This window comes from Coloeus monedula (assembly GCF_965178545.1).
Source record: "Coloeus monedula genome assembly, chromosome: W".
Lineage (NCBI taxonomy): Eukaryota > Metazoa > Chordata > Aves > Passeriformes > Corvidae > Coloeus > Coloeus monedula.
Genome location: NC_138821.1, coordinates 5305490 through 5377253, shown reverse-complemented (window position 1 = coordinate 5377253; position 71764 = coordinate 5305490). Strand labels below are relative to the sequence as shown.

Below are 71764 nucleotides of genomic sequence, written 5' to 3'. Positions count from 1 at the left end.
GCGCCAGACTGTAGGTGCTCGGGGGGTTCGGCAATCACGTTGGGCGCCAGACTGCGGGAGCTCAGGTGGGTTCGGGCGGTCGGGACGGAGGAGACGAGAGATCTCTGAAGTCAGATCTTGGAACGTGGTTTATTGCAAAGGGCGTCGGTACAGGGGCACTGCTTAGAGCTGCAGCTGGCAGCTCTGAGCAGGCCCAAGAGAGCAAGAGAATAAGTGGGTAAGTAAAGAGAGAGAGGGAGAGAGAGGAATGAGGGTGAAGAAGTAGTGAGAGAGAATGTATGTAGAGTATAGTAAGAGTGTCTGAAGTCCTGGTTACAATACAATAAATCATCTTCTGTACTGAATATTCTAATTGTCACTAACCAATCTAATACAAGATACAAATCCTATAGCATTTACATACAGCCTATAAGAGTTCTTATATTACCATAGAGTGTTACATCTTAACTTCTAAAAACTACTCTTTGGACCCCTTCTGCTGAGCTAGTAGGGTCTGCTCTGACCCTTGGACCTGCCTGTAAGCAGAGGGTATTGTTCAATCAAGAGGGAATGTTGCCTCTGACGGAGGCCTAGCGACCTGGTTCAGGAACGGTACGACGACCACCTCAGGTCGTTCGGGCCATCAGCTCACAGACACCAATTTGGTGGACGGCAAATGGCGTTTATTCATGGGTTACACAGGGTTAAATAACCTGGGTTTACCGCATCACTTCCTTCTGGTCAGGTATTACCTGTAGAGGGGAGGGGCTTTACCTGTCCCGAACAACGCGATATCTTCCGAACGCCTGTCCCTAATCTCCTACATTTCCCCCCCCCATCCTAAATTATCCACATTCCCCCCCCCCCCCATGATTGATTAAAAAACATGCAAAGTATAAATGGTGTAAAATTTCAAGAACTAGTAAAAACCTACATAGCAAGTTATAAAAAGTCATATAACATTCAGAAAATAAATGTGCTCTAGAGCAATTGCTGGCGGTCAACAAACAGAATGTTAACCTTTTCTAGCTGGCTTTTAACAAATGACACCAATTTGTTTAGTATGCAAGGCCCGAAAATCAGCGTTAGGAGTAACATAGTGAGGGGGCCTATTAGAGTGGAGACAAGGGTGGTCAGCCATGGAGACTGGTTAAACCACGACTCGAACCATCCTTGTTGGGCTTCTCTTTCTCGTTTTCTCTGGGCTAGTCTTTCTCTTAGTTCAGTCATTGAGTCCCATACAACTCCGGTGTGGTCTGCATAAAAGCAGCATTCCTCTTTCAAGGCGGCACACAGGCCTCCTTGTTGCATGAGCAAGAGGTCCAGTCCTCGCCTGTTCTGCAGGACGACTTCTGAGAGAGAGGAGACAGATTTCTCTAGAAAGGAGATGGATTTTTCAATCCTTTGTAAGTCTTCATCAATAGTCATCTGCAGCTGAGAAAGTCCCTGGTGTTGGGTCACGAGGGCTGAAACACCTGTGGCCGCGCCGGTGGCTCCAAGGCCGAGCAGCATTGCGATCGTGATGCCTGTTATTATTTCTCTCTTGTGGAGCCGGCTAGGTTCTTCAAAAAGGTGGTACATTTCTTCTTCCTGGTGATACAGGACTCTAGGAACAATTAGAACGTTGTTGCTTGGATTTCACCGGTGTAGGATTCTTGGGTGCTGCTGGGCTGCTCGATGACTTGTCGCTTCCCTCAGGCACAGGGATGTATGGGTCACGGGGGCATTCAAAGATCCAGTCCTGCAAACAAAACCTCACAGCTTTCATTAGTCTTATTCTGAAGGTCAGGTTTGATAGACTTAAGTGGACACCATTTGACTCTATCATCTTTTTTAACAGCCGCGTACCCTCGCCCCGTGAGCACTAGTCTCCAGCCTTGTTCCCATTCCCCCAACTCATTTTTGATTACAACTTGCGGGCCTTCGTCTAGTGCTCGAGTGGCCCAGTGTTTTTGAGCGGGACTATTTGTCTCATCCCCCCTAGGGAATTGGTTCAGTGCTAGCAGGGCAGTTGCCAGTATGCGCGCCTGGTCTCCTGGGGGAATAGAATTGGTAAAGCCCTCTGTTTTTGCTAACACTTCCAATTTGGTTTTCAGGGTTTGATTTGCCCGCTCAACAATGGCCTGCCCGGTGCTATTGTACGGGATGCCATGTACCAGAGTGATACCCCACTTTGAGACAAATGTTTGGCTCAATTTTGAGATAAAGTTCGGACCGTTGTCTGTCTTGATCTGCTTCGGAACGCCGAGCCACGTCATAGCTGTTAGCCAATGTTGGACGGTTGCTTTAGAATCAGTTCTTAGGTGTTGTGTGGCCACGATCATTCCACTATATGTGTCCACAGTCACTGCAAGCCACTCTCGGGGTTTTAGCAGATGACATAGTGTAAAGTCCGTTTGCCATATTTCTGAGGCTTTAAGGCCTCTGGGGTTAACTCCACTGGACCACAGCGGTGATTTTTGACAGTGGGGGCATGTGGCTACGATGTGTTTCGCATCAGCAGTCGAAATCCCGCACCTTTTTGCTAGTGCTTTAGCTCCGATGTGGAGAGACTCGTGTAGCTGACGGGCATCTCTCAGTGTCCACAGTCCTTTTGCGGCGGCGTCTGCCTTGTCGTTACCGATTTGAAAGAATCCTTTAACTGGACTGTGGCTGTTAACGTGGATGACAGATATGGTGCCCTTCCGTGAAGAGAGTGCTTCTTCAAGCATCACAGCCACCGTGGACACTGACATGCCAGGCCCCGACATGGCTAGGCAAAGCCTAGCCACATAGAGTCAGTTACGATGTTGAGGTGCTCTTCCAGGAACAGTCCACACGCCAACACAACGGCAGCTGCTTCGAGTTGTTGGACTGAAAGCGTAGGGTCGCTTGCTTTGATGCACTGCCACTGCCCTCCCGACTGCCACACCGCTGCTGCAGTTGAGGTTAGCGAAGACGCATCTGTGAAGACTGTCTGTCCCGGTTGTGGTCGGTCGATGACCTTTGGTGGGAGGTCGATGTCGATGATCGCAAGCAGCTGGGTCCATGGGAGTTTTGCGGCATAGCGAACCTCTCCTCCAAAACCAGCGAGGGCTATGGCTAAAAGCTCTGACATTGTCGTTGATTGCGTGGAGAGCTGTTTGCGGAAGGGTAGGTATATCTTGGCAGGTTCCGTGCCCAAGTGCCTTAGGGCAAGCCTTCTCCCTTTCATGATAAGGTTGCCAAGACACTCAACTCCCGGGGAAAATGCACGCGACGGCTTTCCCAAGACTACCCACTGTATGGGTTGGGCTTTGTCAGGGGGCCCCTGGGCTAGCGCTCCTACCCCTCCTTTCTTTGTAAAGTGGACATACAAGTCAAGAGGTGCTCCTGGGTCCCACCTGGTAAGCGTACTCACAGACATTTGCTGTTCGATAAAGTCGAGCGAGCTTGTCGCTTCTGGTGTCAGAGCTTTCTGTTCCCATGAGTTTTTTCCTCTCAGGAGGTCATTTAAAGGGTCCATGACCTCGGGAGGAATCAGGATGATGTTGCGGAGCCATTGTAAAGATCCCACCAGCTGCTGCATATCATGGAGCGTCTTGATATCCCTGCGGATCTTTAACTGGAGCGGGGTTATGTAGGAGCTTGTAATTCCCACTCCGAGAAAGGTTACACATGGTCCCTTTTTTATCTTTGTGCTCGCGATTTCAAAGCCATTTGCTTTCAAAGTCTCTGAGACTATCGACACCAGTCGGTCTACCTGGCTCGTTGATGGCCCGGCGATCAGGATGTCATCCATGTACTGAATGATGGTCGCGGCTGGGTCGCTGCACCGGACTGGCGCTAGTGCTCGGTCCACCGTGATCTGGCAGATGGTGGGGGAGTTGACCATCCCTTGGGGTAACACCTTCCACTGGAAGCGCAGGTTAGGCCGTTGGCTGTTCGGGAAGACGATGGAAAAGGCAAACCGCTCTTTATCTTCATCATGCAGGGGTATGGAAAAGAAACAGTCTTTAATGTCAAGCACCGCGCAGGGCTGCCCTTTTGGTATCATCGAGTTCATGGGCAGCAAGGTTTGGACTGGACCCATTGGTTGGATTTTTTTGTTCACCTCCCGCAGGTCGTGCAGGAGGCGAAAGCCCTCGCCAGATCGTTTGGGTATTACGAAAACCGGGGTGTTCCATGGGCTTGTGGAGGGCTCTATGTGGTTCCGCTGTAGCTCGCGGCTAACTAGCTCGAGGAGGGCGGTCATTCGAGGCTTTGACAAGGGCCACTGCTCGGTCCACACGGGGTCAACCGATTTCCATACCAGTTTGATGGGCAGCGGTGGGTATGCGGCAGTGGCCCTTAGAATAAATTTGTCACCCTGACTTTCAGTAGGGCAAGGGCATCCCTCCCCAACAAGGGTGGACACTTTGGCATAACATATGGGAAAAGGGTGATAGTTTTCTCCAGTCCTCTTTCAGTGCGGAGCGTTATTGCTATCAATTGGGTGCTTTTTTGGGCCCGAGATAGTCCCCCGACTCCGCCCACCATGGGGGCCTCCTCCAGTTCCCAATGTATAGGCCAGTACGTTTCTGGGACAACAGTAACATCTGATCCCGTGTCAATCAAAAAAGGGAGACGAATAGCAGAGTCACCTGGGTTGTTATGGAGACAGCAAACTCCCCACACGATCGGCGGGTGGCTGCCCACCTTCATGGCCAAAGCCACCCAGGGGTCTCGCTCCCAGGAGTTTGTTCCTGCTGTGCCTGGGGCGCGGACAGGTTCAACTGAACCATTGGTTGAACTGTGGAATTGGTCATTTCCCGGGGGGGCTGTGGGTGCGGGAGCTCCATGGCCCATTGGGGATTGACATAGCTGGGCCGCTTCATGTCCCGAGTGGGAGGGAGCTGTGTGCGGCCTGGATGCCCCCTCCCCCTCCCGTTTCCCTGGAGCTTGGATCTGCATTCTCTGGCAAAATGTCCCTTTTTCCCACATGCCCAGCATGGCCCCCTAGGTCGGGTCTGGCGTGGGGGAACTGCTGTTGTTGGAGGCTCTAATTGAGGACAATTCATTACAACGTGGCCTGCCTGGCCACACTTAAAGCTTGCCATTACACTGGTTATTGCAGTGCGGACAGCTGCCTGGATTGGGGCCAGATGTTCTTCTTTTGCGACATGCTTAATCATATCTGCAATACTGGACCCGGCTGGTAATGACCGTAAAATGTCCTTAGTGGCAGAGTTGCATTGTTGCCGCAAGCATTCTGCCACCACAGGGCCCTTTGCTTCTGGCGGCAAAGCAGAGGAATCGACTGCTGCTTGGAGGCGGTCTACAAATTGTGTGAAGCTTTCACTCTCGCTCTGCTTTATTGTGGACCATGGCGATGGTCTGGCAATAACTCTGGAAGCAGAGCGGATAGCTTCTCTAGCAGCACGGGTGGTTGCCATGACTTCGTGGGCCCGTAGGCCCTCGGCTTGTGCCTGGGGTGTGATCATGGTTGGGTCCGTGCCCATTAGCCGCTGTAGGCTGGAGCCGTGGAGGGGGTGGTCTGCCCCAGTTACTAGGGCTAGTTGCTTTGCGCAATTGTCTTCCCACTCTTGTTTGAAAACAATCATCCCTGCCCCATCAAAAATTAATCTGCAGGTTTGTTTGATGTCAAATGGGAGCATGTCATCCCCTCCAAAAAGGCTGTCAATGAGGGTGGAAACCATAGCCGAATTAATCCCTCTATCTGCAATTGCTTTAACAATTGCTTGTATATCTTTAGGATTTATCGGTGAGTAAGGCCTCTGGTTTCCGCCTTGCCCTCCTACCCGGACCGGGAAAGCTAGCGTGGCTGAAGGGGCCCATTCAGCACAGGCTGTTTTTATCTTTCTCCAGTCTGTAAGCGGGGTACGTTCTTTTTCAAATTTTTCCTTGGCCCAAGTAGGAGCGCGGTGGTTATGGCTTTTATCTATTCTTAAATAATCTTGGTCGGAGTCGGAGTTGGTTACAGACCATTCGTCAGGCCACCCGCTCCAGCTGTGGTCCGACTCGGAGCCGGAAGTCGACTGACTGGATACTTCCGGGCTCCAGAGGTTTTTCACCGGGCTCCTGCCCCGCCCCCTTCTCTTAGGATTGGGCCGTTCCTTTCCCCTGGGCTCGCCCCGCCTCCTGCTGAGGGAGGCCCTTGCTATATATGGGCATGTTTCCGGGCGAGCGCTCTGGTTGGCCTTGGTTCCCCCTCCGGGATTCCCCCCCCTTTTCCGTTCACGCGCGTCTGCGTTGTCTGGCGGCCCTTCTTTGATCCCGCCGGCCGCGTCTGTGTTACCTGGCACACCTCCCCCGCTCCCGCCGGCCGCGTGTGCGCCCCCCCCATCCCCTCCGGGGTCGGCGCCATTCTGCGGGGCATAGGGTGGGGGTCTGGCCCACGCCGTTTCGGACTCCGCTTTAACGGCAGCCCCCCGTGCCTCCTCCGCCAGCCCGCCCCAGAATGACTGCGCCCGCACCTTTCCCTCCGTAGGTAGGGTTGGGCTGGGGGGCTGTGGAGAGGGTCCCTGCTCCTGCGAGCCTCTATGCTCTGCAGGGGTACTTTCATCTGCAGTTTGCGTAGCCGCCCCAACTCCCAGCCGAGGTGTGGCCAGCAAACAGTTCCGTGCGGCTTTCCAGGTCTCCTGCTCTTGCAGAGCCTTACGCAAAGCCTGCACGACTTTTCCCCATAGTTTAAGGAATTTCCCCGAACCCGAGGACATTGTTTCGTCGGCTAGAGCCTTGGTACATTTGTCCCATACTTCTGGGTGGAGTATATCCACCGGTCGGTCTATGACCCCAATTTCCAAAAGCCTCGCAACAGCGAGAGTAAAATCTTTTGGCTTGCAATCAATACCCCATTGCTTATGAATCTGAGATACGACCTTCACGAGAGCTTCCATCCTCCACGCTGGTCCGGGAGCGTCCCCCCCGCCGGGCTGGTCCAACCACGCCGGCCACCGTTCACCCGTCCAGGCGAATTCCCGATTCCGATTCCAGATCCCGGGTTTTCGGCACCACTTGTTGCCTCTGACGGAGGCATAGCGACCTGGTTCAGGAATGGTACGACGACCACCTCAGGTCGTTCGGGCCATCAGCTCACAGGCACCAATTTGGTGGACGGCAAATGGCGTTTATTCATGGGTTACACAGGGTTAAATAACCTGGGTTTACCGCGTCACTTCCTTCTGGTCAGGTATTACCTGTAGAGGGGAGGGGCTTTACCTGTCCCGCACAACGCGATATCTTCTGAATGCCTGTCCCTAATCTCCTACAAGGGGATTACCTTCAGTCGGCCATACCATTGTTTTCCAGTTGTTCAGTAACTAAGATTTGGTATCTCAAAGGTGGCTTTCATTTCGATGTCACTTATAGTTTTCATATTCCCAAAATCTTTTGTCAGGCAATCATATTTATAAGGCTTTCCTGTTTCATCTTCCCCAACAGTTTACCATTTCTCATGAAGCTGCTTCCCACTGTAAACAGCTCCCAGTCTGGATTTTCTAGGGGCACGTCCTTCAGGTCTGGTCTGCTGGAATAGACCTCCTCGATTGTCTGCAAACAGTCATGCTCAGGCACATTGTCGGTTAAGGTAGAGGACAGAAACATGGCAGGGTTAACAACAGAAGTTGTTTTCAGGGTAACGTCATCCTGTTCTAACAGCAGTGACTGATATCTAAGCATCTGATTGCTGGACAGCCAATGTCCTCCTTTCTGTTCCCGTACTGCTGCTACTGCATGTGGCACATGCACTACAATGTGTTGTCCAAGGGTGAGTTTCCGGACCTCTTGAATCAGGATGACAGTAGCTGCCACAGCCTTCAAGTACCCAGGCCACCCTTGGCTAACATTGTCTAGCTGTTTGGAAAAGTAGGCCACAGCCCTCTGTTGGCTTCCGAGGCGCTGTGCTAATACGCCCAGTGCCACATTCAGTCCTTCATGTGTAAAAAGTTCAAAAGGATTAGTCAAGTCTGGTAAGCCCAGTGCTGGAGCTGACATTAGAGAGTGTTTCAGCTGTTTAAATGCAGCCCTTGTGCTTTCAGTCCAAATTATAATGCCATTCTCAGCTGCTTTTATTGCTTCATATAAGGGTTTCACCAACAACCCATAATTTGCTATCCATAAATGACACCAACCTACCATTCCCAGAAAAGCCTGCATCTCTCTCATGGTGTGTGGCTCTGGAAGTCGGCAGATGGCTTCTTTCCATTCCTTGCTGAGCTGTCGGTGTCCACGGAAAATCTCAAGTCCCAAGTAAACTACTGCTTCCTTGGTGATCTGCGCCTTGTCTTTGGAAACTCTGTACCCATTCTGTCCCAAAAAGTTTAACAAGATTAGAGGGAATTGGATGCAGTCATCTCTGGTCTTAGCTGAAATCAAGATGTAATCAACACACTGAAGGATAACCCCTCCTGTCTCTTGTCTCCTCCAATCTTCTAATTCTTTTTCTAGCTGGTTTCTAAATCTTATTGGGCTATTCTTGAAACCCTGGGGTAAGACTGTCCAAGTAAGCTGACTTTTCCTTCTTGTTTCAGGGTTTTCTCACGCAAAAGCAAAAAGCTCCTGGCTGTTTTTATGCACAGGAATGCAGAAAAAGGCATCTTTCAGGCCCACAGCAGTAAACCACCCTAATTCATCTGTCAGTGTGGTCAAGTGTATAAGGGTTTACTACCACTGGATGTATGTCCTCTGTAATTTTGTTAATTGCCCTCAAATCTTGGACTAACTGGTAACTTTTACCATCAGCTTTCTTTACTGAAAGGATTGGCATGTTATACCTGGACTCACATTGCACTAATAACCCATGGTGGAGGAATTTTTCAATTATAGCTGCTAGTCCTTTGCGACTCTCTAATTTTAAAGGATATTGTTTTTGCCTTACCGATGTGGGTCCTGGTTTGAGTGCAATGTTCACTGGTTCTGCCTGTTTGGATCTTCCTGGAACATCACTGGCCCACACAATTGGATTGACAGCATTTTTGACTTCAATGGGGATTTTGCCACATCTGTCCTTTATAAAAAGTGCAGCAACTTCGACAAACTTAGTTTCTGGAATGATAACTCGAACACCCTCCCCTCTTCTAAATTTAATTTTGGCTTCCAATTTCTCTAACAAATCCCTCCCCAGAAATGGTTTAGGGTGTGGAAGGTATCTTTTCAGCTTTTTACCGGCTAAGCTAGTGGTTTAATGTCGCGATACGGTCGCGAGACAGTCGGCGATGAAAGAGACGGGGCAGATTGCTTGGATGCAATAAGCCGATTTTATTGATACAGGGTTGAGTTTTTATACCTTTCAGTTATATAAGCAGTTATATAAGCAGCAATCACTATAACAACCATATCTATGTTTCTTAATAACATTGCAAAACTAGAAGCTAGCACTATCACAGGTACATACCAAGCATGCCTTTTATGCTGACTGTTTCATTATAGGCCTTACTGCCTGCCACGGTTTGCAGCCTAGCAGCATTAGCGCGTCTACTTCTGACATGAGTTTAGCAGTGCTCTCACTTCTGCTTTCTAGCTGCATCTCCACATCTCCCTCTTTCTTATCCACGAGTAAAATTTTCTTTGTTGACTTATCGATCAGTCTCTGAACACATTGCAAAACACATGGCAGACAAATTATTATAAGCAACAGCATGGCTAAATATAAATTCCTGCTTTAGCTAAATGCTTAAGCCAGCCAGCGAGTCCCCATCCTCCAAGTATGCTTCCAAGCCAGTCGTTACCATTTACAACTCTCAATTTGTTAACACTATCCCGAAGGGCTTGTATGTTAGCATGAATAGACAGGGAGTGGTCAGACAAATTCATGCAGCATAAGCCTTCAAATTCATCACAGCCGTGTCCATGCGCTAAAAGCAAAAAGTCAATTGCAGCTCTATTCTGCAGTGTAGCATGTCTCACACTATCTACATCTGTTAATAAGCCTGTTAAAGCAGAGCTAGCAGCATTAGTTTGTTTTGCAAGCCAGCAGCCAAGGTTATTCAAAGTTTTCAGAGCATGAGCCGTTCCGATAGATGGAATGATAGATGCAAACACTCGGGCTCCTAGGTTCCAAGAGTGAACATTATCATCACAATCTTGGCTATATGTATGTGTGCTGCGTTTTGCTCCCACCCGTTTATGCAAAGATGGTAAGTTTCCCTGAAAAGAGTGAAACATAGTTAGTCGCCCGAAAGTACAAGAACCTCCTATAGCTTTGCCTAGTATTCCTTTCCATGCTCTGTTTCCACATATCAAAAATATATTGTCTAGCAGTCCAATAGCATCACTTCCAGGAGTGACTGGTTGGGGCAATGTATGATTACACCAGGCAGAAGCATTGGTGTAAATTCCTGTTCCTGAAACATCCAAGCCAAATTTTCTGCTGGGGCGGTTAGTACAGTTTAAATAAAAACATGCAAAGGACTGAGTGGACCAAAAAATATCCAATTCTTGGGGCTGCATAGGGAGAGGGGGAAAATTAAGGACCTTATTTACTCCTAAACCCCTGTTGTTAGAAAAGTACCATCCGGCTGATTCACCAGCCCTTTTTCGCCAACTTTCCTGGCACCACCAGGTTGGCTCAATTTGGCCCATAGCAGTACACTCCCTTCGAACTGTCAAATTGAATAAGGTATCCCATTCACTTTTCACTAAGGGCATAGCCACCAAACAGGTTTGGAAATGGTCACCAGGGGAGGTCATGGATAAACACAGCGTAGACTCATTTAAAGATTCAGCAAGCATGAGCCAAACATTACCTTCTGGGAGGGGTGGCATTGCGGCCATTGTTGAAAAGGAGCCCTGCTAAGAGAACTAGTCTGAGAAGGCATGTCTGTCTCCCAAAGGTACCATTGTGGAGGCCAGCCATAATCATATCCACACACAAATTTTAAAACGAGACAGTTACTATAAGATTGGCATAAAGGATCACAGTGTGGACAATTGCTACAGTGGCAATGCGATATGCAATACCACCACTTTTGACACTTTTGACACTGACACAAAACCCACACTTGATGAGAGTAATTTTTACAAATAAAACAAGGAATAGGGTTGCTCTCAAGTCCAAGTTTCTCTTTAAACCATTCCCAGTACTGTTCACGGAGAGAGACTTGACCTACAATTATATTTTGTACTTCTGTTGGAGTGGGTCATCCCTGGAAATCAAAAAGAGGCGTAAAGTCAATAAGTCCTCTGGAATTAAGTAGAAGCTGGCCGAGCTGATGATCGGGGAAATCAAAAAGAGGCGTAACTCGAGGCAGAGGCTGGGATGTCTGGGGTCTCTGCTGATAGTGTGCCAGGGTGATCGAGATCTTCAAAGTCCTCAGGAGAAGCTTTTAAGGATTCTCTGAAGGGCCTCACGCTCTTGGCTGGGATCCACCTCAGGCCATTCTCTGGAGAAACACAGGCAAAACCCCTTCCCCATGTGATGAGGGGATAAGGTCCCAGGATCTTACCTGTTTCTGGGTCTTTAACAAGGACCGGGGCCTTCTGTTTGACTTCTAACTGTCAGTTACTGCCAAAGTGCCTTGCAATTGGAGGGTTGGGACCATCAGGGAACAATTTAAAAAGTTAAACACATACAATGCTTTCTGCAAGTGTTCAGCTGGGGTAGCATTCCCCATTTCCCCTTTTCTGTTGTAATAAAAGACGTTTGAGTGAACTGTGGGCTCGCTCAATAATAGCTTGGCCTGTGGAGGAATGAGGAATCCCCATTTTGTGTATAACTCCCCAAAGGGCAAGAAAATTTGCAACTCTTTGTGAGATATACTCTGGACCATTATCAGTTTTAATCTGCGAAGGAATTCCCAAGACTGCAAAGGCACTTGCGAAATGACGGCAAACATCTTTTGCCGATTCTCCCGTATGACAGGATGCAAACAGGACACCTGAAAAGGTGTCTATAGAGGAGTGTATATATTTAAGTCTGCCAAATTCAGGAAAATGAGTAACATCTGTTTGCCAAATTTCGAGGCTCTGGAGTCCTCTAGGGTTAACACCTCCAGCTAGAGAAGGAAAGGAGTGTCTTTGGCAGTCTGGGCACACAGCCACAATGTTAGAGGCTTGGTGAGAAGACAAAGCAAAAGTTCTCGCAAGTGCAGCAGCGTTTTGATGAAAAAATGAGTGGCTGATTTTTGCTTGGGAAAAGCGATCAGGCACTACTTGCGCAGGTAGCGTAAGTAAATCCGCTTGGCGGTTCCCTTCTGCAATGAAACCAGGTAAGGTAGTGTGAGATCTAACATGCATTACAAAATATGATTCTTGTCTGTTATCTAAAAGACAAACAAGCTGTTGTAACCAATAAAACAAATCTGCATTAGGCACATCTTTCAACACAGCAGCTTCAGCTCTTTCCACAAGTCCTGCAACATAAGCAGAATCAGTTATTAGGTTAAAAGGAATAGACCAGCGTTCAAAGGCTCGTACAACGGCCGCTAATTCAGCAATTTGAGGAGATCCTGAAACAGTGGTGACATCTGAGTCCCATCGGTTGAGATTCGAATTCCACCACAACATCACAGATTTGTGGCTGCGGCCAGACCCATCCGTAAAAACAGTTAATGCTTGCAAGGGAATTTTGCTTCTTTTGGGTCGTGTTAGAAGATTGAATCATGCTGCCACGAGCTTGTGTTTCGGGGGTGTGTGGAAAGCTGTCCATAAAAGTCGGTAAGAGCCATCTGAAACACTTCAGACTGTTGATAAAGCCATTGTAAATAAACAGCAGTAACAGGCAAACAAATCAAACAGAAATTCACACCTGCAAGTGTAACAAGTCTCTGTCTAGCTTTTACAATGAGCAAAGCAAACATTTCATGTTGGGTACTGACAGTTTTAGACATGTGGTGTGGCAGAAAAATCCATTCAATAATTAATAAAGGGTCTGGCAAGTTAGGGTCCCACTGAAAAATTAAAGCATGGGGTTGTTTAGCTGGATTTAAAATGATTAAGGAAAAGGGCAACTCTGGAGCCCAACGAGCCGCTTGCCGATTTGAGATAGCATCAGCTACCTTTTGCAATGCCTGGCGAGCTTCCAGTGTAAGCTGCCGAGGTGATAGTAAATCAGGCTCTCCTTTTAACAGAGCGAACAGAGGGCTCAAGTCTGCATTTGAGATTCCTAACAGGGGACGAACCCAATTAATTGTCCCCAAAAGTTTCTGAGCATCATGCAAAGTAGAAATGTTGGTTTGAATTTGTAAAGGCTGAGGAGAAATACTCTGGGTCCTAATTCGCCAGCCCAGGTATTTCCAAGGGGGTTGACGCTGAATTTTTTCAGGAGCAACACAAAGTCCTGCTTGAGTTACAGCCTTACTGACAAGGGCTAAGGCTTTCTCCATGACTTCTTGTTTTTCTGCAGCAATTAAAATGCCATCCATATAGTGATACAAAAGAGTATCAGGCATATCGAAGCGAATGGGACTGAGGATCTTTGCAACAAACCACTGGGAAATAGTGGGGCTATTTTTCATGCCTTGGGGCAGGACAACCCAGTGATACCTTTGCAAGGGTGCCTGCATATTGGTGCTTGGGACAGAAAAGGCAAATTTCGGTGCATCATCAGGATGCAAGGGAATGTCAAAAAAGCAGTCTTTTAAGTCAATGACTGTCAAGTGCCAATTACGGGGGATCATGGTAGGAGATGGGAGACCAGGCTGAAGGGCTCCCATGTCCTCCATAACAGCATTAATTTTGCGGAGGTCATGGAGCAAACGCCACTTGCCAGATTGTTTTTTAATAACAAACACAGGTGAATTCCAAGGACTGGTGGAGGGGACTATGTGTCCCTTTTGAAGCTGTTCCTGGACTAATTCAATGAGTGCACGCAGTTTAGGCAATGGTAGGGACCATTGATCCACCCAAATGGATGTCTCTGTTTTCCAGGTTAATTTCAGGGTGTTGCGTGCCTCAATGGTCCCTATTAAAAATCCAATTGAATTCTGAAACCCCATTGTGAAAGTACATCCCGTCCCCATAACACTATGGGCACAGGTAGAACAAATGGCCTTACAGAGGCTGTGTGGTTTTCTGGTCCTGTCACTTGAATCAAATGGCGACTTTGGTAACTGCGACTACTCCCTCCTATTCCGGTGAGGGCCATAGGCACCTCCATAAGGGCCCAGTTAGGGGGCCACTTCTCTTGAGAAATGACAGTAACATCAGCTCCAGTATCTAAAATACCAGTGAGTGTTATTCGCTGTCCCTGCAATGACAGGGTGCACTGACAGGTAGGATGCTTATCAGAAATTGTTTGTGCCCATAGTATTTGTAGGGTCATTACAAAACCAGGTTCTCCCACCTTGGTATTATATTTTTCTACAGTGGATGGTGAATCATGTGGGAGAGGAATTAATTTAGGTACCCTGTGGGATAAAACATGGAGGATTAGAGGTCCAAACTATGATCTTAAGTTCATCCTTAAAATTTAAGTCCATAACTACAGGGAGAACAGAAAGTCCTGGAAGGCTGTTAGAGGTCTTTCCTAAGAGTAGGGCACTCTTTTGTGGTCCTAGCAGTCCAAAAATTCCTGTAGGAAGCAAATGAATAGAAGAATTGTTTAACGTTACTGTGGTTGAGGTGTGTAGGTCCAATCCGGCACTCTCTGCAGTTGCTGGGCAAAGACTTGAGGGATGCTGCTGCTGGACATCTGCGAGGCTGGCATCTGAAGAGCAGGCATCTGCAGGGCAGGCATCTGCAGGGGCGGCTGAGGCATCCGTGTCAGAGCGTGGCGCCGCCGTCCCACGCCCTGGTTCCAGTTTCCCTGGCATCCTTGGAGCAGGCGACCTTTGGAATCATACTTAGAGCGACATTGGTTAGGGGAATGTGGGCCTCTACGGCACTGGGCACGCATCCTGCTAACCATCGTCACCCCAGGTTTATCCCTTTTTGGAGCAGGACAGTCTCTTTTCAAATGACCGGGTTTGCCGCAGCTGAAACAGACTCCTGAAGTTGCAGGGGGCCCTCTCATGTCTGCAAGGGTTGCAGCCATGGCTGAATATTGGTGTTCCAGGGTGCCAACACGATTGCATGCCTCAATCATTTCGACCAGAGTCGGATTCTGGTTAGGCAGAGAATTAAGGAGTTTTTTACAGTCTGCATTGGCATTTTCAACAGCAAGCTTCAAAAGCAAAATTTCACGAGCTGCTGCGTTATCAATTTGGCGTTCGAGCGCCTGTTTAAGGCAGTCGATAAACTGCATATAGGATTCTTGGGGCCCTTGGACAACAATCGTAAATGATTTCTGAGGCGTCTTTGCATCAGGGACCTCCTGGAAAGCTTGGCGAGCTGCGTTTCGGACCCCTTCAAGAGCTTCCTGAGGAATTTATCGGGCTTGGACGTTAGGGTTGATATATGGTCCCGTTCCCATAAGCTGTCTAATTGTGAGGGCCGCCAGGGTCTGATTAGCATGACCCACATAAGTTAGAAGCAGATCTTGTAGACCTTTTTCCCACTCCTTTTCCCATAAAGTGTTTTGAGCGGGAGATAGCAGCAGCCGTGCCAGTTTTTAAATCATATGGTGTCATAATATGAGCTGCAAGCACAGAATCTAGCAAAGTCACGAAATACGGTGAACTGATGCCGTGCTCTGTGGCTGCCCGCTGAAGCTCTTTGATCTCTGAGAAAGATATCTGTTCCCAATGGGCATTCCGTTTTCTCGGTCCCGTATACAAGACCGGTGCCACAATTTTGTCTGCAAAGTCTAAGTCCCCTTCTTTTAATGCTTGTTGTTTCAAGCGAACTCAGGTTTTGTGAGGGTCGGGGGGAAACAAATCTGGCTCTTTTTCAGGATCGATAGATCGGGGGTCAAAGGGACCCTCTCCTTCATCTTCACTGCTGTCAGCTGGACTGTAGCCAGCGGCAAATGCTTTTACAGGCCGCGAGGAGCCCTTCTCCTCAGGAACTATAAAAGCACCCACCGCTGGTTTTGTTGCAAGGGTGGCTGAAGCTTTTGGTGAAGGAGGCACAGTCTCTTCAGATTGTAAAGAGTTCTGAGGCTCCGCTTCTGCGGAGGGGGAGCAAAGGGCATCCCCATTATCTTTAGCAAGAGATTTTTCGTGAGCTTTTAAAGCTTCAAAAATTATTTTCCAGGAGGAAATCATTTGTGCAGCATTTTTATCACCGTTAGCCACAGCATTCCAAAGTTCCACTCCTACTTTATCCCATAAATCTGCCGTAAAAATCGTGGACTGAGTTACTCCTTCTAATTTAGAAGCAGTCCATCGAAGTATAGTTATTAAATCGTGCGCAGGCAAAGATTTGCCTTGCTTGTCAAGCAGCGTAGACATAAGCACAAGCATGTTTCTTTCTGGGGTGGTCATCCCCTGACCCTGGCCCATAGTTTCCCGCAACGACTCACCTCTTTTTCAGAGTATCAATTGCCGGCTGGCGTGGCTCCCGCTTCTCCCCTCAGCTTAAACCACAGTTCCGAAGGCTCCCGCTCCCCTGCGGCTTAACCTTCGGCGAAGTTACTGAAGTTCTGCAGGGCGTCGCTGACTGTCCCGTAAGAGTAGCCCAGTCCTCACACGGAGGCACCAGTGGTCGCGATGCGGTCACGAGACAGTCGGCAATGAAAGAGACGGGGCAGATTGCTTGGATGCAATAAGCCGATTTTATTGATACAGGGTTGAGTTTTTATACCTTTCAGTTATATAAGCAGTTATATAAGCAGCAATCACTATAACAACCATATCTATGTTTCTTAATAACATTGCAAAACTAGAAGCTAGCACTAACTATCACAGGTACATACCAAGCATGCCTTTTATGCTGACTGTTTCATTATAGGCCTTACTGCCTGCCACGGTTTGTGGCCTAGCAGCGTTAGCGCGTCTAATTCTGACATGAGTTTAGCAGTGCTCTCACTTCTGCTTTCTAGCTGCATCTCCACAGTTTAATGCCTTAGAAAGCCTCGAGCAGCCTAGAGAGGTATCATGGGCGATCTAGAACTTTAGTAGCTCTAAAATCGGTACCTGTATCAGCTGCAAAGCAAATACCATCAGCAGAAGCAAAGAGTGAGAAATATAGCTCCCTGCTCACTCAATTTCCTGCAGTTAGAAGCTTTCAAATGAGACAGACAACAAGAGATGTTCACAGGAAGATAGCTGAGCCAAGAGAGGGCGGGGCCTCCCTCGACCATCTCTTTCATTTGGAGAAGGGGAAAGGGGAGGACTGGGGGCGGACCCGGGGTGACCGGCCAATCAGACACTGCTAAAGAGTTTGACTTACATTTGGTTTTGCCCGTGCTTGGAACAAAGGAGCTTGGAGCACATGGCAGAGACAAGTGTCTTTGGGAGGGGGAGGGGAAGCTCAGAAGAGCCAGCAACCATTCCCTATTTTTTTTTCTTTAAACCTCGGTTGTAACTCTTAGTAACTTAAAAGTGCATAGAACAATAACAAAACAACAGTGCAAAATATAATTGGAATCTATCATCCCTACAACTCAACAGTACCTAGGATGCCTTTAAACTAGTTCCCCAGCCAAAACTCAGGGGTTTAGTCAGGACATCTATGGTATGGAGTATCAGGACGAAGATTTACAAAATACAGTGCAAAACCTGAGTGCAAAACAGTGCAACTTAACTTAAGGGATTAACATCAAAATCTTCAGTAGGGGGTTTGCATGAGAGTGCAAAATCAGGATCCTTTTTATGGCATCTCCTCTAGGATGCAGTTTTAACCTCCTTAATTTTTGAGGAAGTGACATAAAGTTTTACCCATTTCCCAGGGATCCATCTCAGTCCTTGAGGGGTAGATACACTGGCATACCCACGTCCCCAAGTTACAAATTTGTATGGTCCTTGGATTTTTTGAGTCTCTGGGTCCCGGATCAGGACTTCTGGATTTTCCTTCAGTTTCTGTCTCCCGGTGTTCTGGAAATGACGATAGATGGGAGGGTTTGGATCCTCAAAGGTGCCATTCAGGAAGTTTATGGCAAACAGTTCTTTGCTGAGTCTGAGGACAGGTGAGTTGAGTTTGGTGGTCCCTGATTGTTGTAGCAGCATTTGCTTGAGGGTTTGATGGGCACGTTCAACAATGCCTTGTCGAGTTGGGGAGTGAGGAATACCTGTAACATGTCGAAATCCCCACTGCTGACGAAAGTTTTTAAACTCCTGAGAGGTGTAGGCAGGCCCATTATCAGTTTTTATCTCCTCAGGTATACCAAGCACAGCAAAAGCTTGGACAAGATGTTTTTCAACATCCTTAGCCTTTTCACCTGCATGTGCAGAGGCATACATAGCACCAGAGAAGGTATCAATAGAAACATGAATGTATTTTAATCTCCCAAATTCAGGGAAATGTGTGTCGTCCATCTGCCACACTTCACCGCTATTAATGCCTCTGGGATTGACCCCCATGCCCAGTGATAGAAGCTGTAGATTCTGGCAGTTGGGACATTTTGCCACTATTGCTTTTGCCTGTGTCCGCGACAGATGGAACATGCGGATAAGAGCAGGAATATTTTGATGGTACATGGCATGGCTCAATTTTGCCTGTTCGAAAACATGGGGGAGCTTTGGTAAGTCGGCTGATAGAACTATGTCTGCTGGCATAGCCAGAGCATCAGCTCTACGATTACCTTCTGCAATAAATCCTGGCAGGTTTGTATGTGACCTCACCTGCATGCCAAAATCGGGATGCTCTTTGTGGGAAACCAGATTAATTAGCTTTGAGACCAAATCATAAATTTTTTTGTTTCAGATTTCTTTTAGGAGAGCATGCTCAGCTCTAACAGTTACTCCAGCTACATATGCTGAGTCTGTGACCAAATTAAAGGGTTCTTTGAACCTCTCAAATGCTCTAACAACGGCTGCTCATTCAGCTACTTGTGGTGATCCCTGGATTACCTCGATGTCAGATTCCCACTTTTGCGTCTTTGGATTTTTCCATCTGACCACGGACTTTTTACTTTTTCCTGAAGCATCGGTAAAAATGGTAATCGCATCGAGGGGTTTTCTACTTTGAATCTCTCGAGGGATGAAAGAGAATGGCAGATTAAACGTCATGTTTTGGGTAATGATTGGAGATTTGGCCTGAGTAACTATCTAATGCAAATTGTAAATTTATATTATTTTGGAGTAAGTGATCTAATGCGTCCGTTTTTACAGGTAAGTAGATGCATGCAAAGTCACATCCTGCCAGGGTGCGGAGCCTTGCTCTACCCTTCATGATAATTTTTGCCATTAGTTCTTGTGGCTGTGTGATGGTTTTAGGAGATTGGAGTGGAAGGAATACCCATTCAATTATGATGAGATGGTCCTTCTGCTCTTTGTCCCACTGAAATATGAGGCCATGAAAGTGTGGTACCTTCCCTAGAATGACAAGTTTAAAGGGTAGGGAGGGCTGATACCTGTGTGCTTGTCCGGTGGAAATGAGCTTTTGTATCTTTTTGGGAGACTGCCTTGCCTCTTCTGTCAAGGATCTAGGGGATGCTGGACTGCCTTCTCCTTTTACTAGGTTTGCAATAGGAGCTACATCCTCTGTGGTGAGTCCTAACCAGGACCTTAAATACTTCAGTGTCCCACAGATCTGTTGCACTTCCTCTAATGTTTTTGGGTTATTATTAATAGTGACAGGTGTTGGGGTGATAGAGGTTTCTGTGATTTTGAGTCCTAAGTATTTCCAAGGGCTTGTTCTCTGCATTTTTTCAGGTCGTAATTCAAAGCCCTTGGCCTCTAGGGCCTCAATCACCATGTTAAGTGTCTGCTCGAGATACTGATTATTGGGAGCACACACCAGCACATCATCCACGTAATGTAGGATGATGTCTTTCTCTGCTTTGGCACAGATGGGAGATAGAATTTTAGCAATATACTCTTGGCAGAGGGTTGGGGAATTTTTCATACCTTGGGGAAGCACAAGCCAATGATAACGTTCCATGGGAGTTTCACGATTAATAGAGGGTACAGAAAATGCAAATTGAGGGGCATCTGCAGGGTGGAGTGGAATATGAAAGAAGCAATCTTTAATATCAAGAACAGCTAAATGCCAATGTTGTGGGAGCATTGAAGGTGATGGCATACCTGGTTGAAGGGGTCCCATGTCTTCAATAACTTTATTGATTTCTCTAAGATCTTGGAGGAGCCTATATTTGTTCTTTCCCGGTTTTTGTATTACAAACACAGGTGTATTCCAGGGGCTGTTAGTTGGTATGAGGTTCCCTTTAGCCAATTGTTCAGCTACTAATGTATTGAGTGCCTCTAAGTTTTCTTTTTTTAGCGACCACTGGTTAACCCACATGAGTTCATCTGTTTTCCAAGTTAATTTCTGTGGATGGCACTCTGCTCCAGTGGCCGCAAGGGAAAATTTTGATGTCTAGGGGTGATATCAATTTTTGTTCCCCACTGAGACATGGCATCCCTTCCCCACAGGGTGAATTTGGTGTCTAGGACATACGGACAAAGTGTCGCTATTTGTCCTTCAGGACCTTCAATTTGAATGGTGTTTCTGGATTGCTTTGCAATTTGGGTACCTCCAATCCCATGTATGATGCCCTGAGATTGCAATTCCCATTGCGCAGGCCACTTATCAAATGGAATGACAGGCACATCAGCACCTGTGTCTATCATTCCCATGATACTGATTTTATGTGATCTGTGACAGAGCTTACATTCTACTACAGGTTTATCATTTCCCAAAACCTCAGTCCAACAGATGGCTGGGATATGACCATATGTGGGCAGGTATTTGGGCAGTGGAATGGCCTGTGCAATGACTTGACCCTTTGGCATGAAGTACGGTGGATATATACATTGTACCATTAGGTTAGAACACCTGTTCTGATCTACTTTCATGAGTGTAGGTGTAACCTCTATCCCAGCAGGTGTTTCCCGAGTGTCCCCAATAACAAAAAGGTATGTAAAGTCTGGCATGTGGTCCACATTCTGGAATGAGATGGGCATGACAGTCTGTTTGTTGTTGTTGAAATGGTGTGCTTTATCACAGGTTACCTTAAACCTGAGTCCAGAAGTCCAAGTTGCTTTGTCTGCAGCCCTATTTTTGTCTCAATGAGGAACTATTAGGACACATTGAGTCGTTAATTTCCCTGCTGTTGACCTGGGGAAACTGTCTTTGAAGAGTTTTTATCAGCAGTTATAATCGTTCTGCAAATTGCGAGCTACGTCCCGTTTTCTGACAACGATAGCATATAAGGTTACCACGCGATTGAGTTTCCCCTGTACCCATAGCATTCTCCACAACTTCCCCAGCCATCCCCACTTTTTCATAAAGGGAACAGCTGTGTTCAGCTGCACCTTCTTTGTACAGACTTCGAGGATGGATTCAACAGTAAGAGCAGGATGCAGAGGGAGAGTGACTTGTTTGCAAGCATCATTCGTATTAACTTGGAGAAGTTTGAGTAGGAGCGCTTGTTGGAGGTCAGGATTAGGGACCTGGGAAGAGACAGCTTCGCACAAACGGTTATAAAAGTGAATAATATTTTCATTTGGCAATTGCTTGATGGTGGTAAAATGAGAATTAGGAGTTTGAGATGGTAGTAATGTTAAGGCCTTTTCAGCAGCACGTGTGATTTCCATAAGAACTGGATGAGGGATAAGCATTGCTTGTTTTTGAGGATTTGCCATATTATTGTCACCAGATAAAAGGTCTAATGTGATATAATTGTTGCCAAAGTCCAGGTAATTATCTGGAGTTTGCCACAAAATTTTCAATAAATCAGACAAAATTATTTTCCATTGCTTTTTCCACATCATAAAATCACCAGGTGTGAGAAGAGTTTGCATCAATGTAAGTAAATCATGAGGTAAAAGTAAGTGAGTTGCAAAAGTAGCACTTAAAAGGCTCTTAAAATAATTACTCTGCATTCCAAACTCCTTAATTGCCTTGCACAAATCCTTAATATTAGAATAAGGAAAGGATGTCCAGTCAGGGTTAGCTTCATTGTTAATATGAGAGAATGTAGTAGAAGCAGTTGGAGTTACTTCCTGGTAGCCATGGGTTCCAGGATTTAGAGAGGTAGTCACAGGATTGTGGGAACTTGGGGCGGGACAATGGAAATAGGGGCGGGGAGTGGAGGGGCAGGGGCAGGGAGTGGAGGCAGGGACACGGCAGGAGGAGGTGAGGGGTTGGGGGCGGGGTTGTGGGAGGCAGGGGCGGTACTTGAGTCATGGGCGGGAACAGAGGGAGGGGTGAAACACAACGCTGTGGGGGCGCGGTTAGGGGCGGGGTCAGGTTGTGACGCGGGAGTGGGAGGGGATGGGGACAAGAAGGGATTTGTGGGGTGGGGGAGAAAGGGATTGTGGGAGGGGTACTTTGGGGATGAAGAAACATTGCGTCCGCCATTATTGGAGACAAACGAACTTGGAGAAAAGGGGTTGGGGGGAGGGGGTTTTTCCCGGGCTGCGTGCACATAGCAATGGCTGTCCCTGGGAACAAAGAGATCAGAGGAGAAGGGGTTTTTACGCGCGCTTGAAACATGAGGGCTAGAAACTGGCAACAAAGGAGTGGAGAAGAGGGGTTGGAAAGGTCCAGGGACGGGCTCCGGATTCCCGTCCAAGGCAGGGTGCTGAGGAAACACGGGTGAGCCAGAAGGACAATAGCTCTCCTGTGCTAAAAAGCAGTCTGCTCTAGCTGTGTTTTCCAGCGTAGGGGAAGAGGGGTCTGGGACACAGAGGTTGGAAGAGGGTATAAGGGAATTAACAGGGGGTTTTTGCAGAGGCTTTAAATGTACTGCTTTTTTCTCCGGCAAAGTGTAACTTAGTAACAGGAGAGGAAAGAATTTTGAAACCGTTTCATCTCCTGCACGCCTAAGAGAGGAGAGTTTTCTCCCCACCTTTTCCCAAAATTCAGCAGATCTTATGTCCTCGGACGTCAGATTAGGAAAGTACTGAAAAAGCCATTGTACAAAAGATTGAACTAGATTTTTACGGTATTTATGCCCAGTACAAGAAAGGTAGCTTTGAACTTGGTGGTATATTTCTCTATGGTGTGCAGAAACTTCAGATCCCATTATGAAAGCAATACCACAAATCCTCAGCCCCAACTCGCCAAAAAGGAGGAAAAAAAGAGAAAGTTTGCACCGGCACCAGCTTAAGACAGGAGCCCCTAAACCAGCAGGGAAATACTCACCAGAATTCTGGATTTACCACAGGAAAGCAGGTCCAGAGAAAAAAAACATGCGAGAAGGGTCTTCTTCTTTCCAGCCGTTCCCTCGCCACGTGGTGTGGGGGAGGGAACAGGCTGAGGCTCTGGGCTCGCTGTTAAGCAAAAAGTAACAGCTCGCTACACAGAGGTGGCACAGCAGGACGTGCAGAGCTAACTCCAGCAGACAAGCAGCTGCCGGGACACCCTAAAAGTCTCTCAGAACCAGGGTTCAGAGATAGCACATTGGGTGCCTGTCTTGGAGTGACGTTATGATGTGTATCCCATATCGCTGCCTATGCCCAGAAATTAATTTTTGTGCCTTTCTATGCCTCTAAACTGAGCCTGAGAGGGGGAAGAAAAAAAAACTGAGCAAAACTTTCTCAAAGCAGTTTGCAGCTAGTTCAAGGTCATATAAAGATAGCAGGGTTTTTTTTTCCCCCAGCTGTGGCAGGGGAGCGAGGAAGCACCCGGCTTGCTGTTTTCCAGTCAGCTTTTGGCCAGTTTTTTTTCAGTTTCTTGTTCTCCGGAGAGAGACTGAGAGTTGGACTTTGCTTTTCCTTCTCTGGAATTCCGGATTTTCTCCCTTTCCTACTGGACTGCTTTCAACCTCAGAGCACATCGGGAGGACTTTCCACCGGGCACAGAGGGCCAAAGGGAGGACTCTAACGTTTTCCCAGGTTTTTTCTCCTCAGTGAAAGATTTTACCATTTAACCTTATTTTCCTTTCCCGGGTGTTTGTTAAATAAATAGTTTTATCTTCTTCACTTTCCTTCGAGGAAATTTTTTTTTTTCCGAACCTGGTGGGGGAGGGGTGGTTGTGCCTTCTCTCAGAGGATATATTTCTAAATTTGGCCAAACCGGTACAGTGCCAAATGTGGAAGGTATCTTTCAGCTTTTTACTGGCTAGGCTAGTGGTTTAATGCCTTAGAAAGCCTCGAGCAGCCTAGAGAGGTAGCACGGACTGTCTAGCACTTTAGTAGCTCTAAAATCGGTACCTGAATCAGCTGCAAAGCCAATACCATCAGCAGAAGCAAAGAGGGAGAAATATAACTCTCTGCTCGCTCAATTTCCCGCAGTTTGAAGCTTTCAAATGAAACAGACAACAAGAGATGTTCACAGGAAGGTAGCTGAGCCAAGAGAGGGCGGGACCTTCCTCGATCATCTCTTTTATTAGGAGAAGGGGAAAGGGGACGACTGGGGGCGGACCCGGGGTGACCGGCCAATCAGACACTGCTAAAGAGTTTGACTTACATTTGGTTTTGCCCGTGCTTAGAACAAAGGAGCTTGGAGCACATGGCAGAGGCAAGTGTCTTTGGGAGGGGTAGGGGAAGCTCAGAACAGGCAGCAACAAAGAACGATTTCCATTGGAGCCCTGAACAGCAACAAGCCTTTTCCCAGATCAAGCAGGAAATCGCTCACACTGTAGCCCTTGACTCAGTCAGGACAGGACCCAAAGTGAAGAATGTCCTCTACTCTGCAGCCAGAAGCCATGGTCTGTCCTGGAGCCTTTGGCAGAAGGTGCCTGGTGAGGCTCGAGGTTGACCACTGGGATTTTGGAGCTGAAGCTACAGAGGGTCTGAAGCCAACTACACTCCAACAGAGAAGGAAATCTTGGCAGCATGTGAAGGAATCCAAGCCGCCTCAGAGGTAATCGGCGCTGGGGCACGACTCCTCCTGGCACCCCGATTACCGGTGCTGGGTTGGATGTTCAAAGCAAATGTTCCCTCTACCCACCACGCCATCAATGCCACATGGAGCAAATGGATTGCTCTCATCACACAGCATGCCTATATCGGAAAACTGAATCGCCCTGGGATTTTGGAAATAATCACAAATTGGCTCGTCGATGAGAACTTTTGTCTCACTGAAGAAGATGATCAAGAACAAGTGACACGTGCTGAAGAAGCTCCACCGTACAACCAACTACCATCAGAAGACACATGCTACGCTCTTTTCACTGATGGTTCTAGTCGAATCGTAGGGATGAAACGTAAGTGGAAAGCAGCCGTATGGAGTCCCACACGACGGGTTGCAGAAGCTACTGAAGGAGAAGGTGGATCACGCCAACTCGCTGAACTCAAAGCTGTTCACCTGGCCCTGGACATTGCTGAAAGAGAGAAGTGACCAAAGCTATACCTCCACACTGATTCATAGATGGTAGCCAGTGCTCTGTGGGGATGGCTGGAAAAGTGGGAAAAGGCTAATTGGCAGCGTGAGAGAAAACCAATCTGGGCTGCTGAAGAGTGGAAAGACATTGCTGCCTGTGGGGTATGCCCAGCCCCTGCCCTGGAGAGATGTCTGCTGAGATAAGAGATTTCATAATCGCCCAGCAGGACTCCCTGGAAAGGCAACCACTTCTTTGGTCACGGCGAGAAAAGAGAGACCCACAATCCTTTAAGAGACCCTATGCAGATCCCTTGTAACCCATTGGCCTTCAGCCATCACCTGTATCCTTATAAAAGCTAAGGCCTCTGCCCCTGTGAGAGGGAGTTGTCGTCCCTGGCTTTCCCCTTCACCGGAGTACGGACTGACAATAAAGCTACCTTCCATGCGGAACCAGCCACACGAGCCTCTCGTCTCTCTCTCTGGTCTGGTCTGTCCTGGAGGCTGCCCTGCAGAGCTGAGCTGGAATCACGAGCTGATAATCACTAAAGAGCTGCCAGTCTCTGCACTGGCCCTCCTGGCCAGCAGCTGAGGGAAGACACCGGGCCTCGGGAAGGCGATTCCTTTCGGGACCATCTCCCCGGACCAGTCACCTCTTCCTAGGTCAGAGCTACTGACCCCATCACCAGCTGTAATAGCTGCCCGAGTAAGAAAGCTAGTTGTGAAAGTCCACCATGTAAATGCTCATATTCCCAAGAGTAGGGCTAATGAAGAACACCAAAACAACAAGCAGGTAGATCAGGCTGCAAAGACAGGAGTGTCACAGATAGACTTGGACTGGAAACACAGGGGAGAGTTGTTCCTAGCTTTATGGGTCCATGATGCCTCAGGTCATCAAGGCAGAGATGCCACCTATAAGTGGGCCTAAGATCGAGGGGTGGATCTAACCATGGACAGTATCTCCCAGGTGATCCATGACTGTGAGACATGCGCTGGGATCAAGCAGGCCAAGCGGGTGAAGCCCCTGTGGTATGGAGGGCGATGGTCCAAATACAAGTATGGGGAGGCCTGGCAGATTGATTATATCACACTGCCTCAAACCCGCCAAGGCAAGCGCTATGTGCTCACAATGGTAGAAGCCACCACAGGATGGCTGGAGACCTACCCTGTGCCTCATGCTACAGCCCGGAACACCATCCTGGGCCTTGAAAAGCAAGTCCTTTGGAGGCATGGTACCCCTGAGAGAACTGAGTCTGACAATGGGACTCATTTTAAGAATAGCCTTATTAATACCTGGGCTAGAGAACATGGCATTGAGTGGGTATACCATATCCCTTACCATGCACCAGCTGCAGGCAAAGTGGAATGATGCAATGGATTGTTGAAAACCACCCTGAAGGCACTAGGTGGGGGAACTTTCAAAAATTGGGAGCAGCATCTAGCAACGGCCACCTGCTTAGTTAACACCCGAGGTTCCACCAATAGAGCTGGTCCAGCCCAATCTGAATCCCTGCATACGACAGATGGAGATAAGGTCCCAGTAGTGCATGTCAGGGGACTGTTAGGAAAGCCTGTTTGGGTTAATTCTGCCTCGAGTACAGACAAACCCATCCCTGGGGTTGTTTTTGCTCAGGGACCTGGTTGCACATGGTGGGTAATGCAGGAAGATGGAACAACACATTGTGTACCGCAGGGAGATCTGATTGTTGGGTGAAAACCATCTGTAATGTGGAATGCCTGTATACCACTGCTTGTTGAGTGTCACTTTCACTGTTTGTACATAGCTGTATATATATATATATATATATATATATATATGTATTAATGTGGGTGTAGAATTAGAATATCTTAGTTTAGGCATTGAGCCAACAATATGGGATAAGGGGTGAAATGCCTTGAGGTGAGTTTGTGATGTGTATCCCCTATCGCAGCCCCATGCCCAGAAATGAATTTTTTGGCCTTTATATGCCTTTGAATTGAGCCTGAGAGGGGAGAGGAAAAACTGAGCAAAACTTTTTCAAAGCAGTTTGTTTTCATGTTCCAAGGACACACAGAGATAGAGACTTTTTTTTTAGCTGTGGCAGGAGAGTGAGAGGGAAGGGAAGCACCCGGCTTGCTTTTCTTTCCAGCCAGCTTTTGGCAGTTTTTTTCTCAGCTCCTTTTCCTCCAGAGGGTTGAACTTTTGTTTTTCTGGGACTTTGTTTTTTTTCCCTTTTCTCTCTGCTGAACTGTTTCAACATCAGAATACATTGGGAGAATTTTCCACCGAGGCCTTGGCCCTCGAGTTTGGCCCGCCACCCCATCCCAGCTCCAAGGAGGGAGAGAGAGATCTGTGGAAGGACTCTGAATTTTCCCCCAGGTGTCTCTCAGCAGAGCAGAAGGCTTTATTATTTAACATTAGTTTCTTTTTTTTCCTGTGTGTTTGTTAAATAAATAGTTTTTATCTCTTTCACTTTCCTCTGAGGAAAATTTATTTTTTCCCAAACCTGGTGGGGGAGGGGTGGTTGTAGCCTGCCTTCTCTCAGAGGATGTATGTCTAAATTTGGCCAAACCGGAACACCCTCCTGGTGGATGCAGGAAAGGCTGTGGTGTTGTCTGCCTGGGCTTCAGCAAGGTCTTTGACACTGTCTGCCACAGCATACTCCTGTAAAAGCTGACAGCCGACAGCTTGGACAGGAGTACTCTTTGCTGGGTTAAGAACTGGCTGGATGGCCGGGCCCAGAGAATGATGATGAACAGTGCTGCATCCTGTTGGCGGCCAGTCACTAGTTGTGTCCCCCAGGGATCAGTGCTGGGGCCAGTCCTGTTAAATATCTTTATTGATGATCTGGATGAGGGGATTGAGTCCACCATCAGTAAATTTGCAGATGACACCAAGCTGGCAGCATGTGTCAATCTGTTGGAGGGTAGAAGGGCTCTGGAAAGGGACCTGGACAGGCTGGATAGATGGGCTGCATCCAACAACATGAAGTTTAAGAAGTCCAAGTGCTGAGTCCTCCACTTTGGCCACAACAACCTCCTGCAGCGCTACAGGCTGGGGACAGAGTGGCTGGACAGTGGCCAGGCAGAAAGGGACCTGGGGGTACTGGTTGACAGCAGGCTGAACATGAGCCAGCAGTGTGCCCAGGTGGCCAAGAAGGCCAATGGTATCCTGGCCTGTATCAGGAATAGTGTGGCCAGCAGGACCAGGGAAGTCATTCTTCCCCTGTACTCGGCACTGGTGAGGCCACACCTTGAGTACTGTGTCCAGTTCTGGGCTCCTCAATTTAGGAAGGATGTTGCGATGCTCGAACATGTCCAGAGGAGGGCAATAAGGCTGGTTAAGGGCTTCGAACACAAGCCCTATGAAGAACGGCTGAGGGAGCTGGGGTTGTTTAGCATTGAAAAAAGGAGGCTCAAGACAGACCTTATCACTCTCTACAACTACCTGAAATGTGAGGGTTGGTCTCTTCTCCCAGGCAACCACTGACCGAATGAGAGGACACAGTCTTAATCTGCACCAGGGGAAGTTTAGGTTAGACATCAGAAAAAAATTCTTCACTGAAAGAGTGATTGGGCAATGGAATCGTCTGCCCAGGGAGGTGGTGGAGTCACCGTCCCTGGACATGTTTAAAAAAAGACTGGATGTGTCACTCAGTGCCATGGTTTAGTTGATGAGGAGGTGTTAGGTTAGCTTCGACTTGATGATCTCAAAGGTCTTTTCCAATCTAGTTCATTCTGTGATTCTGTAATACGCTTACTGAAGAAAAGTTCAGGAAGGGACAGCATAAATTCTTATCACAGCATGGAAACCCTGAAAAGAAAACAAAGCATCTGAGAAGACCCACAGGCTTCTTTGCCAAACCTGGACAAGTGCTGAAACATCTTTGAGGAGGGTTGGAAGTAATCATCAGGTATTCAAGTCATGGAAATCTTGTAGACTTATGAAAATATAATCAACAGATTTAAAGAGGCTGAACTTGCAATATTACAACCTGCAAAACTTGGTAAAATCCACTCAAAACACGGAAGATTATAACCGTGTTATTTTTCTGGCCGTGAGAATGGGGTGCCTTTCTCCGGTGAGGGCAGAGGCCGCGGAGGGGAGGGTGGGCAGGGGCACGACTGGGGTTTGGCGCTCACCCCGCGGCCGGTCGGATGTCAGGGTCCGGGCGGGGAAGGGGCGGGCCGGACCGTGCCCATCGATGGGGGCGGCCGCTCTGCTCTCGGCTCCTCTGCCCTGCCTCTCGGCTCTGGATTAGCGAAACTGGCGACGTGGGACATCCGCCGGCTCGGCCCCTGCGCCTTGTCTCGCCCGCCGAGGTGAAGCCGGGACTTGGAGCCGGCCGCGCCGCAGCGCAACGGAGCTCAGGTAGCTAGCCGCTTCAGCGTCCCCGCCGGCCAGACGCAGAGGCCAGCCGCGGCGCTCTCCTGCACAGCCCCGCCGGCGTGGTGAGGTGAGGGGCGGCGGCGGGGAGCCCCCGGCGGGTGGTTGGGCGGTGAGGTCATGGCGCTGAGGGCCCGGGCGCTATACGACTTCAGATCGGAGAACCCGGGGGAAATCTCGCTGCGGGAGCACGAGGTGCTGAGCCTCTGCAGCGAGCAGGACATCGAGGGTTGGCTGGAGGGAATCAACAGCCACGGCGACCGTGGTCTCTTCCCGGCTTCCTACGTGCAGGTGATCCGCGCCGCCGAGACGCCACCGCCCGCCCGCTACGCCAACCTGCCTGCCGGCGGTTTCGAGCCGCTGCCGCCCCCCGCCGCCTTCAAGCCGGCGACACTAGAGGCCCCGCCGGTGGCGGCGCCCGAGCCCTTCTCGCTGCCCCCTGCCGCCGCCGAGTACCCCTTCCTGCCGCCGCCCTACGGCAGGTCCTACCAGCCCAGCCAGGGCAGCGATGACGACTGGGACGATGACTGGGACGAAAGCTCCACGGTGGCCGATGAGCCAGGCTCCCTGAGCAGCTCTTACCCCGTCTACGAGGCGGCGGGCAGACGGGCCTCTGGCCACTACCGCCTGTCCATGCAGTCTGAGATGTCCCTGAGCTTCCGCAGTGGCCATCTGGCAGGCCACCTGCACCCACCCAGCAGCAGCACCAAGAGTTCGGCCACGGTAAGCCGCAACCTCAACCGCTTCTCAACTTTCGTCAAGTCCGGTGGGGAGGCCTTCGTGCTGGGTGAGGTATCAGGCTTTGTGAAGGATGGGGACAAGCTGTGTGTGGTGCTGGGCCCCCAGGGCCCTGAGTGGCAGGAGAACCCCTACCCCTTCCAGTGCTCCATCGAGGACCCCACCAAACAGACTAAATTCAAGGGCATGAAGAGTTACATCGCCTACAAGCTGGTGTCCAGCCACACTGGGCAGCAGGTGCACCGCCGCTACAAGCACTTTGACTGGCTCTATGGGCGCCTGGCTGAGAAATTCCCTGTCATCTCTGTGCCCCACTTGCCAGAGAAGCAGGCCACTGGCCGCTTTGAGGAGGACTTCATCTCCAAACGTCGCAAAGGCCTGGCCTGGTGGATGGACCACATGTGCAGCCACCCGGTGCTGGCTCAATGCGATGCCTTCCAGCACTTCCTCACCTGTCCCAGCACAGATGAAAAGACCTGGAAACAAGGCAAGCGCAAGGCTGAGAAGGACGAGATGGTGGGTGCCAACTTTTTCCTGACCATCAGTGTCCCTACTGGCTCTGGGGCTGGCCTGGACTTGCATGAGGTAGAAAGTCAGGTGGATGGCTTCAAAGCCTTCACGAAGAAGATGGATGAAAGTGCCCTGCAGCTTAATCACACAGCCAATGAATTTTCTCGCAAACAAGTCACTGGTTTCAAGAAGGAATACCAGAAGGTGGGACACTCCTTTAAGTGTCTTAGTCAGGCATTTGAGCTGGACCAGCAGGCCTTTTCAGCTGGCCTCAACCAAGCCATAGCCTTCACTGCAGAAGCCTATGATGCCATCGGGGACCTCTTTGCAGATCAGCCCCGGCAGGACCTAGATGCCGTGATGGATTTGTTAGCACTGTATCAGGGGCATTTGGCCAACTTTCCAGATATCATCCACGTCCAGAAAGGTAACACTCTTACATGTTTTCTGAAATGATGAAGTTTTATGTTTCAGTGGTATGCTCATGGATATAGAGACAAAGGGCTAAATTTGTTCTTCATCTGACTTGCTGGCCTTGAGTTAAATCTTTCAGTGTTTACTCAGGTAAGCTGTTGCTAAAAATACAAAATAACACATCATTGGCAGCTTACATTCTGTGCCAAAGGTCTATACGTTGTTGGGAATTTCATTGGTCAGAGGTTACTGTGTTTGGCTGTATATCTCTGAAAGAAACCACATCTGCCTATACTGCTGATACATTAAAGATTAATGGGCTTGTTTACAAAGCCTGAAAATAAAGTGGTATGAAAATATCTATTACTCTTTGATGTATGTTAGTTATCTTAAATCTCTGATCTAGTAGATAATAAATATGAAGTAAACTGAATATGGAGATACTCTGACTACTTTGTTTGAGGTGCACATGGTGGTGTGTGCATTTTTCAGTGTCAGACATTCAGATGAGATGTTTAAAGCTGCTGGGGTTTGTCAGTTCAGCCATACATTAAACTCTCTTGCTACCTTTGTAAGAATGATGGTCTGCCATGATGTTCTTAGTTGGAGTTGTTTATCCTTTGCCCTTATTATCACAAAAAGACGTTGCTCACTTCTTATCCTTTTATCATCTTTCTAGTTGAAACATGCTTCTGAGGTTCAGGTTACTGTTTGTATGATGCTTTGTGATCCATTGGAGAAAAAGAAACTCCAAATTTGAAAAACTCATCTGCTATGTAACTAGTGACACTTGTTCAGATAAATATAAGCTTATAGCATTATATATGTGTAGATGATTTCCCAGCTGGGAAGTTAATACTAATCATATATTCATCATTATGAAAATACTAGCCCATCATTCGTTCTTCTTGCTGTTATATATGATCAGGGGTGTGTGGGGATTAGAGCTGTAAAAGAGACCAAGAAAACATCACATATTCAGTACAGAAATGGGTATGTGTAACAGTTATTCGATAAAATGTGCAAGCTTCTTTACTGAAAATTATTTTGGAGATTAATAGGCCATATTGTACTCCACAAGAGGCAGAGCTTGAACTGTCACCCATGATGAATCAATCTTTTCTACCCTTATGTTTCATTTCCAAGATTTTTGCATCTGGAACAGTACATTGAGTTTGATGGTAAAAAGGTTGGAAGAGCTTTTTCAATAGATCAAAAAGGCAGGCTTCCAGGAGGTGTACATTATTGCTGGGAAAAACTGAGGAGACAGAGTTCATATGAAGTGCACAAATTGTTACTTTAAAAAAGTAAGCTTTTCATTAAAATTACATGTATCAAAGTTAGATTTCCATTCTTCTGTCAAATCTTGATAATTATGAGTGGAAACTTAATATTGTTTTGAATAGAAAAGGGACTTGTTCTGTTAGCTGCTGTGTCACTGTGTTCTGATAACAACTTTAAAATATTTTAAATTTGGAGAGAAGGATGACCTTGGTAATGCCTCGTGTTTGAGAGTAGAGAATTTTGAAGTGAGTTGTCAAATAAAAATAGGATTATTTGTAAGCTTCTGGAAAAAAAACAGATGGAAAGATTTTTAATTAGGTGGAATAAGAGCAGATTATATATACTATTTAAATACTATATTCTCAAGATTTAAGACTATATAGAGTTCTTCAATGTAATATTCTTGGACACTTTACTCTGAGGATTGGGAATAAGTTATGTGTTTGACTCAACCCATATTTCCTTCAACTTGCATATCTCTGTTTCCTTTATAGTTCTGTTTAAATCTGCACTTATTAGTTAGGTTTACCATGCTGAACCAGAGAAAGCTCATCTAACTGACCTTCCATTAGAGCAGTGCATGAGCATGATGTATGTAGAGCTGATTTTATGCCAGAGCACTGTCTTGGAACTGGTTGGAGAAATGTACAGTCAGTCTGTGTGCAGGTGTTGATGCTCCAGCACCTCTCGTCTAACACTGCCTTTAACACAATATTATCCCTGGTACATATTTGCCTTTAGAAAATGGCATGCTATATTCGGTTTGCATGGCCTGGTTTTTGGTAGCAGGGGGGCTATAGAGGTGGCTTCTGTGAGAAGCTGCTAGAAGCTTCCACCATGTCTGGCAGAGCCAGTCCCTGATGGCTCTGAAGATGGATGTGCTGCTGGCTAAGGCTGGGCCAATTAGAGATGTTGGTAACGCTTCTGTGATAACATATTTAAGAAGAAAATCAAAACAAAGTGAGGGCACAGTTTTAATTCCAGCTAGAGAAGAGGAGGAGGTGAGAACATGTGAGGGAAACAACATGGAGACACCAAGGTCGGTGAAGAAGGAGGGGGAGGAGGTGCTCCAGGTGCCAGAGCCAAGATTCCTCTGCAGGCCATGGTGATGACCATGGTGAAGCAGGCTGTCCCCCTGCAGCACATAGAGGTCCATGGGGAATGCAGAGATCCACCCGCAGCCCATGGGGGAGATTCCCATGCTGGAGCAGGTGGATGCCTGGAGGATGCTGTGATCCAGTGGGGGACCTGGTAGAGAAAGGGGGCCCCTGCTTCCAGGCTGGAGCAGCCTGTCCTTGGAGGACTGCACCCCCTGGAAGAGTGACCCATGCCACAGCAGTTTTGGGAGGACTGTTTGCCCATGGGAGGGACTCATGTTGCAGCAGTTTTGGGAGGACTGCTGCTCGTGAGATTGGACCCACGCTGGAGAAGTTCACAGAGAACTGTCTCTCATGGGAATGGACCCCACAGTCTTACAGGGGAAGGACTCTTCTCCCTAAGCAGCAGAAGAAAACCATAGGTGATGAACTGACCAGAACCTCCAGCCTCTGTCTCCATGCACTGCTGGGGGGAAAAAAGGTGTTTTTAAGAGCTTATTTTACTTCTTATTTTCGTGCTGTGATTCTGTTAGTAAAAAATGCACTTTATATCTCTAAGTCGATCCTATTTTGCCCTTAGAGTGTTTTCTCCCAGTCCTTATCTCAACTCATGAACCCTTTGTTTAAATTTTTCTCTCCTCTGCCCAGCTGTGGCAGGGGAGGGCGAGTGAGCAGCTGTTGTGGGTGCCTGGCGTTTGGCCAGTGTCTAACCACGACACGTGCGTTTGAGATATTGGTCTCTTGAGTGTCCATGTTAATCATAGGAATAGGGTTAGAGCCAGGTTAAATGTTTGTTGTTGTCGTTCCCTTTACAAAATAGGCAAACTGGAAGAAAACTGAGAGGAAGATTTTTTTTTCCCCCAGTATATTGTCATTTTATTACTTTTAAGAGTTACTTGTAACAAGGTAAAACTTTTCAGATCAGATGAAAATATGAACTGTTCAGTGTTCTTGCAACATAAGAGTTTTCTTTTAGATTTATTAACTGTGATAGTTGTCAGTATTTGAGAATTATTGTCTGTATAGACCAAGCAAAAATCTTTCAGTGTTTTCTTTCCTAGCGTGCAACTTCTTTGTGTGTGTCCTTAGAAGTGGTAGAAACATCAAGCTGTTTCACATATTGCTTACATGGCCATGACTTTAAAAAGATGAACTCTGAAATTAGGAGTTGTACCGGTTTGGCCAAATTTAGAAATATGTCCTCTGAGAGAAGGCACAACCACCCCTTCCCCACCAGGTTCGGGAAAAATAAATTTTCCTCGAAGGAAAGTGAAGAAGATAAAACAATTTATTTAACAAACACACGGGAAAGGAAAATAATGCTAAATGATAAAATCTCTCACTGTGGAGGAAAAACCTGGGAAAGTGTTAGAGTCCTCCCTTTGGTATCCTCGGAGCTGGGGCTTGGGCCAGGGCCAGGCCCTCTGTGTCCACTGGAAAGTCCTCCTGATGTGTTCTGATGTTAAAGCAATCAAGCAGTCCAGTAGAAAAGGGAGAAAATCTGAAATTCCAGGCAAGGAAAAATTAAACTCTCAGTTTCTCTCTGGAGAACAAAGCAGCTGAACCACTGGCCAAAAAAAACTGTTCTGGGTGCAGCAAGTTGGGTGCTTCCTCCCTCCCCTGCCACAGCCGGGAAAACCAATTGCTATCTGTGTGTGACCTTGAACAAGCTGCAAACTGCTTTGAAAAAGTTTTGCTCAGCTTTTTCCTTCCCCCTCTCAGGCTCAGTTTAGAGGCATAGAAAGGCACAGGAATTAATTTCTGGGCATAGGCAGCGATATGGGATACACATCATAAGGTCACCCCAAGACATTCCACCCCTTATCCCATATTGTTGGCTCAATGCCTAAACTAAGATATTCTAATTCTACACCCACATTAATACATATATATATATATATATATACACTATATATGAACAGTGAGCTATATATGAACAGTGACAGTGAGAATCAGCAAGCAGGGGTATACAAGCATTTCACACTAAGGGTGGTTTTCATACAACAAACAGATCTCCCTGTGGTACACAACGTGTTGTTCCATCTTTCTGCATTACCCACCATGTGCAACCAGGTCCCTGAGCAAAGACAACCCCATGGATGGGTTTGTCTGTACTCGAGGCAGAATTGATCCACACAGTCTTTCCTAACAGACCTCTGACATGCACTACTGGGACCTTATCTCCATCTACTGTATGCAGGGATTCAGATTGGGCTGGACCAGCTCTATTGGTGGAACCTCGGGTGTTAACTAAGCAGGTGGCCTTTGCTAGATGCTGCTCCCAATTTTTGAAAGTTCCCCCACCTAGTGCCTTCAGGGTGGTTTTCAACAATCCATTGCATCATTCCACTTTGCCTGCAGCTGGTGCATGGTAAGGGATATGGTATACCCACTCAATGCCATGTTCTCTAGCCCAGGTGTTAACAGGATTATTCTTAAAATGAGTCCCATTGTCAGATTCAATTCTCTCAGGGGTACCATGCCTCCAAAGGACTTGCTTTTCAAGGCCCAGGATGGTGTTCCGGGCAGTAGCATGAGGCACAGGGTAGGTCTCCAGCCATCCTGTGGTGGCTTCTACCATTCTGAGCACATAGCACTTGCCTTGGTGTATTTGAGGCAGTGTGATATAATCAATCTGCCAGGCCTCTCCACACCTGTATTTGGACCACCGCCCACCATACCACAGAGGCTTCACCTGCTTGGCCTGCTTGATCGCAGCGCATGTGCCACAGTCATGGATCACCTGGGAGATACTGTCCATGGTTAGATCCACCCCTCGATCTCGTGCCCACTTATAGGTGGCATCTCTGCCCTGATGGCCTGAGGCATCATGGGCCCATCGAGCTAGGAACAACTCTCCCTTGTGTTTCCAGTCCAAGTCTACCTGTGACACTTCTATCTTTGCAGCCTGATCTACCTGCTTGTTGTTTTGGTGTTCTTCATTAGCCCTACTCTTGGGGACATGGGCATCTACATGGCAGAGTTTCACAACCAGCTTTATTACTCAGGCAGCAATGTTTTTCCACTCTTCAGCAGCCCAGATTGGTTTTCCCCTATGCTGCCAATTAGCCTTTTCCCACTTTTCTAACCATCCTCACAGAGCATTGCCTACCATCCATGAATCAGTGTGGAGGTAGAGCTTTGGCCACTTCTCTCTTTCAGCAATGTCCAGGGCTAGTTGAACAGCTTTGAGTTCAGCGAGTTGGCTTAATCCATCTTCTCCTTCAGTAGCTTCTGCAACCCGTCGTGTGGGACACCATACGGCTGCTTTCGACTTTCATTTCATCCCTACGATGTGACAAGAACCTTCAGTGAAAGGAGCATAGCATGTGTCTTCTGATGGCAGTTGGTTGTACGGTGGAGCTTCTTCAGCATGTGTCACTTGTTCTTCTTCATCAGCGAGACCAAAGTTTTCACCTTCAGGCCAGTTCGTAATTATTTCCAAAATCCCAGGGCGATTCAGTTTTCCGATTATAGGCATGCTGTGTGATGAGAGCAATCCATTTGCTCCATGTGGCATTGGTGGCGTGGTGGATAGAGGGAACCTCTGCTTTGAACATGCACCTCAGCACCGGTAGTCGGGGTGCCCGGTGGAGTTGTGCTTCAGTTCCAATTACCTCTGAGGTGGCTTGGATTCCTTCATAGGCTGCCAAGATTTCCTTCTCTGTTGGGGTGTAGTTGGCTTCAGAGCCTCTGTAGCTTCGGCTCCAAAATCCCAGTGGTCGACCTCGAGTCTCACCAGACACCTTCTGCCAAAGGCTCCAGGACAGACCATGGCCGTGGCTGCAGAGTAGAGGACATTCTTCACTTCGAGTCCTGTCCTAACTGGGCCAAGGGCTACAGCATGAGCTATTTCCTGCTTGATCTGGGCAAAAGCTTGTTGCTGTTCGGGGCCCCAATGGAAATTGTTCTTGCGGGTAACCAGGTAAAGAGGACTCACAATCTGGCTGTACTCAGGAATATGCATCCTCCAAAAGCCTATGGCACCTAGGAAAGCTTGTGTTTCCTTCTTCTTGGTTGGTGGAGACATTGCTGTGATCTTATTGATGACCTCAGTGGGAATCTGACACCGTCCATCTTGCCATTTCACTCCCAGGAACTGGATCTCTTGAGCAGGTCCCTCGACTTTGCTCTTCTTGATGGAGAAACCAGCTTCTAGGAGAATCCGGATAACTTTGTCTCCTTTCTCAAACACTTCTGTTGCGGTGTTTCCCCACACAATGATGTCATCAATGTGCTGCAAATGTTCTGGAGCCTCACCCTTTTCTAGTGCAGTCTGGATCAGTCCATAGCAGATGGTAGGAATGTGCTTTCACCCCTGGGGTAGTCAGTTCCAGGTGTACTGCACCCCCCTCCAGGTGAAAGCAAACTGAAGCCTGCACTCTGCTGCCAAAGGAATGGAGAAAAATGCATTAGCAATGTCAGTAGTGGCGTACCACTTGGCTGCTTTGGACTCCAGCTGGTACTGGAGCTCCAACATGTCCGGCACAGCTGCACTCAATGGTGGAGTCACTTCATTCAAGGCACGATAGTCCACAGTCAATCTCCATTCTCCTTCTGATTTGCGCACAGGCCAAATGGGACTATTGAAGGCTGAGTGGGTCTTGCTGACCACCCCTTGTCTCTCCAGCTCACAGATCATCTTGTGGATGGGAATCACATCATCTCGAGTTCTCCGGTACTGTCGGCAATGCACTGTCGAGGTGGCAATTGGTACTCTTTGTTCTTCCACCTTCAGAAGGCCGACTGCAGATGGGTTCTCTGATAGCCCAGGCAAAGTGTTCAATTGCTTAATGCCCTCTGTCTCCACAGCAGCTATTCCAAAAGCCCACTTGAGTCCCTTTGGGTCTCTAAAATACCCATTCCGGAGGATGTCTATGCCCAAAATGCACGGGGCCTCTGGGCCAGTCACAATGAGATGTTTCTTCCACTCATTTCTGGTCAGGCTCACCTCAGCTTCCACCAAGGTCAAATTTTGTGATCCACCTTTTACACCAGAAATAGAAAGAGATTCTACCCCCACATGCTGCAATGGAATTATTGTACACTGTGCACCAGTGTCAACCAAGGCATCATATTTTTGTGGTTCTGATGTACCAGGCCAACGAATTCACATAGTCCAAAAAACAAGGTTTTCCCTGACCTCTACATGGCTAGAGGCAGGGCCCCTCTATGCCTGGTTATCCTTCTTTCCCTGGGCCTGTATCTTAGAGGTTCCTTCATGGGAATCGGACGAGTCATCGTTATTTCCAACATTTTCGGTAGTTTGGCTACATGCAACTGGAGCTACTTCCTTTTTGGTAGAACTTCCTTTCTGAAACTTGCACTTGTTCAATTCATGCACTTGTGCTGCCAGAGCAGAAGTGGCTTGTCCTTCCCACCTACTCATGTCTTCCCCATTGTCACACAGGAAATTCCGCAGCTCACTTCGTGGGATGTACCTTCTCTCTGGGGAATGTCTGCGGAGAAGGCAGTCTTTAATCTCATGGTGATTCTTCTTCAATTCATCTTCCATTTTCTGCATACGTTTTTCCACAGCTGCGATTCTTGCATGTGTTGGGCCATGCACAGTCTGCATATGCTCAGAGCTTCACTGCCATATCCTTCACAGTCTCATTCGCACCGTAGTCCGGTTTCATTATTGCTAAAGCAGTAGCGTATTCTTGCGGCCCAAGTTGTATGAGTTTTCGCCACATATATGGAATAACTCTGGCCCGGTCTGGACTTCTCAATCCTGGGTCATTTGCGAAGACAACCTCTACCACCCCTAGTTCTCTCAGGCGCTGGATCCCTTGTTCTATGGTCTTCCATGGGGTTTGCTGCATGTAGAGATCATCTCTGCACATATATCTTTCAACCATGCCTGTCAAAACCCGTCTCCAGACACTGGTAGAGTCAGCCTCCCTTTTCATTGCTTGGTCGATCACTGGATCATGTGACAGGGATTCCAAATGCCTCGCTTCAGCACCGTCCAGCATCACATCATCACCTGCCGCATCCCAAATACGGACCATCCAACTTATTATGGATTCATCGGACCGTCGGGTGTAATCCTTTCTTAGGCTGTGAAGGTCCTTTATGGACATGGACTCAGTAATGGTTTCTGTGCCTGAGTCAGTTGGTGGTTTTGAGGTTTTTTCCCCTGCATCTGTTGAGGTTCCTTCCCCTGCATTATCCTCATCTTTCACTGGGCGATCAGTTTTGGTTGTGTGTTTTTTCCTCATGACAGGAGCCACTGTCAGTGGCTTAGACTCTCCATCTGGTTTGGTCTTGCTATCTGGTTTGGTTGCAGTCTGAGTGACTGCAGGGGTGTCTGCAGTCTTTGCTGATTTATCCTCCTGCCCCTCTACCTTTACCTGCTGCAGTGTGCGATAGGCATATGCCAAAGCCCAACATATTGCAAGGCGCTTGTTCTCACTGGAATTGTCATTGTATTTCTCTTTCAGATATTTCGCCACCTCAGCTGGTTTCTGAACTTGTTCAGGGAGAAAATTGCAAACCATTGGGTCAGAGAATTTCTTCAGGATTTGGCCTATATCCTCCCATTCCCCACACCACTCAGGATGTTCCACCTCTGGGTCAGGTGTCTCAGCAGTCACCCTGGAAATCTGAGCTCTCATTCTAGACAAGCTGCGAACCACATAGAGGTAGCTTGCCAGATTAAATACCAGGAGGGTAGTCTCTTTAACATCCAGGGGAAACTGAACATTCTCAAAAGATAACCTATCAAATTTAAAGGGAAGGGAAACTCTGTCTCCTCCTCCTCTAACAATCTGGGTGCAATTACTAATAAATTCCCAAAACAGGCTACCGAAGCTAGGACTGGGGTTAGGAAGGAGAAACCATTTATCATACACACCTCGAACAGCTTCCTGTACCTCTATTAACTTCTTATAAATCATTATCACCGAGCACAGCAAAATAGTAATCCGAATTCGTGTCCCTGCTCTGCAAAAACTCCTTATCAAGGATAAGATCGGACCAAGTTGTGGATAGGCAAATAAGCCTAGGGACCAGAAAGGCTAGTACCTTAAACAAGCCAACGGACCAGAAATACATGAATATATCAAGCCAGAGAAACATTATGAACTCAACCAACATGATGACTATTTTACGCCAGCACAGAATAATTAAATTCAAACCAAAATGTAATTAGCTCAGGTTTTTCACTTTCCTTTGAGCCCCACCTTGGGCGCCACTAAATTTGTACCAGTTTGGCCAAATTTAGAAACATATCCTCTGAGAGAAGGCACAACCACCCCTTCCCCACCAGGTTTGGGGAAAAAAAAATTTTCCTCGAAGGAAAGTGAAGAAGATAAAACTATTTATTTAACAAACACATGGGAAAGGAAAATAATGCTAAATGATAAAATCTCTCGCTGTGGAGGAAAAACCTGGGAAAGTGTTAGAGTCCTCCCTTTGGTATCCTCAGAGCTGGGGCTTGGGCCAGGGCCAGGCCCTCTGTGTCCACTGGAAAGTCCTCCTGATGTGTTCTGATGTTAAAGCAATCAAGCAGTCCAGTAGAAAAGGGAGAAAATCTGAAATTCCAGGCAAGGAAAAATTAAACTCTCAGTCTCTCTCTGGAGAACAAAGCAGCTGAACCACTGGCCAAAAAAACTGTTCTGGGTGCAGCAAGTTGGGTGCTTCCTCCCCCCCCTGCCACAGCCGGGAAAACCAATTGCTATCTGTGTGTGACCTTGAACAAGTTGCAAACTGCTTTGAAAAAGTTTTGCTCAGTTTTTTCCTTCCCCCTCTCGGGCTCAGTTTAGAGGCATAGAAAGGCACAGGAATTAATTTCTGGGAATAGGCAGCGATATGGGATACACATCATAAGGTCACCCCAAGACAGGAGTACTTTTCCATTTTTCTTCTACATAGTGCAAATATATTGTCCACTTGGGGCAAATCTTGAAGCATTTTCTTGACTCCATTTCTATATTGTCCTAGACCTGAGAAGGACCAAAAAATAAAGGCTGCTATGCTCAAAATATACCCATATCTGTGGGTAGAATATGACTCCCTTGTCCTGTTATAGGTTTGCTCTTCTGCAGATAGTTGAACAGCTGCTTAATATGATTTGGAAGTGTGTTTTGTGGTATGGACTGAGAAGTCTGCATGTCTGGGGTTTTTCAATCATTTCTGCAACTCTTCTTCTGCAAAAAGAAGGCCAGATCATCTCTGAGCCAGAGACAAAAATTTCCCTCCATTCAGGTTTTATCTTTTCTCTTAGAATTATGAACCAAAGCCATGTAAGCCTCACTATTGCTTTGTCTGTGTATCAGCAGGAAAATGTGTTAACAATTATGATCTTTTATTGTTTTGGGGTCCAGGTCTTTTTGCCTCCCATGTTGAGGATATCATACATGATCTGAAGTGTGCCAAAAGAGGTGGTCATTTTGGTTACTTGTGTAATATATGTGAACCACTGGACTGCATGAATATTTTCAAGCTGTTTATAATCTTATTAATATTGTATGTATTTTATAAAAGGACAATAAGTTCAATAAGAGATTTTAAAAGATTCCTCACCTTCATCTTGTACACCAAGTGTTTAAGGAATGTCCTGTGATAAAAGAAAATGTTGAACTTCCTGCTCTGGAAGAGACAGAGGAAAGATTTGAACTCCCATATGCCCGTTGAGGACCAACTTCTATTTTAGTAGGCTTTGTCATGACCCACTGGTAGGGGGCTTGATGTTCGTTGTAAGTTCTCATCAGGCTGAACAAAGACACCAGACCAAGGGTCAGGAAACTCCTATGCTTTATTCTACAATCATCTTCACTCTGGCAACTAGCCCACTGCTTAGACTCAAAAGGTGTTGGATAACAAGCCCTTACATTTTACAATACACTTCTCAAAAGGTATTGGCTAACAAGCCCTTAATTTACACTACACTTCAATAAGCTCTCAACTCCCGCAACAAACTTCTCAAAGGTGCTGGCTCACAAGCCACAACACACTAACACAAGCTCCCCATTCCCACAACAAACTTTAGTACAGAGTACAGGGTAGAATATGGTAGCTGTGCTTTGCCCAGGCAAAGCAAAGGAGAAGAGAAACAAAGGCAGAAAAGAGAGAGAAAAGAAAGATCACCAATCCTTAGATCCCCCAGTGGTCCTGCTGCGTGGATGGTCTGGAGATGGGGTTGTGAGGCAAAGAAAGCAAAAAAGGGAGAAGAAAAGAGGGAAAGCGATCAGCTTCCTTTTATAGTTAATCTGGTGGGCACCTCTTATGTAAACGAGACTTTTCACGCTGTTTTGTTCATGTATGCACAGCCAGCCCTTTGAGCCCTCCTTCAGGAAGTGAGTTGGGGGGAAAGGGAGAGTTGATATGGGCACGAGTCGCAAGGCAGAGCAGGAAGTTGGCTCAGAACAGTGCTACAACACCTCTGCGGGACCCTCTCTTCCAATCACATCTTTCTTGTCTGTCCTAGGTTACAACGTAAGATGTAACCAATAGTATGTATTCTATTGTCATCTTCACAAGCTGTTAAAGCAGGTGGGGCAGTGTTCGTTATCTCTTGCCATGATTCATCCCTGATAACTCCCTCCAGGAACTATCTCTGTTTAATGGGCTATCAAGCACCCACGGCATGACTCATAGAATTACATCATTCCATTGTGAGATGCTCCACCCAGGGGGGAGGAGCCAAGCATTGCCACCTGGATATAATCTGGGATTTGGAACAGCACAAGCAGTCCTTACTCCCTGGATTCCCAGAGGACAGGAGTTACCACTGGACCTTCAGGTGAAGACCAGACCCTTCTACAGGATCACTGCTTCAACAGGACCACTTCATCTGGACTGCTACCACTACCCTGACCAACAGGGTGTCAGGTTGTATCCTGACTCTGTCAGTGTTCTTGTACTATTGCATTTATTTTAATTCTCCTATTAAATTATAATTCTGACTTGTGATCTCCCACTGGTTTGTTTTCAAACTAGTACATTGTCGTAACAGAATGGTTGAGACAAAACATGCTTGCTCCTGATCCTCCACAGGCTTGAAAAACAAGTTGCACTTCTGTAATTTCTTTTGCTGAACTGGTGTATCTTTCAAGAAATGCTAGTTTTAGTGACTTTAATTTTGAGAAGAAAAGCAGCCTCTCATCTTCATTTGTAATGGATAATGCCTTTTTTTCTGTGTTTTTAAGGTCTACTATGATGGGTTGACCCTGGCTGGAGGCTTCTCTGTCACTTGCCTCCTCAACTAGACAAGGAAGAAAAAATATAATGAAAGGCTCATGGGTGACAATAATGACATAAAAGATCACTCAGATTACTGTCATGGGCAAAACAGACTTGACTTGGGGAAAATTTAAACAGATTTGAGAAAGTGGCCTAAATGTTTTTTAAGATGCAAGCAGCAATTCCATTTCCTCTGCATTCCAAGATTTAAAAGAATTCTTTTCAAAAATATTTGAATTACTCTTTTGCTCCTTGATCACAATTTGTTAAAGTAAAATAAGGCAAATGGTCTTATTTACCTAAAGCAAACTTAATTCTAAAAATGTCTAAAGAATATTTGAACAATGTACTGGGAGTATTTTTAGAATATCTCACAAAATTATAGGCAAAAAAACCATTCCATCTGGGAATACATCAAAATTTCAAGCATTGAAAAACCCCAAACAGCACTGAAACCTGGATTTTTATAATGATTTTAGGGTTTTTTTGAGTGGGGGTATGTGTGTTCATAAGTAAATCAGACTGGTCAAAATGCACACCTTAAATTTTATATCACAATTTAAAACCAGTTCTTTTCTCTTGCTTGCTTTCTTGCCTCTAAAATTTGTTGTGCAGGCATGTATTTTCTGTCCCTATTTTTCCTTTATCCACTTTTTTCCCCCTCCATCCCTCAGATACATATAGTTTCCAGGGTGTTGCAGTGGGGATACTGCAACATGCATATACCAAACCAGGAGTCCCGTGGAAAGGAAATATATATGGACAGACAGATTCTTGATAGCTGTTTCAGAGAGATGTTTATTTCTCCAGCCGCATGGCCGGAGCTCTGCCGAGGAACTGTTACAGTCCTGACCAAGGGTCCTTCTGCCCGCGCAGGGGAACATAAACCAACCAATGGGGAACGAGGCTGAGCAGGGGCAGGGAAACCCCGTGTCTGTCCCCTCAGGGCCCCTCTCCCAGGGCTACATGGCAGGGGAGGGATCCCAACATCTCACCCGTTTTATTTTAATAAAAGGAGAATGAAAACAACTGGATAAACATAACAAGAACAGTTTCAAAACAAAACAAGCCACCCTCCTGAGTCTTTAAATGTCCAAACAGATTCTGTGGAACATCTTAGGGCTGACAGAAGGGAGACAGAACTCTCTGAGCATGCTTTGTGGGGAAACTGAGGCAGGAGAGGGTTTAACTTCTTCCCTCCCCCTTTTCATCACCCACTCGGCATTGGAAAGGCATTTTTGGGGAAACAATTGGCAAAAGCATGGTTTTGTGAGGGAAACCATGGATAAAAAAACGGATTGGGAATACACTGCGGGTAATAGGACATAGGGTAAAAGGGAAAGGTGGGATTAGTGTTGCCTCTGACGGAGGCGTAGTGACCTGGTTCAGGAACGGTACGACGACCACCTCAGGTCGTTCGGGCCATCAGCTCACAGACACCAATTTGGTGGACGGCAAATGGCGTTTATTCATGGGTTACACAGGGTTAAATAACCTGGGTTTACCGCGTCACTTCCTTCTGGTCAGGTATTACCTGTAGAGGGGAGGGGCTTTACCTGTCCCGCACAACGCGATATCTTCCGAACGCCTGTCCCTAATCTCCTACATTTCCCCCCCCTCTATCCTAAATTATCTACATTTCCCCCCCCCCCCCCATGATTGATTAAAAAACATGCAAAGTATAAATGGTACAAAATTTCAAGAACTAGTAAAAACCTACATAGCAAGTTATAAAAAGTCATATAACATTCAGAAAATAAATGTGCTCTAGAGCAATTGCTGGCGGTCAACAAACAGAATGTTAACCTTTTCTAGCCGGCTTTTAACAAATGACACCAATTTGTTTAGTATGCAAGGCCCGAAAATCAGCGTTAGGAGTAACATAGTGAGGGGGCCTATTAGAGTGGAAACAAGGGTGGTCAGCCATGGAGACTGGTTAAACCACGACTCGAACCATCCTTGTTGGGCTTCTCTTTCTCTTTTTCTCTGGGCTAGTCTTTCTCTTAGTTCAGTCATTGAGTCCCGTACAACTCCGGTGTGGTCTGCATAAAAGCAGCATTCCTCTTTCAAGGCGGCACACAGGCCTCCTTGTTGCATGAGCAAGAGGTCCAGTCCTCGCCTGTTCTGCAGGACGACTTCTGAGAACGAGGAAACAGATTTCTCTAGAAAGGAGATGGATTTTTCAACCCTTTGTAAGTCCTCATCAATAGTCATCTGCAGCTGAGAAAGTCCCTGGTGTTGGGTCACGAGGGCTGAAACACCTGTGGCCGCGCCGGTGGCTCCAAGGCCGAGCAGCGTTGTGATCGTGATGCCTGTTATTATTTCTCTCTTGTGGAGCCGGCTAGGTTCTTCAAAAAGGTGGTACATTTCTTCCTCCTGGTGATACAGGACTCTAGGAACAATTAGAACTTGGACACAAAAATCAGCAGAGTAATCGAACTTATCAAGAAGCACACAGGGGCTTATTCCAGATTGCTGGCAAACAAACATTCCTGACGCGGATGGGACCACCCACTTATTGGTCGTTCTGTCAAGTTTGACAAATTCAGTACAGACATTGCCCATTCGTTTTGCTAAGACTGCACTGCCAAAGCACTTGCCTTGGCCTGTGATCTGACTCAGAGTAACTCCTCTGCGGGGGGTGTTCCACCTGCACTGGTGTGGATTTTGTGCTGCTGAGTAGCCAAAAGGAACATTAAGTGCAATGCCCTCATAAAAAGGGGGTTGCGCGTCATAACACAGCCAGCATGATTCAGTAAAGTTCGGGTTTGATTGATTCAGAGACAAAAAGGTAGCGTTTAGTACGCTGAGAAACGGATCGTAAGGAGCTGACTTGGGCATCTGATAGGTACCTAATGGGCCAGGTGGGGTGAAGATAGGATTTCTATTTACCGTAAGAATCTGATTAGGCCCGACTGGTCGGGATTCTGACGGTAGGAGCTTGACAATTTGTACGTTCACCCAATAGTTGTGAGGGGCGCGAACATACACTGTCCACGCTCTACCTGAGGCCCAGCTCTTATGGGCCGGCTGTAGAATTGTCATTCTGTAGTGTGTGCAAGTGTGTCTCCTTCCGTCTTGGGGCAGGTATATTCGCTTGTCAAGTGAGAATTTTGGCTCGCGACAGCCTTGGGGTGCATACTTGACTTGGAGGAACTCATCAGGTTGCTGCGGTCGCCATCTATCGCTTGTCACGATAGTCTCACACCCCCAATACCCACAATAACCATACCCAGGATAGTTACAGTAGCTTTTACCTGGGTTTGAAGCAGGACACCAATAGGTTTGGTACAGTGAAAAATCACCGAAATTAGGAAATTGCAGATGCGAGGGAAAAATGTCTTTTAGCTTAAACTCGAAAGATGGGCTGTCTGGTGTGACGGTTTCTTTGATTGCTTTGTCGCCCGAAAGGTGGCGTAGGACCCACCTGAATGGCTGGTGAGGATGATGTTCTGCATCGGCTTGCCCTCTGCCAAGGAGCTGTAAAAGCAAAATTATGCAAAGATACCGTTGTTGCTTGGATTTCACCGGTGTAGGATTCTTGGGTGCTGCTGGGCTGCTCGATGACTTGTCGCTTCCCTCAGGCACAGGGATGTATGGGTCACGGGGGCGTTCAAAGATCCAGTCCTGCAAACAAAACCTCACAGCTTTCATTAGTCTTATTCTGAAGGTCAGGTTTGATAGACTTAAGTGGACACCATTTGACTCTATCATCTTTTTTAACAGCCGCGTACCCTCGCCCCGTGAGCATTAGTCTCCAGCCTTGTTCCCATTCCCCCAACTCATTTTTGATTACAACTTGCGGGCCTTCGTCTAGTGCTCAAGTGGCCCAGTGTTTTTGAGCGGGACTATTTGTCTCATCCCCCCTAGGGAATTGGTTCAGTGCTAGCAGGGCAGTTGCCAGTATGCACGCCTGGTCTCCTGGGGGAATAGAATTGGTAAAGCCCTCTGTTTTTGCTAACACTTCCAATTTGGTTTTCAGGGTTTGATTTGCCCGCTCAACAATGGCCTGCCCGGTGCTATTGTACGGGATGCCATGTACCAGAGTGATACCCCACTTTGAGACAAATGTTTGGCTCAATTTTGAGATAAAGTTCGGACCGTTGTCTGTCTTGATCTGCTTCAGAACGCCGAGCCACGCCATAGCTGTTAGCCAGTGTTGGACGGTTGCTTTAGAATCAGTTCTTAGGTGTTGTGTGGCCACGATCATTCCACTATATGTGTCCACAGTCACTGCAAGCCACTCTCGGGGTTTTAGCAGATGACATAGTGTAAAGTCCGTTTGCCATATTTCTGAGGCTTTAAGGCCTCTGGGGTTAACTCCACTGGACCACAGCGGTGATTTTTGACAGTGGGGGCATGTGGCTACGATGTGTTTCGCATCAGCAGTCGAAATCCCGCACCTTTTTGCTAGTGCTTTAGCTCCGATGTGGAGAGACTCGTGTAGCTGACGGGCATCTCTCAGTGTCCACAGTCCTTTTGCGGCGGCGTCTGCCTTGTCGTTACCGATTTGAAAGAATCCTTTAACCGGATTGTGGCTGTTAACGTGGATGACAGATATGGTGCCCTTCCGTGAAGAGAGTGCTTCTTCAAGCATCACAGCCACCGTGGACACTGACATGCCAGGCCCTGACATGGCTAGGCAAAGCTTAGCCACAAACATAGAGTCAGTCACAATGTTGAGGTGCTCTTCTGGGAACAGTCCACACGCCAACACCACGGCAGCTGCTTCGAGTTGTTGGACTGAAAGCGTAGGGTCGGTTGCTTTGATGCACTGCCACTGCCCTCCCAACTGCCACACCGCTGCTGCAGTTGAGGTTAGTGAAGACGCGTCTGTGAAGACCGTCGGTCCCGGTTGTGGTCGGTCGATGACCTTTGGTGGGAGATCGATGTCGATGATCGCAAGCAGCTGGGTCCATGGGGGTTTTGCGGCATAGTGAACCTCTCCTCCAAAACCAGCGAGGGCTATGGCTAAAAGCTCTGACATTGTCGTTGATTGCGTGGAGAGCTGTTTGCGGAAGGGTAGGTATATCTTGGCAGGTTCCGTGCCCAAGTGCCTTAGGGCAAGCCTTCTCCCTTTCATGATAAGGTTGCCAAGACACTCAACTCCCGGGGAAAATGGACGCGACGTCTTTCCCAAGACCACCCACTGTATCGGTTGGGCTTTGTCAGGGGGCCCCTGGGCTAGCGCTCCTACCCCTCCTTTCTTTGTAAAGTGAACATACAAATCAAGAGGTGCTCCTGGGTCCCACCTGGTAAGCGTACTCACAGACATTTGCTGTTCGATAAAGTCGAGCGAGCTTGTCGCTTCTGGTGTCAGAGCTTTCTGTTCCCATGAGTTTTTTCCTCTCAGGAGGTCATTTAAAGGGTCCATGACCTCGGGAGGAATCAGGATGATGTTGCGGAGCCATTGTAAAGATCCCACCAGCTGCTGCATATCATGGAGTGTCTTGATATCCCTGCGGATCTTTATCTGGAGCGGGGTTATGTAGGAGCTTGTAATTCCCACTCCGAGAAAGGTTACACATGGTCCCTTTTTTATCTTTGTGCTCGCGATTTCAAAGCCATTTGCTTTAAAAGTCTCTGAGACTATCGACACCAGTCGGTCTACCTGGCTCGTTGATGGCGCAGCGATCAAGATGTCATCCATGTACTGAATGATGGTCGCGGCTGGGTCGCTGCACTGGACTGGCGCTAGTGCTCGGTCCACTGTGATCTGGCAGATGGTGGGGGAGTTGACCATCCCTTGGGGTAACACCTTCCACTGGAAGCGCAGGTTAGGCCGTTGGCTGTTCGGGAAGACGATGGAAAAGGCAAACCGCTCTTTATCTTCATCATGCAGGGGTATGGAAAAGAAACAGTCTTTAATGTCAAGCACCGCGCAGGGCTGCCCTTTTGGTATCATCGAGTTCATGGGCAGCAAGGTTTGGACTGGACCCATTGGTTGGATTTTTTTGTTCACCTCCCGCAGGTCGTGCAGGAGGCAAAAGCCCTCGCCAGATCGTTTGGGTATTACGAAAACCGGGGTGTTCCATGGGCTTGTGGAGGGCTCTATGTGGTTCTGCTGTAGCTCGCGGCTAACTAGCTCGAGGAGGGCAGTCATTCGAGGCTTTGACAAGGGCCACTGCTCGGTCCACACGGGGTCAACCGATTTCCATACCAGTTTGATGGGCAGCGGTGGGTATGCGGCAGTGGCCCTTAGAATAAATTTGTCACCCTGACTTTCAGTAGGGCAAGGGCATCCCTCCCCAACAAGGGTGGACACTTTGGCATAACATATGGGAAAAGGGTGATAGTTTTCTCCAGTCCTCTTTCAGTGCGGAGCGTTATTGCTATCAATTGGGTGCTTTTTTGGGCCCGAGATAGTCCCCCAACTCCGCCCACCATGGGGGCCTCCTCCAGTTCCCAATGTATAGGCCAGTACGTTTCTGGGACAACGGTAACATCTGATCCCGTGTCAATCAAAAAAGTGAGACGAATAGCAGAGTCACCTGGGTTGTTATGGAGACAGCAAACTCCCCACACGATCGGCGGGTGGCTGCCCACCTTCATGGCCAAAGCCACCCAGGGGTCTCGCTCCCAGGAGTTTGTTCCTGCTGTGCCTGGAGCGCGGACAGGTTCAACTGAACCATTGGTTGAACTGTGGAATTGGTCATTTCCCGGGGGGGCTGTGGGTGCGGGAGCTCCATGGCCCATTGGGGATTGACATAGCTGGGCCGCTTCATGTCCCGAGTGGGAGGGAGCTGTGTGCGGCCCGGATGCCCCCTCCCCCTCCCGTTTCCCTAGAGCTTGGATCTGCATTCTCTGGCAAAATGTCCCTTTTTCCCACATGCCCAGCATGGCCCCCTAGGTCGGGTCTGGCGTGGGGGAACTGCTGTTGTTGGAGGCTCTAATTGAGGACAATTCATTACAACGTGGCCTGCCTGGCCACACTTAAAGCTTGCCATTACACTGGTTATTGCAGTGCGGACAGCTGCCTGGATTGGGGCCAGATGTTCTTCTTTTGCGACATGCTTAATCATATCTGCAATACTGGACCCGGCTGGTAATGACCGTAAATGTCCTTAGTGGCAGAGTTGCATTGTTGCCGCAAGCATTCTGCCACCACAGGGCCCTTTGCTTCTGGCGGCAAAGCAGAGGAATCGACTGCTGCTTGGAGGTGGTCTACAAATTGTGTGAAGCTTTCACTCTCGCTCTGCTTTATTGTGGACCATGGCGATGGTCTCGCAATAACTCTGGAAGCAGAGCGGATAGCTTCTCTGGCAGCACGGGTAGTTGCCATGACTTTGTGGGCCCGTAGGCCCTCAGCTTGTGCCTGGGGGGTGATCATGGTTGGGTCTGTGCCCATTAGCCGCTGTAGGCTGGAGCCGTGGAGGGGGTGATCTGCCCCGGTTACTAGGGCTAGTTGCTTTGTGTAATTGTCTTCCCACTCTTGTTTGAAAACAATCATCCCTGCCCCATCAAAAATTAATCTGCAGGTTTGTTTGATGTCAAATGGGGTCATGTCATCCCTTCCAAAAAGGCTGTCGATGAGGGTGGAAACCATAGCCGAATTAATCCCTCTATCTGCAATTGCTTTAACAATTGCTTGTATATCTTTAGGATTTATCGGTGAGTAAGGCCTCTGGTTTCCGCCTTGCCCTCCTACCCGGACCGGGAAAGCTAGCGTGGCTGAAGGGGCCCATTCAGCACAGGCTGTTTTTATCTTTCTCCAGTCTGTAAGCGGGGTACGTTCTTTTTCAAATTTTTCCTTGGCCCAAGTAGGAGCGCGGTGGTTATGGCTTTTATCTATTCTTAAATAATCTTGGTCGGAGTCGGAGTTGGTTACGGACCATTCGTCAGGCCACCCGCTCCAGCTGTGGTCCGACTCGGAGCCGGAAGTCGACTGACTGGATACTTCCGGGCTCCAGAGGTTTTTCAGCGGGCTCCTGCCCCGCCCCCTTCTCTTAGGATTGGGCCGTTCCTTTCCCCTGGGCTCGCCCCGCCTCCTGCTGAGGGAGGCCCTTGCTATATATGGGCATGTTTCCGGGCGAGCGCTCTGGTTGGCCTTGGTTCCCCCTCCGGGATTCTCCCCCCTTTTCCATTCACGCACGTCTGCGTTGTCTGGCGGCCCTTCTTTGATCCCGCCGGCCGCGTCTGTGTTACCTGGCACACCTCCCCTGCTCCCGCCGGCCGCGTGTGTATCTCCCTGCGCACCTCCCCCGCTCCCGCCGGCCGCGTGTGTATCTCCCTGCGCACCTCCCCCGCTCCCGCCGGCCGCATGTGTATCTCCCGGCGCACCTCCCCCGCTCCCGCCGGCCGCATGTGTATCTCCCTGCGCACCTCCCCCGCTCCCGCCGGCCGCGTGTGTGTCTCCCGGCGCACCTCCCCCGCTCCCGCCGGCCGCGTGTGCGCCCCCCCCATCCCCTCCGGGGTCGGCGCCATTCTGCGGGGCATAGGGTGGGGGTCTGGCCCACGCCGTTTCGGACTCCGCTTTAACGGCAGCCCCCCGTGCCTCCTCCACCAGCCCGCCCCAGAATGACTGCGCCCGCACCTTTCCCTCCGTAGGTAGGGTTGGGCTGGGGGGCTGTGGAGAGGGTCCCTGCTCCTGCGAGCCTCTATGCTCTGCAGGGGTACTTTCATCTGCAGTTTGCGTAGCCGCCCCAACTCCCAGCCGAGGTGTGGCCAGCAAACAGTTCCGTGCGGCTTTCCAGGTCTCCTGCTCTTGCAGAGCCTTACGCAAAGCCTGCACGACTTTTCCCCATAGTTTAAGGAATTTCCCCGAACCCGAGGACATTGTTTCGTCGGCTAGAGCCTTGGTACATTTGTCCCATACTTCTGGGTGGAGTATATCCACCGGTCGGTCTATGACCCCAATTTCCAAAAGCCTCGCAACAGCGAGAGTAAAATCTTTTGGCTTGCAATCAATACCCCATTGCTTATGAATCGGAGATACGACCTTCGCGAGAGCTTCCATCCTCCACGCTGGTCCGGGAGCGTCCCCCCCGCCGGGCTGGTCCAACCACGCCGGCCACCGTTCACCCGTCCAGGCGAATTCCCGATCCCGATTCCGATTCCGGATCCCGGGTTTCGGCACCACTTGTTGCCTCTGACGGAGGCGTAGCGACCTGGTTCAGGAACGGTACGACGACCACCTCAGGTCGTTCGGGCCATCAGCTCACAGGCACCAATTTGGTGGACGGCAAATGGCGTTTATTCATGGGTTACACAGGGTTAAATAACCTGGGTTTACCGCGTCACTTCCTTCTGGTCAGGTATTACCTGTAGAGGGGAGGGGCTTTACCTGTCCCGCACAACGCGATATCTTCCGAATGCCTGTCCCTAATCTCCTACAGAGGGGACGCAGTGTTAGCCTCCACAATGTCCTCTCTGGACAGCTCAGTGGAATCGGCGTGGGATGGGTGCGTGCGCTGGCTCCTCCTCAGAGGAAGCACGTCGGGCGGCCGATGGATTAGGCTCGCGTTAGCCCGGAGGCAAAGAAGGCGGGAGGGGCTTCTGGTGTGGGTTACAACAGATTTATTTGCAGGAGGGACCAGGGACCAGAGAAGCCTCGAGGAAAAGCAGGCTCGCCCCTTCATGGGGGGGTGGAGCACAGCAGGGAGAGAGAAAACAACCAATGGGGTACAAGCAGAGAGGAGGATACAATTTTTCAGAACAAATGGGGAAAACAGGGAGGCAGGAGTCATAACAGGGAACCAATTAATAAATATAAAAGGGATAACTTTCTGGAACAGGGGGAGGTAATTTAGGATTGGGAGCCACCCAGGGGGAGGTAACCTAGATCTCTTCTAGTCCGCCTTCTGATCCACTGTCCTGGGTGGGGAAATCCACCCAGTGGGTGGCCCTGGTTTGACTGACATTTGATGGTTTCAGCCTGAGAGCAGGCTGAGCCACCCCAACACCCAGTGATCAAGTGTGCTGCGTGTCCTGTCCTGACCACTCATCGTGATGGCATGGAGCCCAAGTCATGGATCTGGAGGGATGGAGGAAGCCCAGGAAATGGGAAAATAATATCTGTCTTTGAAAGGACGGGGGATAGTAGATAATGAAAATGCATGTTTGGTATAGAGATGGTTTAAGGATGTAGTTTGAGTGTGTTGGTAAGAAAGGATTCCAGTAATGAGAAATAAATACAATGGAACAGTTGGAAGATATATAAATTATGTGGGATCTGAGTATGATGCAAATGGTATAGAATAAGGGATGGAGATTGTATTGGGTCTGACTGAGATAGAGTTCATTTTTCCTTAGCAGCCCTCACAGTGCTGTGCTTTGCATTGGTAGCTGGAAAGGTGTTGATAACATACCAGTGTTTTGGCTACTGCTGAGCAGCGCTGTCCCTCTAACATTCCTTCCCCCCATCAACGGGCTGGGAGTGGGCAAGACCCTGGGAGGGAATACAACCAGGCCAGCTGACCCAAATTAACCAAAGGGATATTCCATACCATATGATGTCAGCTCAGATACAAAAGCTAAGGGAGAGAGGAGGAATGGGGGGGGGGGGGGGGGGGGCATTTGTTATTCTACCTTTGCCTTCCGGAGCAAGCACTACACATGCTGAAGCCCTGCTTCTCGGGAAGTGTCTGAACATCACTCACTGATGGGATGTAGAGATTAACTTTTCCCTTTGCTTATGCGCATGCAAAATTTTGCTTTTCTTTTTTTGCTTTGGTAAACTGCCTTATTCCAACCGACTAGTTGTTTTCCATCTTATTTTCTCTTCCCTGTCCCACTGGGGAGTGATAGAGTGGCTTGGTGGGCACCTGGCACCCAGACAAGGTCAACCCACTACAATGAAGGTTATGAATATATAATGGTAATGAGTGGTTTTAATTGATGTAAAATAATTTGGAGGATATACATGCTCCAGAACTTAGTTATGCTTTCATGATAATTTCCAGTTTGGTCATTCTAGAAAGAACATCTAAAGCTTTTTCCCACATGACAACTGAAGAGTTGTCATGTTTATTTAACCAGCTCTATCTGGCTTCCAGTAAGTCCCAAATTTAAGTTTTCCACAGCCTTGCATGGATTTCTGCTATGCCAACAGAACACAGAGAAAATTTTTGCTAAGCTTGGTTTTGTTTGTTGAAAGAAGTGTTCTTTTTGCAGAAGAGGGGATTAAGTATTTTTCAAATTGTGCCCTACCTCAGAGATTCCTCACTCCTTGAAGGAGAAAATACCAATCATCTGGCACGATCCTGCTGTTGGAACCACTGCATGTGAAAAAGATTTTTCTTTGTTGTTTTTTTGGGTCAGGCTGGAGATGGTGAGGTCAATCAGCTGTAGCAGCTGGTGCCAAGCTTTTAGCCTTTATGCTGGTGGGCCATGGGGACCAGGAAGGTGTGAAGCCAGCCCCTGACACCACCTCACAGCCCCTGGGGAGAGTCACTGCTCTTGACCTCCCGGCAGCTCTTTGTCACACCAGCTTCAGATTATGGCCTCTGCCACTCAAATACCAGCATCCTTGGCCATGCAGTCTTCAGTGTACACTTAACCTTGTTAATAATTTCCCTGCCACAGTTTAAAAAAGAAAATGAAAATCTTCTCTATTGTCTTTCTGTAAGTGCGTCATACCAAAGGGGAATGTCTTATGCTCGCAACTGAGAGTTTGTACTAGGGCTGCAGACAGGAGATGCCACGAAGACTGCAGTCTGAATGCAAATTAAAGAGAAAAATATTATTTTAAGAGTAGAGAAATACGGAGAACCGAGAAAATATTTTCTGCGTATCTGCTATTCGGAACACCCCCCAGCCAAGTTAACAAGTTGTTAGAAGTTGTACAGAGAAAAATCACACATGCTTCTCTGAATTTTAGAAATGACAGATTTTATTTATAATGCAAGGCACAACCCCCATTTCAAAAATTCAAAAAGCTCTTTTCCCCTAAGTCTGCCAAATCATGTGGTATTTTAACTTCCTGGTGGTTTAACCCCAGCCAGCAGCCAAGCCCCACACAGCTGCTTGCTCACTCCCCCACCAGTGGGATCAGGGAGAGAACTGGAGGGGTAAAAGCTAGAAAACTCATGGGTTGAGATAACGACAGTTTATAGGGAAAGCAAAAGGTGCACACACAAGCAAAAACAAAGCAAGGAATTCATTCCCTGCTTCCTATGGGCAGGCAGGTGTTCAGCCATGTGCAGGAGAGATGATGGGTAGACAAACACTGCAACTCTGAATATCCCCCTCTTCCTCCTTTTTCATTCAGTTTTATATACTGAACATGATGTAGCCTGGAATATCCCTTTGGTCAGTTTGGGTCCCCTGTCCAGGCTGTGTCTCTTCACAAATTCCCATTGAAAAGGAGTTATATCTTATTTAGCTAGCAGTCTTGTGGTCCTATGAATTTTGCAAGGAGCTGTGTTTTAGTTAACTAAGGAATTTATGGTTTTTTGGACTTCATTATCTTAGCAGTTTTCAGTTTAAATCTGTGTTTCAGTAGAACAAGATAGAAACCCTGGGAAAATTAAGGAGTAGCCTTACTGCACCTGCAGGAAATTACTCCATAGACCTATACACCCCAGAAAATCAATAGAGAATTGTTTAGCTAGAGGAGCAAATTCAATAAAGTATTGTTTAGCTAAGAGGAGATTTGGGTTATCTTTTAACTAAAGAGAAATGCACTGTCTTAGTGGTAATTAAAAGAATAAGAAAACTGGGACTCAGCAGAAGTGGAATGCGCATGTGCTGGAAGTTGCCAACCTGAAAGTTCATCTAAAGTGATGAAGACGATAGCTGATGAAGAGCTGATGCTCCCCTTCCCCGAAATGATATCAAGAAAAGGACACTAGATGGCAGTCTTGCTCCACAAAAGAGCAGCAAGACAACATTTGAGATGGCATCTATGATTCACGAAGATAGGCAGACTATGGGAGGGGGCTGTGGGGAGGTCTTGAATGATACCGTGTATTTAAAGCCCTGGAAATTGTTGTTTCATTGGATATGTTTATAGGCAATAAACTCCCAATATGTCCTCAGCCTGCCCATAGCTGCAATAAAGGAATGTTCTATCTAACAGAACTTTTCTATTGGATCTAAGTTCTTTATTTCACCATGTAAGCCCTGCTCAGCAATAACAAAAACGTCTCTATATTATCAACCCTGTGTTCAGCACAAATCCAAAACCCAGCCCCATAGCAGCCACTGGGAAGAAAGTTAACTCTACACCAGCCCAAACTAGCATACTGTAGTAAGAGCATACCTTGACCTTCCATTCTACCTGACTGCCTGGTGAGGGGCTGGAGATGGGCAGGCGATGACCCACAGCAGGCAGGGGAACAAGAGAAGTGGAAACAAAAGACACAGAGCAGCAGCCGTGCTGCCCATTCCCTCCCAAATCACTGCCCATAGAGCAAACTCAGACACTGCTGTGCACAATCTCATGTTCCAAATCTGAATTGATGTGTCAGTGCACTGGGGGAAGACTTATAAGAAATGGCTTGTTAAATGGACATGCAAAGGAAAGGAAGATAACATCACTGCTGATAAACTGCATTTTTACTGTTTAATGGTGTTTACTACATGTGTGGATTCTGGCTGACAAGAAGACAAACCTGCTTCTGCAGCAGATAGCATGGAGATTGTCCTGAAAGATAGGCAGAGAACTTTCTCTGTTAGCTTGCTGGCTAGTGTCACTGTCAAGACCATAGGAAAACATTTCTTGAAGGCAATGTATAGGGAGTTCTGTCTGTGAACTGTAGTCATTTGTATGGTGTATTGGGTTTGCGTGGACAGGTTTTGGTAGTGGGGCGGGCAGGTGTTATGAATGGATGATGTGGGTTTAAATAAGTCCCTGCCTTTTGCCCAGGCCTCCGGTAGCAGGCAGTAGCTTTATTGAGGTGGCCAGCACCCCAAAACCCACTCTCATTCATAAGTTTTTTAATAATGGCTGATTAAGTCTATTATAGTGATGCCTTAAGAGGCCTCCTAGACACAGAGACTGGACAGGAGTAAAAGAATAAAATAGGTATTTATTTGAAAGGCCTTCAAAAGTACACCCTGGGAGCCACAGGCTAATACCAAAAATGGACCCCAAGATGGACGACAGGTCACGAGTTCTTCACACCTTTATAGGTTTGGTTCATTTGCATAGCAGGGTTAATTCTCCAATTAAAGCTTCAGTTCAATGATGTAATTTCCCCTCCGCTGGCCCCCCTTAGAAGATCTTTGGATTATACTTTTCGGGCCTAGGACGGTCTGGGTGACCTTGGAGAGCAGGCCCGGAAAGGCTTTGTTATGTCTACCTAGCACAAGTGAGGAGAAATTAGCAAGCTACAAGAAACCTCAGTTACACTCTAAGCAGTACAGAATCAGGAAAATATAAAAGTTAAAACCTAGGCATCAATAGAATGAATTATTTATTTAATAGACATAAAACTAACAGACATAAGACTTAAAACATTATTACTACACAGGAATAAGAAAAAAGAGAACTAGTATTATACACGCAGGGTTAAAGGTACCTATTAATTTTATGGCTAGAAAAGAAATAATATAACTTAGGATCCAATGTTTCTTACCATCCAATTCCTGATGGAGCACACATCAAAATCCTTTCCCTCAATTCCCAGGAAAGTAACCACGGAATTTGCGTCCAGGCTCTGGGCAGAATTCTCACACTTTCAGGGCATGTGGGTAGAAGGCTTCTGCCTCTGTGATAATCTGTAGTACTTTTATAGTGTAAAACAGGCCTTTTGGTCTCCTATGTTTTCTCTTTTATCTCTTCCCACATCTGTCCTCCATACCAAGGTGTTGATTCTTTGTTAGGCTTGCAGTCCTTTTGGCACCAGGAGATGATACCTGCTGGGCCTTGCCCACCTGGGTCATCTCTTCTATCTGCACTGGACACCTGTGGTGGGGAGAGGGGCAATATGCCCTGCCACAGCAGGGCAGCTACCAGGGGGGCTTCTGTGAAGAAGCTAGAAGCTTCCCCCATGTCCAGCAGGGCTGATGCCAGCCAGCTCCAGGACAGACCTGCCACTGGCCAAGGCCGAGCCAATCAGTGACAGCGGTAGCATCCCTTGGATAACATATTTAAGAAGGGGGAAAAGAAAAATTGTGGCGAGAACCTGCAGCTGGAGAGAAGAATATGTGAGAGAAGCAACCCTGAAGACACCAAGGTCAGGGAAGGAGAGGAGGAGGCACTCCAGGTGCCAGAGCAGAGATTCCCCTGCAGCCCATGGAGGACCCTATGCTGGAGCAGGTGGATGCCTGAAGGAGGCTGTGACCCTGTGGGAAGCCTGTGCTGGAGCAGTTTCCTGGCTGGACCTATGACCCTGTGGAGAGGAGCCCACACTGGAGCGGGTTTGTAGTCGGGACTTGTGACCACATGGGGGACCCCCTGCTGGAGCAGTTCTTGAAGAACTGCAGCCCAGGAGAAGGGCCTGTGTTGGAGAAGCTTTTGGACAACTGTCTCTTGTTGGAGGGACCTGACGCTGGAGCAGGGGAAGAATATGAGAAGAAAGGAGCATCAGAACAATGCGTGATGAAGTGATTGCAACCCCTTTCCCCGTACCCTTGCACTGATTGAAGGGGAAGGAGGTAGAGAAATTGGGAGTAAAATTAAACCTGGGAAGAAGGGAGGGTTATGATCCACCCCAGAAGGTGAGGGTAACCCAGGTTCTTGTTAATAGGTCGCTTGGGGTGTATTAGAGTGAAATGACACTGAATGACCAGTGTTTCTAAATATATATATATATATATATATATATATATATATATATGTAGGGTTTATTTTAGAGCACTTTAGCAGTGAAAGAAAACAGGTCTGTAGCCATCGTGGTTATTATCTACAGTAATATAACAATATAAAAGCATAAAAATATCACTTCAAAAATGTATAAGGAAAAGAAAGAGAAGGAAAGTATAAGAGTAGAAAGATCTCACCACCCATGGACCTTGCAACAAGACTTGGTTGTTGCAATTTCAATGTCTGTTGGTCAAAGTGATGATCACATTCTTGATCCATCAAGGGTGAAAGAAACCCACAAAACACCAAAGTTCCATGGGTTATATACGCTCAGGTTCAGGTGGGAATGCCCAGGTACCTCCCTTGGGGCAGGGAGTTTCATACTGAATGATGCAATGCTGTAGATCATGGGACACTTTGTGAGTTTGATGGTTTATGACACCTCTGAAGATGCCACAGCTGCCTCTGGTCAGCACAGCTGAGTCAATTATGGCCCATCAGAAGGGGTGATTACTTTTGGGCTACATGTGAATGTCTTGGTGCTTCCCAGAGGGGAGAGTTCACAGCTGAGCCACTTGTGTAAGGACTGGCATGATAAAAAACATTATCCTACCTTACAGGATTTGCCTCTTATCAGCCTCTTCCCTTATCGTGTTCAACACCCAGCTGTAGCCCGAGGTGGCGGGTGTGCTCGCCCTCTGCACCTGGGCGGTTTGCACATCCTCATCTTGCACCCTGATTGTTCAAGCCATTAGCATTCCAGTCCCTCACAGGGAGAGGCAGGGGTGTTTTAAGTTTTGGGTTTATTGGTTGTTATCCTGCTCTGATTTTTATTGGTAATAAATTCAATAATTTCCCCAAGTCTGTTTTGCCCATGACAGTAATTGATGGGTGATCTCTCCCTGTCTTTATCTACACTCAGGAGCCTTTTGTTATAGCTTTTCTCCCCTGTCCAGCTAAGGAGGGGAATGATAGGGCAGCTTTGGTGGGCATCTGGCATCCAGCCAGGGTCAACCCTCCATGTATGTTAAGAAATGTAATATGAAAGGAGAAAATTAGTTAAGGCATTACAAATAGTTGAAGGAACAAGTAACTTAAGTGTGATCATAATGGTTGTGAAAAATGCCATATTACTAACATTTTGTGAGAAGGTAAAAGTTTTATTGGTCTGACTAGTTTCAGTTATATTAATAAAATATGTATATAATATTTAAGGCAAAGAAGTTGCTCTTATGGGAAATTGAAACATGAATAAATGTCTAAGACTCATCTTGGTATTATTTGTCACTTGTACTAGTTTGAAAACAAACCAGTGGGTGGCACCAAGTCAGAATAACAATTTAATGGGGAAGTTACAGAAAAGGAAAGAAAAAAAACTAAAAGAAAACACTGGTTCAAACTGACAGAGTCAAGATACAACCTGAGTCCCTGTTAGGCAGGGTGGTGGTAGCAGTCTGCTAGAATGGTGGCTGCAGTCCTCTGAAGCAGTGATCCTGTAGAAAAGAGGGTCTGCTCTTCCTCAGAAGGTCCAGTGGTGGCTGTGTAGCTCCTGTCCTCTGGAAATCCAGTGGAAAGGCCTTGTCTCTGGTGTTCAGCCTCAGCTTATATCCACGCTGGGATGCTTGGTTCCTCCCTCTGGGTGGAGCATCTCACAATGGGGTAATGAGTCATGAGGCCAGGTGTTGATTGGGCTCATTAACAGATGATAGTCCAGAGGGAGTTATCTATGAGTCATGCGGCAGGACAATGATGGGCCATTAACAGCAAGATAGTCTGGGGGGAGGAGGCAAGGAAACACTGCCCCACCTGATTTCAACGGCTGATGGGGATGGTAATAGAATACACTGCAATCCAGGACATTATCCACCCCTTATTCTATTACCATCTACATCATCCCAAATCAATATCGTCTTTAAACTCTACACACACATACATATATATATATATATATATATATATACAATGAAACCCTACTCACCGTTCTCACCTAAGATTAGGTCTCCTTGTGGTACACAATGGGTTTCCCCATCTTTTTGCATTACCCACCAAGTGCAACCAGGTCCTTGAGCAAAGACAATCCCACGGATGGGTTTGCCTTTGCCTGAGGTGGGATTGATCCAAACAGTCTTTCCTAAAATACCCCTCAGGTGTACCGCAGGGACTCTATCTCCATCCACTGTGTGCAAGGGTTCAGACTCGGCTGGACCAGCTCGATTGATGGACCCTCGGGTATTGACCATCCAGGTGGCCTTTGCGAAGTTCACTTCCCAATTTTTGAACGTCCCTCCACCAAGTGCCTTTAGGGTGGTTTTAAGTAGTCCATTGCAGCATTCAACTTTTCCGGCAGCTGGTGCATGATAAGGAATATGATATATCCATTCAATACCATGTTCTCTGGCCCAGGTGTTGATGAGGCTGTTCTTAAAATGAGTCCCGTTGTCCGACTCGATCCTGTCAGGGGTGCCATGTCTCCACAGGACTTGCTTTTCCAGGCCCAGGATGGTGTTCCGGGCTGTAGCATGAGGCACAGGGTAGGTCTCCAGCCATCCAGTTGTCGCTTCAACCATGGTCAACACGTAGCGCTTGCCTTGGCGGGTTTGGGGAAGGGTGATGTAATGAACCTGCCAGGCTTCCCCATACCTGTACTTTGACCATCGTCCACCGTACCACAGAGGCTTCACCCGCTTGGCCTGTTTGATTGCAGCACAGGTCTCACAACTGTGGATGACCTGTGAGATGCTGTCTATGGAAAGGTCCACCCCTCGGTCACGGGCCCATCGGTATGTTGCATCTCTCCCCTGATGACCAGAGGCATCATGGGCCCAACGAGCTAGGAATAATTCTCCCTTGTGCTGCCAGTCCAGATCCACCTGAGATACTTTCACCTTGGCAGCTCGGTCCACCTGCTCGTTGTTGCGATGCTCTTCATTAGCCCGACTCCTGGGTACGTGCGCATCCACGTGTCGAACCTTCACGGTCAGCTTCTCTACTCGGGCGGTGATGTCCTGCCAAATCTCAGCGGCCCAGATGGGTTTCCCTCTGCGCTGCCAGTCGGCCTTTCTCCAGCGATCCAGCCATCCCCACAGAGCATTAGCTACCATCCATGAGTCGGTGTAGAGATAGAGCCTCGTCCACTTCTCTCGTTCAGCAATATCCAAAGCCAGCTGGACGGCTTTAAGCTCTGCAACCTGACTCGATCCACCTTGTCCCTCGGTAGCTTGTGCAACTCGTCATGTGGGGCTCCATACTGCAGCTTTCCACTTTCGGTTAGCGCCTACAATTCGGCAGGAACCATCAGTGAAGAGGGCATAACGTCTTTCAGTCTCCGGTAGCTCATTATATGGTGGGGCTTCCTCAGCACGAGTCACTTGCTCTTCCTCTTCTTCAGAAGATAATCCAAAAGTCTCACCTTCAGGCCAGTTTGTTATAATTTCTAGAATCCCAGGGCGATTCGGGTTTCCAATACGGGCACACTGTGTGATGAGGGCGATCCATTTGCTCCATGTGGTGTCGGTGGCGTGATGCGTGGAAGGAACCTTTCCCTTGAACATCCAACCCAGCACCAGTAGTCGGGGTGCCAGAAGCAACTGTGCTTCAGTGCCAGTTACCTCTGAGGCAGCTTGGACTCCTTCATAGGCTGCCAAGATTTCCTTTTCTGTGGGAGTGTAGTTGGCTTCAGACCCTCTGTAGCTTTGGCTCCAGAATCCCAGTGGTCGGCCACGAGTCTCAGCAGGCACCTTCTGCCAGAGGCTCCAGGACAGACCATTGTTCCCGGCTGCAGAGTAGAGCACGTTTTTCACCTCTGGTCCTGTTCTGACTGGGCCAAGGGCTACCGCATGAGCGATTTCCTGCTTGATCTGGGCGAAGGCTTGCTGCTGTTCAGGGCCCCAGTGGAAATCATTCTTCTAGCGGGTAACCAGGTAGAGAGGACTCATGATCTGGCTGTACTCGGGAATGTGCATCCTCCAGAAACCTATGGCACCTAGGAAAGCTTGTGTTTCCTTCTTGTTGGTCGGTGGAGACATCGCAGTGATCTTATTGATGACCTCAGTGGGAATCTGACGTCGTCCATCTTGCCACTTTACTCCCAGGAACTGGATCTCTTGAGCAGGTCCCTTGACTTTGCTCCTTTTGATGGCAAAGCCAGCTTCCAGGAGAATCTGGATGATTTTCTCTCCTTTCTCAAACACTTCCTTTGCTGTGTTTCCCCACACAATGATGTCATCGATGTATTGCAGATGTTCTGGAGCCTCACCCTTTTCCAATGCAGTCTGGATCAGTCCGTGGCAAATGGGGGGACTGTGCTTCCACCCCTGGGGCAGTCCATTCCAGGTGTATTGCACACCCTTCCAGGTAAAAGCAAACTGGGGCCTGCATTCTGCTGCCAAAGGAATGGAGAAGAAGGCATTGGCAATGTCAGTAGTGGCGTACCACTTCGCTGCTTTGGACTCCAGCTCGTACTGAAGTTCCAACATGTCCGGCACAGCTGCGCTCAATGGTGGCGTGACCTCATTCAGGCCACGGTAATCCACCGTCAGCCTCCATTCTCCACTGGACTTACGCACTGGCCATATAGGGCTGTTGAAAGGTGAATGGGCCTTGCTGACCACCCCTTGGCTCTCCAGTTTGCGAATCATCTCATGGATGGGAACCACAGAGTCTCTGTCGGTGCGGTATTGCCGACGGTGCACTGTTGCTGTGGCGATTGGCACCTGTTGTTCTGCAACTCTCAGCAGTCCCACAGCAGAGGGGTCATCTGAGAGGCCAGGCAATGTACTCAGTTGTCTGATATCTTCTGTCTCCACAGCAGCTATCCCAAAAGCCCAACGATGTCCTTTTGGGACCTTGAAACACCCATTTCTGAGATAGTCTATGCCGAGAATGCACGGGGCCTCCGGGCCCGTCACGATGGAGTGTTTCTGCCTCTCGTTCCCAGTTAAACTCACTTCAGCTTCCAGTACAGTCAGCTGCTGGGATCCTCCTGTCACTCCAGAAATAGAAATGGGTTCTGCTCCCACATACCTTGATGGCATCAGAGTACATTGAGCACCGGTGTCAACCAAAGCCGTGTATTTTTGTGGGTCAGATGTGCCAGGCCATCGGACCCACACAGTCCAAAAGACCCGATTCTCCCTTTCCTCTACCTGGCTAGAGGCAGGGCCCCTCTATTCCTGGTCATGGTGCATGTTGCTTCCCTCTGGTGAACACGTTCCTGAGGTCCCTTCAAGAGGATCGGTCATATTATCATTCCGGTACCGTCTGGAGTTCTGTGTGCGAGAGACCGGAGCAATGTTGACTCTAGATGCGCTTCTTGTGGTAGTTGTCCCTCTTTTTAGTTCACGTACCCGAGCTGCTAAGGAGGAGGTGGGTTTTCCATGCCACTTACTCATGTCTTCTCCATGTTCCTGAAGGAAAATCCAGAGGTTACCTCGTGGGGTGTATCCTCTCTCCCTGGTTGGGGGACGCCGGCTCCTAATGGCAGAGACTTGTTGGTTCTGACGAGATCGGGTAAATCTCTTCCTTAAGTTCCTTTTTCAGTTTCTGATGGCCTTCTTCAATCAAGCTCCAGACTTGCTCAGCCAAAAGACTTGTTTCCACGGATGAGACATGGGTGCGAAACGGGGCTGTGACGGTGTCCTCGTAAATCCTCAGTTTGTTCACCAAGACGCCCACCCTGTCCTCGCCTTCCCTCCATTGCAGCGTTGCCAGGTAACGGGAGTATATCTCTGGTCCAAGGCGTGCGAACCTCAACCACATCTGTGACGTGCACTTGACACCATCTGGGCTCTTAGGAAATCTCTCGTCTTCTGAGAAAATTATCTCCAGCACAGCCAATTCCCTCAGGCACCGGATACCTTGTTCCATTGTGCTCCATTTCCCTTGGTGCACCTGGAGGTCTTCTTTACAAAGGTACCTGTCCCTTACACTTGTAAGCAGTCGCCGCCAGAGGCTGAGAGCTTCTTGGGTTCTCCCGATCCCCTGGTCAATGACCACATCCCGGGACAGAGATCCCAGCTGCCTGGCCTCACTTCCGTCCAGAATGGTGTCATTGGCTGCAGCGTCCCAGATGCGGAGCAGCCAGGTCAGGATAGACTCATTTGTCTGGCGGGTGAATTCCCTCCGCAGGTCACGCAGCTCACCCAGGGATAGCGACCGAGTGATGATCTCTGGCTCTGCCTCTTCTGCTGGGTGCGAAGGTCCTGCTGCATCCTCATCAGTCACAATGCGGCCTGATTTGCTTTTTGATTTCTTCTGAACGGGGGCAACTGCAATTGGTTTAGGCTGTTCTGGTTCGGTGATGGTTTGCATGGGGACACTGAGAGTGCTTTTGGTTCCCTTCTCCTCTGTGTCAGTCTGCGTAGACATGGACGCCGTTGTCTTGCATCTGGGTTCTTTCTCCTCGGTGACAGTCTGAGTAGACATGGACGCTGTTGCTTTGCATTTGGTTCCTTTCTCCTCTGTGTCAGTCTGCGTAGGCATGATGTTTGTTGCTCTGCTCTTTTTCCCTCCCTCATCCTGAGGATGGTGTGCCATGGCTCTGATTCTAAGCATGGTGTACATGGTGCAGGCTGTACAGAGAAGACAAAGCAGAACTGACAGCAAGTTTATGCCGTCTTTGACATCCAGAGGGAATTCAATATTTTCAAAAACTGCTGTGCCTGGCCTGAAAGGCTGGAAGAAACCACTCTCTACTCCTCCCACCAGGGGCTGGGTGCGATTGTTGAGGAGATCCCAGACATAGGAGCCTAGACTAGGACAGCCAAACAAAACTGAGTATATACTCCGAATGGTATTCATCGCCTCGCAGGTTATTATGCTGTAGACATAATAAACCATTAAAGCAATTCTCATACCATTCCCTGGTTTTAACAGGAGTAATACTACAGGCAGGTAGTTCCCCATGTGAGGAAAAATATAGAGAGCAAGATACAGTACCCACGTAGACAAGCTGAGCACCATGGTGAATAGGTTTCCGTTAACACAAAATTGTAATTCTGACTTTCTCTCAGAGCTGTCCCACATTGGGCGCCAAATTATGTACTAGTTTGAAAACAAACCAGTGGGTGGCACCAAGTCAGAATAACAATTTAATGGGGAAGTTAAAGAAAAGGAAAGAAAAAAAACTAAAAGAAAACACTGGTTCAAACTGACAGAGTCAAGATACAACCTGAGTCCCTGTTAGGCAGGGTGGTGGTAGCAGTCTGCTAGAATGGTGGCTGCAGTCCTCTGAAGCAGTGATCCTGTAGAAAAGAGGGTCTGCTCTTCCTCAGAAGGTCCAGTGGTGGCTGTGTAGCTCCTGTCCTCTGGAAATCCAGTGGAAAGGCCTTGTCTCTGGTGTTCAGCCTCAGCTTATATCCACGCTGGGATGCTTGGTTCCTCCCTCTGGGTGGAGCATCTCACAATGGGGTAATGAGTCATGAGGCCAGGTGTTGATTGGGCTCATTAACAGATGATAGTCCAGAGGGAGTTATCTCTGAGTCATGCGGCAGGACAATGATGGGCCATTAACAGCAAGATAGTCTGGGGGGAGGAGGCAAGGAAACACTGCCCCACCTGATTTCAACGGCTGATGGGGATGGTAATAGAATACACTGCAACCCAGGACACACTAGATGAGTCTGCTTTAGGTGAGTCTAGTTTGGGTGATATTTTGGTTTTGAAGATGTATATGCTTTAATTAGCTATTTGGACAAGGAAGACTGTCAGTTCTTTTGCTCTGTGTTTCTTCTAGCTCTTACAAACTTGTGTTAGCTCTACCCAGATCTCTACAACTTTGAAATAAACTTTTAGATTATCTAGTAATCAATAATTAATTTTGGGATATCTGCAGTATAAAAGCAGAATGGTGTATTAGCAAGATTTTGTGTATTCAGATCTCCTTTTTATATTTCACAAAAATTGTGAAATGTGATGTTTCACAAAGTCCAATTTCTGAATGAGGCTATTTTTCTGGTGTTTATGTAGGCTTAAATTGATCTGATTAGTTCTCTAATGCTTTCATGTTTTTCCAGTGCTGGTATACTGTATTCAGTTTGCATGGCCTGGTTTTTGGTAGCAGGGGGGCCACAGAGGTGGCTTCTGTGAGAAGCTGCTAGAAGCTTCCACCATGTCCGGCAGAGCCAGTCTCTGATGGCTCTGAAGATGGACATACCGCTGGCCAAGGCTGGGCCAATTAGAAATGGTGGTAATGCCTCTGTGATAACATATTTAAAAAGAAAATCAAAACAAAGGTTGTGGCGCAGTTTTAATTTTCAGCCAGAGAATAGCAGAGTGAAAATATGTGAGACAACTCTTCAGACACCAAGGTCAGTGAAGAAGGAGGGGGAGGAGATGCTCCAGGCACCAGAGCCAAGATGCCTCTGCAGGCTGTGGTGAGGACCATGGTGAAGCAGGCTGTCCCCCTGCAGCCCATGGAGGTCCACAAGGAATGCAGAGATCTACCTGCAGCCTGTAGGGGAGGAGCCCACATCAGAGCAGGTGGATGCCTGGAGGAGGCTGTGATCTTGTGGGAGCCCCGTGGAGAGAGGGGCCCTGCTCCCAGGCTGGAGCATCCTGTCCTTGAAGGATTGCATCCTGTGGAAGTATGACCCACGCTGCAGCAGTTTTGGGAGGAATGTTTGCCCATGGGAGGGACTCACATTGCAGCAGGTCGCAGGTAGCTGCTGCTCGTGAGATTGGACCCACGCTGGAGAAGTTCACGGGGAACTGTCTCCCATGGGAGGGACCCCACAGTGCAGCAGGGGAAGGACTCCTCTCCCTGAGCAGCGGAAGAAAACCTCGGGTGATGAACTGACTGTAACCCCCGTTCCCTGCCTCAGTGTGCTACTGGGGTAGGCAGTAGAGCTGGGGAGGGGGGAGGGGTGACGGGAAGGTATTTTTAAGGGCTTATTTTACTTATCATTATCCTGCTCTGACTTTGTTAGTAATAAATTCACCTTATATCTCTAAGTGGAGCCTGTTTTGCCCATGATGGTATTTAATGAATGATCTCTCTCCTGGTCCTTATCTCAACTCATGAACCCTTCTTTAAATTTTCTCTCCTCTGTCCAGCTGCAAAGGGGAGTGAGTGAGTGGTTTTCGTGGGTGCATGGCATCTGGCCAGTGTCAACCCATGACATATATTTATCAGATATTCTCTGAAGTATACCATCAGATTTTTAAGATTGTGAAACAGGCATGTTTTACTAATTTTTGCAAGCTAGCACCTTAAAGTATTTTTTAACAAGATTCACTGTTCTGTGATTTTTGATCTGAAAAAGCTTCAATTTTATTCCTTTTCATTTATATATATATATATATATATATATATGCACACATATAAATATATTTAGAATGAGCCTTCTATAAATCCGTGTTGTTGTTTTTAAATCACTTGTTAAAGTACGGGATTTGAGTCTACATTGTCCTCACAGTTCAACTATTTTGTTTTGTTCTTTACACAGGAGCCCTTACCAAAGTAAAGGAGAGTAAGCGACATGTGGAAGAGGGGAAGATGGAACTCCCAAAAGCTGAGGGCATTCAAGAACGCTGTAACATTATTTCTTTTGCAACCCTAGCAGAAATTAATCATTTCCACAAAATTCGTGTGAGGGACTTTAAATCACAGATGCAGCATTTCTTGCAACAGCAAATACTCTTTTTTCAAAAAGTGACACAAAAGCTAGAGGAGGCTCTTCACAAGTATGACAGTGTTTAATCTCTGAACTTTGATTTGCGGGCTTTCCTCAGTATGAATGTGACTCAACAAGCAGAGCAAACATTGCTGCTGCTGAAAAACTGTTTCCAGTGGTAGATTGTGGTACAAGGATGGTTTTGTGTTCACCTGGAATCTTCATTTAATCTCTGATTATGTAGAAAGGAAACAGTTATAGGGCTTAGTAGAAACAGTACCACACATTGTAACCAAGTTATACTGTGTATGCCTATACTACCATTGTAACTTTTTAAAAATAATGAGTATACTATTTGCCTTATTGCTTTTTGAAATATGATAGTGCATACTTTGTAGACCTCAAAACCCTTTGGATCTTTAAAGAAGTTGGCTAGCTAAAAGCCAGCTTCAAATGCCTTTTTACTTTCCTAGATTTGGATTTCTTATATTAAAGTGATTTTTTTGTTTACAGATTCCTAGTAAAGCATCCACATGATTCTGTGCCTTTAGACTCTATTTTTCCTTTTCTAATAAGTGACATTTTTATGATTGAATGAATGAAGGATTGATGCCTATAACAGGAAATTATTATGAAACTGATTATTGACTGGAAAAAAATCATCTCCCATCCAGTTTGCACAGCAAGTACTGTCTTATGACAAATGTTATCTCAAAAAGGAGAATTTAAATGTATTCACACTTTTCCTGAAAATGGCAACTACTTGTTACATGGACTACTGTTGTCCCAAAACAGGTTCTATCACCTGGTGTGCAAGAAGCCAATCTACACACAGTTAAGGTATTTGATTTATTCACAGTTCTGTACAGAAAGGGGCACTGGAAGGCAAATCCACAAAGCCAGCAGCATGACTATCAAAATTTTTCACTTTTATACATTTTAGCATACAAAGGCATCAGTGTTCATTGGCTACAAGTTACATAGTTTTCTCATTAATTAGTATTCTACTTTCTATTGGTTAAATTATTCTCTCACTTCTTATGCTAATTAGTCCGTATGCTCAGTCTTCTTCTTTTGAGTTGGTGGGTTTCTTGGGTTGGTGGCTGTGAGTCAGTGGTCGTGATCTCCCCCTGCTGGAATTACCTTCTACCCAAATTAGCACTTTAGATTGATGGTTGGCCTTGTTTGTTCCTTCTTCTGGCCTTATCTTGGTTGTTTCACCAAGTGTCCTTGGCTAGCTGGTTTCAGCATTCCGTTATGTCTGGTTTCACTTAATATATCACTTCAAGTTCCTTTTTTTTCTATTCTTTCTCTATAGCTACAGTTACTGAAGTTTATTAAAGCTGCAATTACTGACACGTCAAACATAATTTATCTATTTGGAAGCCCAGTGGTACATCACTAGGAAGTTAAGCACATATACAAAAATACACCACTAAATCCCCTTTCAGGAATGAATATTACAGTGAGGTTGGTTTTGGTTTTTTAAAATTATTTTTGTATAAAACATTACTGCAAGTGGAAATTTAAAGAGCTAACATAATAAAAATGAAATTTATTAAGATCTGTCTTGGTTTTGAAAGACAGGTGTCTGCTAAGGAAGGCAGAAGCCTCCCTTGAAGTGGCAGATATAACCCCTTTTCCTCCGAGTTATTATAATTTTGAAATCAAGGGCCTTTAGGCAAAGATGTGGGAAATAGGAATAACAGTTCTTTACTATATATATATATATATATATATATATAACCAGTCAAACAAAACAACAATAACTATGGCAGTAACAGCAAACAATCACAAACCCAGTCCCAGCCTTCTCGGCTGTCAGGCCCTTTCCCCTTGGGTGCAGTTCTACTTGCAGCCGGCAGGGGCGCTGGCGGCTCCCGGTGAGCAGGGCAGGTGCGATGGTTTCCCTGAGGCTGCAGGGGGCGCTCCGGAGCGAGCTCGGGGAGCACGCGGCACTGGTGCCCTGGGATCCCAGGAAGGGATGGAACAAAGCCTTCACAAACCCCAGATGGCTGGCCCCGGTGTCCGGCTGGAGCCTCGGGAAACAGCAGGCTGGAGTGGCAGGGATGAGCACAGATCCCGGGTGGCAGACGCGATGTATCCAAGCGGGGAACCCCCCGGAGGTCCAGGCAGGGCGAGCACGGCTACAACGCAGCGAAGGCTCCAATCAGCGGTGGGGCAGGGCAGCCACAGCCCGGCCTCCAGCGGGACAGGGAAGGTGGGCCGGGGGTCCTGGGATCTTTCTCCGCAGAAAGAAAAACGGCCGAAAAGAACCAGGCTTCTCTCCCCGCGAGAGCGAACTGACCCCACACCCAGGTGAAAACAAAAGAGTAGCCAGGTCTTTTGTCTTCTCTTAAGTACGGCCATTTGTCCCCTAGCAACATGCATATGGGAAAAAATTCCTTTAACAGGAAAAAAACTAGGACTAAACTAAAACCCCAACAAGATTATATGAATACAAGCTGTATGGCTAGAACATTTTTTATTTTTGAACTAATCTGGTCCTTGTTGATTGCTGATTTAGTTTATCTTCAGACTTGCATCTCTATTTCCAGTTGTCTGATTTGAGACTCCACTGTGATTCATTAGTTTACTAATTACAAATTTTCAGGGATGTTCAGTAATATAAATGATCTGAAATAAGTTTTGGCTGAACTGACTTGGAAAACAGGTTGCATTTTTATATTTATAAACATCGAGAATTAACAGTTGTCTTAATTTTTGAATAAATATTTTTGACAGG

At 47.5% G+C, this 71764-nt stretch overlaps 1 protein-coding gene across 1 annotated transcript; it reads left to right on the top strand.

The window, feature by feature from the left end:
• The first annotated feature begins 29435 nt into the window (after positions 1-29435).
• LOC309584557 (sorting nexin-18-like) lies at positions 29436-69766 on the top strand. Its single transcript, XM_082300616.1, has 2 exons — positions 29436-31163; positions 68851-69766. Exons 1-2 carry the CDS (start codon positions 29609-29611, stop codon positions 69102-69104), a joined length of 1809 nt encoding a protein of 602 aa, XP_082156742.1. The 5' UTR covers positions 29436-29608; the 3' UTR covers positions 69105-69766.
• Positions 69767-71764: the final 1998 nt, after the last annotated feature.

Bases quoted from the DNA above. Each gene is read 5' to 3' on its own strand.
- LOC309584557 (XM_082300616.1), top strand. From the start codon at position 29,609: ATGGCGCTGAGGGCCCGGGCGCTATACGACTTCAGATCGGAGAACCCG. The intron at 31,164-68,850 runs GTAACACTCTTA...TTCTTTACACAG, and splicing joins TATCATCCACGTCCAGAAAG to GAGCCCTTACCAAAGTAAAG.